The sequence below is a fragment of the Nothobranchius furzeri genome, chromosome 2 (genome assembly GCF_043380555.1).
Source record: "Nothobranchius furzeri strain GRZ-AD chromosome 2, NfurGRZ-RIMD1, whole genome shotgun sequence".
NCBI classification, from domain to species: domain Eukaryota; kingdom Metazoa; phylum Chordata; class Actinopteri; order Cyprinodontiformes; family Nothobranchiidae; genus Nothobranchius; species Nothobranchius furzeri.
Window position 1 is genome coordinate 6,011,746 of NC_091742.1, and position 72,089 is coordinate 6,083,834.

General features: G+C 43.0%; 2 protein-coding genes and 1 long non-coding RNA gene across 3 annotated transcripts in view; 2 read left to right on the forward strand and 1 right to left on the reverse strand.

Annotated features, from left to right (window-relative positions):
* LOC107377637 (enhancer of rudimentary homolog) overlaps positions 1-194 on the forward strand; it is a 4,019-nt gene extending 3,825 nt beyond the window's left edge. Inside the window, exon 4 of the mRNA XM_015947384.3 lies at positions 1-194. This exon is cut by the window's left edge and continues 489 nt beyond it. The gene's annotated coding sequence lies outside the window, so the exon portion shown is untranslated.
* A 1,063-nt stretch (positions 195-1,257) lies between these two features.
* smek1 (SMEK homolog 1, suppressor of mek1 (Dictyostelium)) lies at positions 1,258-18,886 on the forward strand. The gene is made up of 15 exons (XM_015947382.3): positions 1,258-1,632; positions 1,749-1,804; positions 1,885-1,983; positions 4,558-5,175; positions 5,655-5,732; positions 5,844-5,960; positions 7,665-7,781; positions 7,868-7,999; positions 10,629-10,731; positions 10,806-10,964; positions 11,038-11,207; positions 15,453-15,595; positions 16,953-17,143; positions 17,640-17,851; positions 18,185-18,886. Exons 1-15 carry the CDS (start codon positions 1,491-1,493, stop codon positions 18,302-18,304), a joined length of 2,457 nt encoding a protein of 818 aa, XP_015802868.1. The 5' UTR covers positions 1,258-1,490; the 3' UTR covers positions 18,305-18,886.
* Positions 18,887-55,712: 36,826 nt separating this feature from the next.
* LOC129165050 (uncharacterized) lies at positions 55,713-56,754 on the reverse strand. Its single transcript, XR_008564487.2, has 2 exons — positions 56,215-56,754; positions 55,713-56,134 (listed from the first exon to the last, which is right to left on the reverse strand). It is a non-coding gene; the product is annotated as an uncharacterized lncRNA (long non-coding RNA).
* Between the last annotated feature and the right edge of the window lie 15,335 nt (positions 56,755-72,089).

Sequence of the window (72,089 nt, forward strand, 5' to 3'; positions counted from 1 at the left end):
AGGTTAAGATTTGTTAAAATCCAGGAAGTAAAAAAAATTCTGCATTTCATCCGTTATTGTTTTTTCCCCATATATATTGAACCTACTGCTATGGTGGAAATTGTGTTTTTGTTGTTTTGTGTAATGGCAGATTTTTTTTTACTTGTTTTGTTTTGATGAGTTTCACTAAATAAACAATTGTTTGTTTTTTCTGACTTATTGTTCACTTTATGTATGTAGTATGTAGTTCTTACAAACCAGTGCATAATTCTGCAGGAAAACTTGGTTTTTCTCAATGGAGGGAAAACATACTGGAAGTTAGGAGGAGCAAATATTTAAATAGTGACTAAATTGAGTCAATATTAATGTTTTTGGCTATTCGAGTATTTTTAAAACAAAATTATTTTTGTGATAGTAAAGATTCTGGCAATGCAAAGGTCACTTAATTGTGAAAATCCCGAAATTATTGTTTTATGGCCTTTTTGTTGAGTGTGATGAAACTGTATTTGAGTATGGCCAAAAATGTGAGTAAACTGGACCGTATTTTTTGTGCTACTGTCTCTTTAAATGCGGCGGGCTGCCCTGTTGTGCTGTTGCTGTGCTGGAAACCCCGTACTGATTTAGAAGGGACCCAAGATGGCTGAAAACTCAAAGGGGCACATAGCAATTATCATAGCAAGACGTCTGGAATGAATGGCAAATAACAATATAATGTATAGCGCAGCTTTGAAGTAATTGTTTTACTCCAGTCTGTTGGCCTGCTTATTTTTAGGAAACCTGAATATGAATAGGGAGAGAAAGGTCTCTCCGCGGCCCCGAGCCAGAACATGGCGGAATACTTGGGGAAGAAATACAAGCTAATGCTAGTTAGCTGTCGTATTATTTAAAGAAAAGTTAAAGCGCTGGTATTGAATTGAATCGGTGTTTTCTGTCTGCAAGTATGAAATAATGATATCGGGGCTGAGTTGTGGTTAAATTTGTTTCTGGGGCTAGTTCGGTTCAGTTTTTTAGCTGGCGTAGCTCTGGCTAACGTTACCTGCAAGCGTACAAACTGTACCAACAAGAAGGCATTGTGTTTATAATCTCAGTTGAAACAGCGGAACTTGTTTTAAATAGAAACATTTCATATATTAGCTTGGGCTCTGTTTTGTCTTTCAGTCGCTGTTTTGTCGATTAATGTAGCATTTTTGGTTTTGTTAATTAGACAGTCGTTACTTTGCTAAAATGGTTTGTGCCGTTTTTGTGTGGCGCTCTGCCTGCACCCATGGTCAGATAAGTTTTGGGGCAGCTCGGCTAAACTAAGTAAATGTTATACGTGCAGCGTCCCCATTTTCTATTTTATTTTCCACTTTGAAGCTAATTCAAAGCGAAGGTCGAGCCCTCTGAAAAGTTGTCAGAACTGCATTGAAAAGTTAAACGGGTGATAAAAGTAAATTGAAGTTGTGGCGTTACTAGGTGAGCCACACGCCCTGTAAGACCCAAGAAGTTCGGGATCACAATCACCTGCCAGGATGACGGACACTCGTAGACGAGTCAAAGTCTATACCCTCAACGAGGACAGACAGTGGGATGATCGTGGGACCGGACACGTCTCCTCGGGCTATGTGGAACGTTTGAGGGGGACTTCTCTTCTGGTGCGAGCAGAGAGTGATGGTAGGTAAACAACAGGAACACCTCTGTACAATTCAGGGTTACTAGTTGTTCGGCAATAAATAACACACGATGCATGCTGTTTCATTTCTTTTTTGCATTTGTGTTTAACCTGACAGGGTCGTTATTATTGGAGTCCAAAATCAACCCAAACACAGCCTATCAGAAGCAACAGGTAAGCAGATAGCATGGTGTTCTCTACTCGAGTAAAAAATGTGACAGTGTGGTAAATACATTGTTTTTTTCACCCTGTAGGATACATTGATAGTATGGTCAGAGGCTGAAAATTACGACTTGGCATTGAGCTTCCAGGAGAAGGCTGGATGTGATGAAATCTGGGAGAAAATATGCCAGGTAACTGCACTTTGTTTTTTTTTATGTTAAAGTCTATCCCACAGAGCTTTGATCTGCTCTGTCACTTGCTACCTCATGCGTGTAAAGGATGTGGGATTGAATCAGAAAGATCTGATGCAATAGGAAACATTTCCCATCAAAATCGTATAATTTATTGAATCTGATTGATTTAACAGCGTGGGACACTGAAAAACCATTTATAATGATTGTTACTGATTATAATCAGTAGGGGTGTAACAGTACGCTAAAATTTTATTTATGTCAGATCAGTGTTTTGAAGAGCTCGGTTTGATTATTTTCGGTATATTATATTTATTTAATATCCTATAGTGAGCAGAACCAGGTGTCATCACAGACTGCTGATCTAGTGTGATGTCTTTAATTATTTCACAGGTTATTTGCGCAGCTATGAGTGTCACGCTCATACAGACCAGGGTTTTCACGGTGCAAAAATTTAACCTCACGGTTATTGTGACAAAAATTTTCACGGTTTTCGGTATTATCGCGGTATTTTTTTTAAACGTGTTACATTTTCAGACAACTAAATAAACCCTGTATATCAGGAAAATATTGTGTCCTTCTAGTGAGCTTTGCAGATGTGGGAAAATGTCATCAGGCAGTAATCATTGTTAAATTCATAATTATTCTCGGAGAGAGACCAACTCTTATCTACCCCTGGGAGCCCCGTAATGCATAGCGTCATTTCAATATGGAGGTGTCCGCGACACGGTTTACATGCAGGTAGCGGCGCTGCGGCTGCTTTATATAGCGACTCGTTGCATTCTCCCTCAACCCAAATCCTCGGATCACGCATTTTAGCTAAAACGCTTACGTTAGCTTGCCTTGCGTTGACTGTAGAGTTGTGGGTGATGGTCACGCAGATGTGTCATGAGATTTGAAGCACTGCTGCCTTTCACAGACACTTTTTCTGCACGTGCTGCAAACAGGATAGCCGTCTTTTATCAACTGTCCCTCGGCATTCTTCAAATATCCAAAAAAGGCACAGGCTTCCCAGTTTGTCTTCTTTGAGGGATAATAAATGTCCTGAGCGCTGCCGTTTCCTCCTTTGACCATTATTTCAGCTTTAGCTTCATGAAAGTTTTGGTTGTAAACAACAAAGCGCGCATGTGCCACCGGCAACTTCAGCAGATGATACGGTGGCTGGTAAGGGTCACTGCGCCTACACCGCATCCACAGTAATCCACTGAGATAATATATATTTTAAAAAACAAGACGGTTATCATTCTTGTCAACTTTTTTACCGGGGTTTACCGCTACACCGGTTACCGTGACAACCCCACTACAGACAAATGTTGTTTTTGACTGTTGATGCTCCATGTTTTTATTTCTGAAGCGAGCCTTAAAAACTCACCTCACACCGCCCAGAGTTTCTTCTTTAAAACTCCTTCGCACTGTATTTTTTTATTGTAGGATGAAAACTTTGTGTGGCAAGGTGGAGAAACGAGGGCCCAGGCGGGATTCGATCCCCAGACTCCCGGGTTAGAGTCACGCCGCTAACCAGTCAGCCAAAGGGATATCCCAGTAGCCAAGTAGCCAGGGCGCATGGTCAATCGGGACACAGTGACAGGACGCTCACCCTGCCACATCTAGACCTGGCAGGGTGAGTGTCGCTGTATCCCGATTGATCATGCTCCCTGGCTACTTGGCTCCTGGGATATCCCTTTGGCTGACTGGTTAGAGCTGCAACCAAGCGCTGCAAGCTGGTTTGATCTGCTCTGAAAGGCGCTGATCAGAATTTGGAGATCACATTTTTTAAACGGAGATCGGGTGCACGCAGCAATCATGCGTCACTCAATACATCATCCCTGCGGAAACTCCTAGGAACTTTTACCTGCTGAACTTAAATCACACAAATAAAAATTCATTAATTAACAGAAAAAAACCAAACCAAAACAGTACGCAGGTGGACCAAACCGAATAGGCCGAACCAGAACAGTTCAACACTCCCCCATGAACCGTTACACCCCTAATAATCAGTCACTCTGAGTTTTTCGTGTAGGCTGAACATGAAAATATTCTGCTACACCTATCTCCTGCTTTAGCTTCTGATAGAAAATAAACGGCAAAATGCTGGGATTTTAAAAGCCTGGCAGATCTACGTCACACTGACATCGTGATTTGCAATGGGAAGGCTGTTGTGGGCTTTAGCGTCCAGGAAACTCTAGAGAATGTTGTAGAAGTTAACCATTAGCATTAGAAACTCCACCACAAAGCAGAACTCTTCCAGGCTTGTGTTATTAGTGGGGTAAAACATCAGTGTTGCAAGTCAGTGGTAGAGTCGCGTTGCTGTTATCCAGTCAGAGGCGAGATGTCCAAATATCAGGAAGTAACTCCAAAACCTGCCGTCTAAAGCTCAGCTGTGAAGTGGCTCACTTCTAACTCCTGAAAATGGTGCATCTGTGTTTTTCTTCCCCAGAGCACAATTTACAAGGCATTCATACCTACGACAGACCACTGCAAATGTATTGATTATTATTGGTTAGATTAAATCATCTGTGAGCGTGGACATTTGATTTTATGGATCAAAAACATTTCTCCTTTTCCTGTTTTAAGGTGCAGGGAAAGGACCCTTCAGTGGACATCACGCAAGAGGTGGTGGATGAGTCTGAGGAGGAGCGGTTTGATGAAATGTCATCGCCAGGTCTTGAGTTGCCACCGTGTGAATTAAACCGCTTGGAGGACCTCGCTGAGCTGGTGGCTTCTTCTCTCCCGTCACCGTTGCGACGTGAGAAACTAGCACTGGCGGTGGAGAATGAAGGCTACATTCGCAAGCTTCTGGAACTGTTTCGTATGTGTGAGGAACTGGAGAACAGAGAAGGACTGCAACATTTGTACGAAATAATTAAAGGCATCTTCCTGCTGAATCGCACTGCACTCTTTGAGGTTATGTTTTCGGATGAGTGCATCATGGATGTCATTGGCTGCCTGGAATTTGATCCGGCGCTGCCTCAGCCACGGCGGCATCGAGAGTTTCTCACAAAGACGGCCCGATTTAAAGAGGTGATTCCCATTTCTGATCCTGAACTGCGTCAGAAAATACATCAGACATATCGCGTGCAGTACATTCAGGATATGGTTCTGCCAACACCCTCTGTTTTCGAGGAAAACATGCTGTCCACCCTGCACTCCTTCATCTTCTTCAACAAGGTGGAGATTGTGGGCATGCTACAGGTGAGAAGTGGTGTTTATTTGTTTCCAAATACTTATATTAACCCATTGCTTTAACCAGTGTGAGATTGTTTTATCTTTTATGATCATGTGACCTTTGTGTTTTCGCACTGTGTCGTGTGTCAACTCAGCAGTGTTTATGTATGGCTGTCTCCATGGAGACGGAGGAGTGCTGTGTAAATCAGGCTGCGTTACGGGAAAACTGAAACGGGCCAACTGCTTACTCTGACACGCTGTGACTGTGTTTTGATGTCAGGCAACAGCAACAGACTTTCCCCTCTTTCCTAAAAAGCTCAGATTTAAATATTTATAAATATGTTTGTTTATTTTTTTTAACTAACTGAACACACAGCAAAATATCGGCCTACAGTTAAACATTTTATCTAAAGGATTTCTGACATTTTGGAAAGACAAAATAAAATTTCCTTTGTCTTCTTCAGACTCCCTTTCTCTTTATAATCTCTCCTTTTTTACAATGTCAGGATGATGAGAAGTTCTTGACAGACCTCTTTGCACAGCTAACAGACGAGGCTACAGACGACAACAAAAGACAAGAACTGGTACGCCAGATTTTAGTTACAGAAAAGTTTTGACATTCTTCTGTCGGTTTTTCAGTTTAATAATCATCTCATCCTTTGTTTCATACAGCTGTGTTTTCTTATCTTGTTTAGGTAAACTTCCTAAAGGAGTTCTGTGCATTCTCGCAAACATTACAACCTCAAAACAGAGACGCCTTCTTCAAGACGTTGTCAAACATGGGCATTCTTCCTGCACTGGAGGTCATACTGGTGAGTTCAGTTAGAAGGAAAAAAATGGAATATGTGGCGTTTTGGGCAGGGATGCTTACCTTTACATGGAGGAATCTCTGAATCCCCCTCCAGTGTGAAAACTGAAAACTGGAACTTGTTCTAATGAAGCAGAGACTTGGAATACATTGGCTGTAAAATATGTAAAGCAACTGACTGGTGGCATATTCTGAGTTTAGCGTTACAGCTGCAGAGGATTTATTAATGTAATTAGGATAGCGTTGACTATTGTAGTCTTTGGGTGGATTCTTCTCGCAACTCTTGTCAGATACTGTTGTGGCTTTACGTGTCACGAGTGTCTGTTCTGGTCAGTAAATTTTATATTTTGGTTTTTAGATTTGATCTTTTGTTCATGCTGGAGTGATAGTTCTCTTGTTTGTGTTCTTTAGTGTCCATTTTACTCCTGAAATAAAACTCTGACCGGACCTTTCCACTGGACGTGTAAACGCAGTTAGCAGCAGTTAGCCGTCGTTATGGTGGATTGGTTCATTTCCACCAGCTGTGAAGCACTATGTCTTGAACCCAGCAGTCATTCCCTAAAAATGCATCTTTTGCTTCTTAGTGACACATCTAACCTAACAATTCAACATTTTCTCAAGAATCTCATTTCTTTTTCTTCACAATGTGGTTGTAAAGCCAGTTTATGGTTAGTTTTTCTGTCAGTTTAGCCAGAACTGGAAAATAACCGGCTTGCTTTTCCGCTGCCATCACGTCTCTAAATATGTCTTCTGAAAGTTTTACTCAAATGAAGACGGTGCATTTGAACAGTTTTTCTGCACAGATTAATAATTACACAATTTCATTTGTTTATTTTTGTGTCTTTTTTATTTAACAAGGAAAGTCCCATTGAGATTAAAAACCTCATTTTCAAAGGAGTCCTGGCCAAGAGGCAGCAAGACAGTACCAAAATGACCCAGTTACACATTTAAAGTTGTATACAAAATTACAGACGTGTTCTCAGTCTGGTTTTAAATGCATTCAAGCAGATGAGCTCAGATAATTTCCAGTTTTCCTGCAGCCTTCTCCATGAAGAAAGAGCAGAGCGAACGAAAGACACTTTTGCTCAGTTCTGTGTGAGCAAATAAAACACAAACCGATCATTTTGCTGTGAGAAAAACATTTCTCTCTGAGAGTAGGTTACAGATGTGGGTGGGTAAAATATATCGATGCTACCAGTCCATAGAGTAAATGGTGGCTTAGCTAGCAGTGTCTGTGAAAGCTCAGTAAAATGTGATTTTGGTTTGAAACCATTTGGTGTCTTTAAAAATGCATGCACCTTTTTATAAATGATGTAAACATGTCTGCTGTACATGTAGAAAACAGTGAGAACATTCCTCCACGGCTTTATTGGTGTAAGCTCATTGTTGGAGCAGTTTTTAATGGTTATTTCTTCCCTTGAGCAGAAAAAATTAATAATGTTTTCCTTAGTAAGGTTGATCTCCATAATGTGGCCTAAGTCCCTGACGAGAGGGACCAATGGAGGGTCTTTAGCACCAATGCTAAAGCTAATGTTTCTGCAGTAAAAAGCATCTACAAGTGTTGGCTCAAATAAAAGGTCTCCTAAAGCCTGAAATCTATTTGTTTCTTTTCACCCTAATGTGCTTATTTGTATTTTATTTTTTTTCTAAGACAAGATTTTGTATCTTCTTCACTTGTCTTCAGTCAGATTGTGTTTTTGTCTAACAGGGAATGGATGACGTTCAGGTGCGTGGGGCCGCCACAGATATATTCTCTTATCTAGTGGAGTACAACCCCTCCATGGTACGAGAGTTTGTCATGCAGGAATCTCAGCAAAATGATGACGTGAGTAAATCTTTTCAAAGATAAAATACAAATATATTGATTTGATAATAGATGTGGATTTAAGGTAAAATTTCTCTGCTTTTCAGGACATCCTCCTCATCAACCTGATCATCGAACACATGATCTGCGATACAGACCCAGAACTTGGTGGAGCGGTGCAGCTAATGGGCTTGCTACGGACTCTGTTGGATCCAGAGAACATGCTGGCTACTGCGAATGTGCGTTTCCACACACTCTAGCAAACATTTGACAGTTAGTTCTCGCAAAGCATTAAAAACGTTGCTTCCTGGGTTCTTATGTTACAGTAGAAACAGAAATGCGTCTTTAGTGATAAACGATGCAGCGGTGAGGAAAGCAGGTTAAAGGAGGTCTACAAGACCAATATTATAATCCTATAAATGTACAAGAAATCCTATCTGATTATGCTGCAGAATCACAAAAGAAGAAGGAAAAAAACCCGAAATTTTCCTGTCGAGTTACTGTGTAATTTAAGAATTGTCATCAGTTCTTCCAGTCTAACAGGTTACTTCAGTAGAACCGCAGAACACATTTTGATGTCAGCGGTTTTTACTAAGTTTTGTTGGATTTACACAAAAACAACTGATGGCGTATTTGACTGATTCTACAGTTCTGCCACAAACGTCTCACTGAAGAATCAGACTTAAAACTTCTAAGTAAAACTTTTACAGGGTTGAACTTTAGGCAATATTAGTTTGAGTCTTCAAATGGTTTATCAAGTCTGTTTGTTCAAAGGATAAAGGTAGAAAATGTCAACTAATGATTATGTGGTAATAATTAAATATGTAAATAATCTCAGTAATCCAGTGTTAACCTACACGGCGTGACTCATGTTGGTGGTGACACATTTATGACTGTTCTCCAGCGTCACCCTGAGGAGACAAAGCTCCATGTAGTGAAAGAAGGATCTCTCCGGTTGAAAACATCAATGGCTGTTGAATGTTTCTGCCACCATATTGTCAGAAATGCAGTGTAGAGCTATAAATCTGTATGGTTTTGTGTCATTAACCAAAATCATTTTTGACCAGGTCCAGTAATTTAACGGAGGCTTTTAAAGGTGCAATTTTTAACAATAAAGTAAGAATTTTACAGTGAAGTAATCCCAAAACCGTCTTAATGTCTCGATCATGTTGGAAGGACGGTTAAACTGAAACATTTAATTCTCATCCGGCTGTGAGGGTTGTCAGTTTCCTCCTTTGAAAATAAAGGAAGGAGGGACGTTGCTACGGTCTACCATCAGTGAGTGTGAGGTTGCTGCAGCGCCGGCATTTGTAATTAGACTACGGCCGACAAAAGCCAGTAACAAGAGCGACCCAGAAGTTATTTCTTCTACCCCCTTAAAAGCCACAGCATCCTTTTACTTTACATTAATATTGGGTCGTCCTAGGACTGCCTACTTCAGTCGCTTTGTTCAGTCATTTGACCCTGTGCTGTGTTTGCACTTGACTGTTCCGCTCTGATCAGTACCTTCTCTGTCTTGTATATATTAGCCGTTTCTCTGATTATTGACTATATTATTATTTTAGTGTGCTTATTTCTTATTTTTGCACCAAGTTCCACGGCAATTTCCTATTGTTTTCTCACATGTATGGCAATAAACCCCTTCTGATTCTGAAGCAGGCTAGAGGCTAATGTTTAGCTAACAATGCTAACAGTGAATTCGAAGCAAATAGTCAGCGCTTAAAATATCTTAAAGTGACAGTGTGTTTTTTTTTTCTGGTGATGGGGCAATAGATACCTAAATCATTGCAAGCAAGCATTATGTTTGTGTTCAAGTAAGACCTTATCAACGGATGGCCATTAGGGTCAAAAATCCTTGGGAGTGCAACCTCCAGCAAAATAACAAGAACATCAGATTCCCTTTCATCACTGGCAATGAGTGAAGAGGTAAATGTGTAAAAGAGCAACATTTATTAATGCTGAAAGTTTTGTAACCATTTGTTACAAATCAGTAAATGCATTCTGTCCTCACGGGCTTCCGTAGAAGGAAACATGGCATCTATTATGGTGCCACTCCCATGTATTTTAGACCCGATTTCTATGGTTATATGTTATGAAACCGCCAATATTTTTCAAGAGCCGGGCATCTTTGAATTTATTTACAACATTTCAATGGATATTTCCAGAGATTAATGGTTAAAAACTTCACATTGTCACGTTAAGCTACTTTTTAGTGACCAACAACATAATATTCCAGTGAAGTTGATGAGTTAAACGTGGCATTTTACTTCCTTTAATGAGTCGTTCAGATCATTGACAGCAAGCTAACAGCAAGACGGCAAACAACCACACTTCCTCTATGGTGGAGGCATATTGCCGTAATATGTGTGGTAAGCGCTCCCTACCGTAAAACACCCAATAGTGCTAACACCAGATATGACGATGTATTTATCAACTTACCGTGTCTGACTCATCTTTGCTTGTTATCTAAAATCTTCTGGTGCTGATCTGGAAACAGCCGTGAAACCCACAGAACAGGAGCGAGAAAGTGATTGCAGTAACCTGTTTGGATCACATATTGCACCTTTTAAATAAGATAGTAGCAAATATTTCAGCAACTCCAATAAGGATTGATGTTAAATGTTACAAAGAAAAATAAATTAAAATGTTCTGGATTACCTATAAATGAAGTGTGTAGGAGTATAATCCAAGTCTGGATTCAAACATTGCTCACATTAATTGCAGTGAACAGCTGAAAATAGTTTTTATGTTCAATTCCATAATCAAATTAGTAAAGATTAGTTTAAATATTAGCTAATGTGTGTCAGAGAGCAGAACGTTGTTTTTTTTTTTGTGTTGACTGTCATTCTCATTTTTTTCCTCCTTTAGAAAACAGAAAAGACCGAGTTCCTCAGCTTTTTCTACAAGCACTGCATGCATGTCCTCTCTGCTCCATTATTAGCTAACACCACGGAGGAGAAACCCAGCAAAGGTACCACAGATATTTGTGATTGTTGGGCCGTTTAGAGTTTTTGTTTGGCTTAATAACTTTGCTCTCTTTTGCAGATGATTTTCAAACTGCCCAGTTGCTTGCCCTGATTTTGGAGCTGCTAACGTTTTGTGTGGAGCACCACACGTATCACATCAAGAACTACATCATCAACAAAGATATCCTCAGGAGGGTACTGGTTCTCACTGCCTCTCAACACGCCTTCCTGGCACTGTGTAAGCCTCACAGATGGATGATTAACCAGATCTTTTCCTCTGCTCTGTTTTAACTCCTTCATCTGATCCTCAGGTGCCCTGCGCTTCATGAGGAGGATTATTGGCTTGAAAGATGAATTCTACAACCGCTACATCATGAGAAACTTCCTCTTTGAGCCCGTCATCAAGGCCTTTCGGAATAATGGCTCCCGCTACAATCTCATGAACTCTGCCATTATTGAAATGTTTGAATACGTCCGAGTGGTGAGTTTGCATTCATTGTCACTATTTTAGCAGGAGAAGGAAGAGAAATAATCGTTTAAATTATATTATTAGAACTTTAACAAATATGCTTTTTTTGGGACCGATACCGATATAAAACTTTTAACAAAGGCCAATAGCCGATATAATGGCCGATAAATCTCCCTCACACAAAAAAGAAATAAAAATGTTATTAAGCTTAAACCTTTCATTCTCTGTCTTTTTGATGCTAAGATATTTCTCTATTACACACCTAAGAACTGTCTCCATAACTCGCTCGGGTTTCCAAGTAATGCAAATGAGATTTATTTAGCAGAAACAACAGAACACACAAACACAGTCACAGCATAAATGTAACATTCAAGTGTTTTCTTGTAAACTGTGGTTTCCACAAATACATTTTCACTTAAAGGAATATTCCACCACTCAGTAAAACTGTGTCTTGTTACGATTCCCCAGAGTTAGACAAGTCAGAAAAAGTATTTTATAACCAGCCCAATAAGATCTGGCAGCAGTTGGTTTTCTTAGTTTAGCATAAAACAATATAAGTGAATTCACATACATTGTAGTGTTTTTATGTAGGCCTGGATGCAAGCCTTCCCTTCCATTGCTTTATGCTAAAACAACTGGTTACAACATGGTTTTTCTGACTTGGCTAACTCTGGGGAATCTAACAACACACACACACGTTTAGGGACAGAAGATCCCTATAAGAATATTAAAATAATAAAAATGCACAATAAATAAAACGTAATACTTGTGCTTTGTAACAAAGTAACACTCTGTGGAAGTTAACCTGGTGAACTAATTCACCCTGGACAGGAAATAACTGCACATAAGAAACATAAATAAGAATAAATAAAAATAAAAAGTTCCAAAACAATAATTTTTGTTCAAAGTTCAAAGGAGTGGAGCCACACAACATGAGTTCTTAAAGCTGGCGCCATCTACTGGATAGGTAGCGCAATATCGGCCATATTGGCCGTCTTTTTAGACGATAGTGTTAATCGGCCGGTGTCGGCACAGGATCTGCTCGGGTGCAAGATCGGCTCGGGGTCCTTCGACTGCCGATGACGTCAAAGTACGGCAAACCCACTCGGACAAAATACACTACACATCTATACTGTTGGAAAGAACTTAGCAGTTTTGTTATTAAAATAATGTTTCTTAAGACGTAAGTTTGTGTTTATAATGGTATATTTAAAATAAAACACTATATTGTATTCATAATGTTGAACTCCTCTTTGAGCACATCCCTTGAAGGATCATAGGTACTGGCAACACCTGTGAAATTGTATTTGCAGGAAAGAAGTGTGTCCCGTTTATTGAAGTATTTTGTGCTTAGAGTTTTTGACGTCTTGTCCATGCGTAGTTCAGGTACGCTCATAGCTGCTAGCCAAAACTCTGGAGTTAAAAGTTTTCTGGCTTTACTAAAATACCTGTCTGTACTTATTTGATTGATGGTAGTTTTACTTTCTATTAGACTCCAAATGTAATCATTTGGCACGTTTCTAATTCATAATTTGTAAGAATGTAATCTGTGATATTAGCATTAGCGCTCCTATGGGTTTTTCCATGTATATTAGCATTGCGCTAACCACTCGCTGCCAAATTGCAGCCTTTGCGATTCGAAAATCTCCTTTTGTCACATCGCAATTTAATTGCAGATGCAGTTAATCGTTCAGCCCTAATATACATGCAGCTCTATGCTAAAAGTGTATTTTCAAAGCGGTAATGATGGATTTCTTTGTAAAAGTTGTCCATCTTTCCAACAGAAAGATTTGCCTGGACCAACGTAACGTGATAACACATGATTACGTAATTCCGTAAGGTTCATGTTCAGCCAATCAACTACTTAGACGTCATTGGCAGTCGACGGACCCTGAGCCGATTTTGCACCCGAGCAGACCTTGTACCGACCCCGGCCGATAATATCAGTCGGGCCCTATTATAAATCATTCAAGTTAAGATAATATTTTTACTCAACCTGATTTAGGAGGTTTAAAGAGTTTTGATTATTTTTCCTACTTTGTTGATTAGAGATTTATTCAAAAGCTTTTTTTTTTTACAACAATTTTCACTAAATTGTTAATGCTGATGAATTTCTGGAATCCAGATTAATTGTAAGTATTTGTCTTGTTGACATTGTTGTTGCAAATGTTTTTATATAGGTTCTAACTAGAGGTGTGAATCTTCAGTTGTCTCCCGATTCGATTCGATTACGATTATTGGGTCAACGATTCAATTCGATTCGATATCACGATGCATCACGATTATTTCATATTGATTTGTTTTCATTGATAAATAGAAGATGTCAGATAATTGCTTTTTATTTTTTTTATCTAAAACATAATTGACACAACCTGCCATCCCTCAAAAGCTCTCCATTCACAACAGGTTAGGACAAAACATTTTAAACATTTAAGAAGATTTAAAAAAGTAAAATGATCTGTTTCCTCGTTCAGCACCACGCCTCAGGCTGTGAAAAACACGCTTTGCAAAAACTCACAAAATCTAAAAAAGTACTGAAAACCTACAGTACACATAATGTAATAATAAAATACATAATGGGTTCATATATGAGTGTTTAATGTCTCTGAGCAGCTCTAGAGTCAAATATTTATGCCACAGTTGAAGGGTGTCAGAAATAACACCAAATGAAATGTTTGACTTAATTTCATTTGAACCCAGTGGTTCATTTCTGAAATGTTGGAGAATGAATCAAGTTCTGTTTGATGCAGAAAATAATAAAACATAAAACAAATTCTACACTTCCAATAATATTTAAGATGTGTGTTTTATTCTTTCTGATAATAACACCAACAGAAGGCTGTGGGCTGGATTAGGATTAAATTACCCAGCTGATGGATCTCTTTCACTAACCAGCTAACTACAAACCTTTCCACTAACCTGTCCTGTGTGACCCTCACCATGTGACCCTCATGTCCATGCTGTCTCTGGAGAAGCAGATAGGAGACAAGACCTCCTGTAACCTAAAATGAACCAAAGCTTCCTCTCAGTTTCTCTTTAAGATGACTTTAACATCTGTTTATCATCATGAAACAAAAGAATAAAGTGGAACAAGAACTTCTATCTTCTATTTCTCCATCCTTTTAACTTCTCCGTGTCCCTAAATAAAAGAGACAGATGATCACGCTGCAGCCGCCGTCACTGACCCCGCCCCCTCCCCAAGACCGGATCTCCCTACATTACCACAAGCAGTCTGACTGAGCGCTTCCAGGAGAAACAATAATTAAATTATGAAGATAATAACGCGTGTTTGGAGCATCGGTTTGGAGGAGCGCCGATCGTCTCTCTTGTGTGAGCAGTCTCTCTCTCTCTCTCTCTCTCTCTCTCTCTCTCTCTCTCTCTCTCTCTCTCTCTCTCTCTCTCTCTCTCTCTCTCTCTCTCTCTCTCTCTCTCTCTCTCTCTCTCTCTCTCTCTCTCTCTCTCTCTCTCTCTCTCTCTCTCTCTCTCTCTCTCTCTCTCTCTCTCTCTCTCTCTCTCTCTCTCTCTCTCTCTCTCTCTCTCTCTCTCTCTCTCTCTCTCTCTCTCTCTCTCTCTCTCTCTCTCTCTCTCTCTCTCTCTCTCTCTCTCTCTCTCTCTCTCTCTCTCTCTCTCTCTCTCTCTCTCTCTCTCTCTCTCTCTCTCTCTCTCTCTCTCTCTCTCTCTCTCTCTCTCTCTCTCTCTCTCTCTCTCTCTCTCTCTCTCTCTCTCTCTCTCTCTCTCTCTCTCTCTCTCTCTCTCTCTCTCTCTCTCTCTCTCTCTCTCTCTCTCTCTCTCTCTCTCTCTCGCCGCACGACAACCCGCTCAATTAACATAATTCACGGCCCAAATCCAACAGAACCGGTCGGGCTGGTTCGGTTTCGGTTTTGTCTCGGGTGACAACTCTAGCGCTCAGCCCTGCAGTACCACATTAAGGCGGAGGTAAATGTGGAGGACGATCACTCTTGACAGATTTGGATGCAGCACTGGTGCCGCCGTTAAAAAACAAAACTACATTCCACTATAATCGATTATGGCGTACTCTTCTACGATGCAGAATCGTTTATGTCAGCATCCCGATGCATCGATTATTTGATTATTTTCCTCGGCTCTAGTTCTAACTCTATCATTGCCTGGCTGCATTTTTTACCTACACGCATTATCCTTTAAAGCGTAGTTTGGGCCAATTTAATCCCCTTGTATACTTTTCCCTAACTCTGATTTTATGAGAATTCGTTGGTTTTGTCTGTGATCACCCTTCAGGAGGACGTTAAATCCCTGACGGCTCACATAGTGGAGAACTACTGGAAGTCTCTGGAGGATGTGGACTACGTTCAGACGTTCAAGGGCCTAAAGCTGAGATACGAACAGCAGCGAGAAAGGCAAGACAACCCCAAGCTGGATAGGTGAGAAAACAACAGCAGCACCGTTGATCCGTGGAGCAGCTCTCCTGTATGTGGCTAATACAGGGGAGGTGAAAGACATGCGATATGCGTTGAGTGAGTCTCACAGATTAGGTGTTATAATTACATTTGTGGGTTTTCATAGATTTTCTGAGGTGGGATTCTGTATTTTTGTATCTGTAATTCTGTATCGAGTGAAAACTTGTGTTCTGTGTTTAGGTATTTTATTTGCGTTGTACGTTTTAGTAAACAAGCGTTTATTTTTTCAAGGATTTTTTGATCTTTGGGAGATAAGTTATACGAGTGGAGCTGCAGAGCACATTTACGATCATTAATGTTAAGTACAGAAGCTACAACTGCTTCATCTTTCTGCAAATAAAAGTTTGTAATTAACTCATTCACTGCCAATGACGACTTAAGTCGTCATTTGCATTTTTTTACTGTTTGAGCATTGGAGCGAGCCCCCGCGCTGAGAGAACAAACATCTCAGCCCTGAAGCCGATCTTCATCCGCATACGTCACAGATCACATGATCAGGAAGCAACACATCCATGTGTTAGGAGATCGTTTTGGGCCGTTCCTGTAAAAAAAAGTGAGACGCGAACCGGAAAAGCGTCTGCCGATCACAATTCAACAACGGATTATGAAAGAACGGATAACGCTCGAAACACGCGGCTTCTTCCTGATGAGTCTCCTCTTTGTTTTGGTTGTTTTGGCATCGACATCATGCTAGCGCTTAACGTTCTGTGACTCTTAAAAAAACAGTAAAAACGGTGAGAAACGCTGGCAGCGAATGCCGTTAGTGATCAGGAAACGGCTGGCAGTGAATGAGTTAATGATTTTTTAATGCGTTTGTGGGGAGGAGTTGGGCTAGGGTCCTGGCTTGTTGGACACAAAGGGGTCCTTAAGGAAAATAGGTTAAGAATCACGGATCTAGAGTATAAAGAGGACCATTATAAAACTGCTACATTAAAATGTGCGTGCGTTTTAGGGGTAGACCGACATGTCGGGCCAATATTTACTATTTGTATACATCAGCACTGGTCGATATTTGTCCTTGGTAAAGCCGAATTAAGGTCAGGCACATGTTCGGGCAGCCCGTTGCTGTTGCAGAATTTAATTTAAATGTATTTATATGGTCACTAATAACGTCTGCATAATAAATACTTTATGTAGGTTTACTTTAACACTCAGCACTGCACAAAGTTGAGATTTTACAGTTAAATTCAGAGTTAAAAAGCTGATTCAGCTGATGTGATTAGTGAATTTTTAGCATGAAAATAAGGGAAAACGTCCAGATATTGCCCCATGAAATCGGCTGTGTTTATTTAAACATTGGGTGATGCTTTGTCCTCTGCAGCATGCGCTCCATCCTACGGAACCACCGTTTCCGTAGAGATGCACGGACGCTGGAGGATGAAGAGGAAATGTGGTTTAACACAGATGAAGATGACCTTGAGGATGGCGAGGCAGTTGTTCTACCTTCTGACAAGATGAAGAGTGAGGAAGACCTCATGGAGCCGATCAGCAAATTCATGGAGAGAAAGAAATGTAAGTATTGTTTTTTTTTTTTATCAGGGAAAGCCTCGGGTTAAGCAGACAAAGTCCCTCCGTTGAGGACATCAGTGTTGGTAAATGATAAAAAATGGTAAATGGCCTGTATTTGTATAGTGCCTTCTTAGGGTTCTACGACCCCCCAAGTCGCTTTACAACACAACCAGTCATTCACACATTCACACACACATTCACACACACATTCACACACTGATGGTGATGAGCTACGATGTAGCCACAGCTGCCCTGGGGCGCACTGACAGAGGCGAGGCTGCCGAGCACAGGCGCCACCGGTCCCTCCGACCACCACCAGCAGGCGAGGCGGGTTAAGTGTCTTACCCAAGGACACAACAGCAGAATTCTCTGGTCGGCGCCAGGATCGAACCTGCAACCTTCTGATTACTGGACAAACCCGCTCAACCTCCTGAGCTACTGCTGCTGCCCCTGATGGGTGGAATAACTTCATTAACCTCTTTTTCCTCTGTACCCACAGTAAAAGACACAGAGGATAAAGAAGTTTTGGGGAAGTCGAGCTTGTCGGGTCGACAGAATCCCAGCTTCAAGCTTTCCTTCTCTGGATCCACTAAAACGAGCCTGGCAAGCCCCCCCTCATCTGCCTCACTGAACCCAGGCTCTCCGGGGTCACCAGGGTCTCCAGGCTCGGGGGCACGGAGCTCACCCCCCACCACAGCAGTAACCACAAAGGTGCTTTGCATGTTTGCCTTAAACACTTTGTAAATGAAAGCTTAGATTTAAGTCTTAAGTCTTTGCAGCTTCACACCAGCCTTGTTGTGTAGTCGTCAGAGAACGTGTCACTGGGTTCAGCTCTAGGCTTTGCTAGACAGTGAAATAGGAGAAAGAGATCAGTCCACATGAAGAGGATGTAATGGGCATGCATCGTCACAGATTTATGAACAGTTTAGAGGCAGCGTTGAAGGAAACCGAGGTTTATTTTTTTAATTTTTTACTCCACTAAAAGTACATTTATGTGGAGTTTTATTTAACATTCATGGATTTGTGTTGTCTCCTCTTCCTCAGGGAGGTTTAGTGGGACTAGTGGACTATCCTGATGATGACGAAGAGGAGGAAGAGGAGGAGGATGGGGAGAGTAAAGAGGAGCCTTTGCCACCTACGAAGAAGTCCAAGCTGAGCTCGTAAAGGAATCCCCGCCGCAGCGTGTGCTCCGCTCAGTCTCAGAACACAGACTCACAGGAACGATCAAACTTGTTGACAAATTGAATGAATAAAATCACCCGTCGTCGTCAACGGGTGGCCAAACGAGGAGCGGACTGTTGATGAAAAGCCTCCTCGGACTCGCCCAATTCATAAAAGTGCCAATCAGGAGACAAGGATCGGAGCCCCAACCCCCCTCTGAGAAGCGGAGCGGACGAGAGGACCGTTTCGGTGGAGATCTCTTAATAAACGAGAGCCTGCCGGGTTTTTACTGATTTCTCAGCTGGAGGAGAAAAAAAAGGCCACATACGAATACAAATGTACACAGATGGAAATACCACAGAGCTCACATGCTCGGCTCATGACCCACTGCCCCCTCCCCCTGCCCCCCCACTCAGGGAAGGACATCACAGCGGCCCAGATGGGTCAGCCAATTCAGACCCAGAACCACCGATTGCACCCATTCCCTCCCTAGAGTTTGCTTCCTCACGGTTCCTTTCTTCTTTTCTCCTCTGCTCCTGTTTTCCTTCTATTCGTCTCTTTTCTTCCCTTTTATGTTAGTAAATAGGACCAGACGGGAGGCAGCAGCGAGGCAAACCGCTGCCCTTGTTGTCACTTGATGTCATCATTGTTGTCGTTATTTCTCTGAAGAGAAAAAAAAGCCAGCAGTTTCTGCGTTATTTTCCTTTTGTTCTCTTATTTGTCTCAATCTTTGACCTGTTTTTTTGTAAAATTACAACAACAACAAAAAAAGACCTGCCTTTAAATGTTCAGGATGTTTTCAGTCACACTTGAACAGGTTTTTAAAAACCTCAGTAGGCGAGCTAGTTTTACCCTTTTTGCCCTTTGAAACTACAGATTTTTTGGAGAATTTGTAATCCCATCATCATTAAAGATCGAGTGGAATTCTAGATGTGATGAATTTTGTCATATCTTTTCTCTTTTTTCCCCCCTTTTACATGAGTGTACTCTTAGTTGTTCGGAAAACTTGGGACCATTAAAAGATATTTGCTGTAAGATGTTTTGTTCTAATAATACTTTGTTTTTATTCTCTCTGATCAACACAGCTGCTTTCTGACACAGGAAGTTTAGGCCTGGTGCCCTAGCTAGAAGGTAACATAAAATAACTACTGAAGGTTTTGGTGATGAATTTGTTTTAACACCCACCGGCTTTTTATCTAAAAGAAAAGCTGTGACTAGTTGGTGTTTGGTGGATTCATAGTTGCTGATCTTCCTGTTTTCCACCAGATGGCGCTATTGTTGCACAGAACTGGCATTCCTGATTAGCAGTTTCACCTGCACTTTCAATGCATGCAACATAGTCTAATTACTCACAAATTAAAAATATCACAGTACTGCTTTATTGGTGTTCGGTTTAAAACGTCTGCAGCTCCTCGTTTATGTGCTGACCTCAGCGGGAGTTGAGTGCAATTCCAAAATAAGCAGCATCAAGGCCACCAAGAAGTCACTGTGTTGTCTCTCCAAGTGCATTGTGGCCATCAGACATTGTTTATTAATTAAAACCCAACAGACGAGGATCACTGGGCGCCCGGTGGTCAACGAGAGCCATCACACAACGCCTGTTAAGGCTTCCATTCACATGAAAGCCGTCTCCAGACAACAGCAGCTTTTGAAGATCTGCCCCCACCCGCCAGCCTCCGTTTGCTCTGCAGCAGGAGTGTGGCAGAATCTGTGTGTGTTTTGTTTGGAACTTGCGTCGTTGCCAGAGGAGAGGCCAGCTCGTTTCTGGTGCCAGCCACTGCAGCACTAGAAAGCCGACTCCACTTCCAGAGCCAAGTCGCTCACCCTGCTCTACCCGCCTGCATGTCTGCCAGGCTGAAGAGCCGCCATCGTGGACACTGCTGCTCAACTTCCTGCTGAGTCAATGAAAAGGTTTTTGACAGCTCTCTTGATTGGCTCGGCTTGGAAATTAAGAGTGATCTGAAGTCCTGACAAACTATTTTACTCACAATGGTTTGTTTACTCTTGACATGTTTCAGTTTAAACCAACTTCAGTGATTTTGAGCATTAACCGTTTATGTTGCCAGCTCACGCTTTGGCCTTGAAAACCAGCTGCTGAAAACAATTCCCAGTAAAAGCCCACTTTACCATCTTTGCTCTCAACTTTAAACCACTTTTATGATCAAACTGCAGACCTTGACCCTGACATACAACCGAGAACCTAAAAACAGCAGAAAATCTATTGAAAAAAGTCTCCAGGATCATATAAAGCCTCAAATACTACAGCAACAGTTCCAAGTGCAAACTGGTTTTACAGAAATGAAATGAAGCTTCAAGGCTCTCAGACAAGCAGGTCAAAGGTTACTGGTGAACACGGATCAGTCATAAAACTTAAGACTTTTGCAAGATACTTTAAAAGATCAGAATATTAATTTACTCAAGCCCTGACAGTTTTTACGGGAAAAATGAGAGCTGCTAAGTATTGATGGTGGTCATAATGTTATGGCTTGCATACACATTAGAGGGTGATAGAGACCACAAAGGGAGGTGAATCTACAGGAAACGCTAATTGAGTTCCTAAATGAATTAATTTAAAACATGTCAACGTTTTCATTTGAGAATTATACAAACAACTTTAAAGTAACACTGAGGAGTTTCCTGCTCCTCCCCCTACTGGCTGAAAGTGGAATGACAACTTTCCTAAACAAGGCTGCTCTAGCTATCGCTAACAACGAGCTAACCAGTGTTGGGCATCTTATGTTACAAACTAATTAGTTATAGTTACAAATTACTTTTTCCCAAAAGTATTTGAGTTAGTAACTCGGTTACCACATTGTAAAAGTAATTAGTTACATAGCAAACTAACTGTGACATTACTTTTATGTTCTACAATGCCGTTATGTTCTCTATCCATAGTGTGACAGATTTTTTAACTGAATGATTCTCACTATCTAGAATGAACATGTCAGGTTTCTGACGTGCATTCAGTAAGAATGTTCCTTTGGATATCTGGAATGATAATTTCTACAATAGAATTATAGATAGGCCTATCTGAAATAAATGTCCAGCCTGCCTAATAAATGATAAAAAGGCACCTTAAAGAGCAAGTCACTCCAAATCAACGTTTTTTTGCTGATAAACTATATAAATGAGTGTCTGATCGTGCTGTTGGCAAATGTAGTCCATAATTCGGCATTTTAGTTCTTCTTAGTTAAAATTTAAATATTCTGCCTAAAACTGTCAGTGTTGTGCCGTTGTCAGGTAAAAACTCTGCACAGCATTTGCATTTAAATCTGCCATCGCTATTGGCTAAGAGGTACCCTATGATGTTAGATGGTACATTATGATGTCACAATGTCGTGAGTGTGTGTATTTCTTAGTGGCTCCGCCCTCTTGGTCTGCTAGGCAACAGCATTTGTTGCATTTTTCAAACAGGAAGTGGGAGTTGAGTAAGAATCTGGTAGGGGGTGACTTGCTCTTTAAGGTTTTAGGGATTCTGAGATATCTCAAACGTAATATTGCATTTGTTATCTTGGAAATCTTTTATTATAATTTCTATAGTAAAAACATAACTGCTGATGTTTTCATTTGCAATTTTGACTAATAAGAAAACAATTAGTACTAGGATAAATTCAATTACTCTTATATAAAATTGTAAATTACAGAGAGGTCCGATTGTTGATTAAACGTTAAAACGGCTTTCCTAAGTCTTGCCTGTACTGCTTTCACTCATCTCCACCATTATGAAGTGCTGTTTATTTTTCTTTCCTCATCTTTTACAGATTTGCCCTCACTAATATTTACAAATCCATCCTGTTAATGTAATAATTGTCACAGGCATTTTGAGCACACCAACATCCTCCCTGCTTTATAACAATTTGATCTGAAAGCATACACCCTGATGTGCTCGATGCTGCATGTTCATTGTTGCCATTTACAACACCAGCTCAGGGCGGGATGGCGGGTACTGGTATAGCCGGTGTTATTCCCTCAGGCTCCAGTTTCATGTGCGCATCACTGGTGTGGCTGTCGGCCTGACACCTGCTGTGCTCCATTCAGCATCATTATAGAAATGGAGTAACGCACTTTACCTGTAACAGTGTTGCAATGATGGGAAAAGTAAATAATTAGATTACTCAGTTACCTAAAACACAGCTTAGTTAGCAACGCTGTAATACTTAAATGCTTTTACACTTAAATGCCATTACTCCCAACACTGGAGCTAACGCTAACATGAGCCAGATAATACTAAAATGAACCAATAAGTAAAAATCCACAGTGTTGGCTAAAAAATATTAAGTATTAAGTAAGTAAGTAAGTCCAGTAGCAACAAAGCCAGGTCACCATCAGTCCATGATTTTGTAGCCTCATTTAGCTCCCTCAAACTAGCGTAGGCCACACCAACATTCACTCTGGTTTTAGCTCTTTGCTACGCCTCCAAAGACATTACTCTCATACTTTTACTTCCAGGCTCCACCATGATGCAGACAAAGAAAGCAAACTTGTTCTTTTTCTACTTCTTGTGATTTTTATTGAGCAATCAGCGAACCGAAAACCTAACTGCTAGCATAGCAGCTAACCGTAAAGCAGGTAAAGAGAACCCCTATAGGGCACCTACCCGCCACACAAAACTATTAAGTGCAGTATCTGGCCAGGAAAGGGCTGCAGAGTGGTGTCATATATGAAACTGGTCAAGTTTCTAACTCAACAATCACTGAGATCAATGTTAAAGCTCCAGCTTAAAGTGTAAAAAACTATTTAGTGTTTCTTTTAATGAGTCAAATAAGAGCCAAATGAAAAGAAAAAGTGCTGTTATTCTAATCCAGTGTGATCCTGCTAACTAAATCATGACGGAGGAAATGTGGCCCACATGTGGTTTTCGGAAGCCTGTCCGAGGTTGTCAAAACAACCGCACAAGTCCACCTTTGTGTCTCCCGACCAGGCCGGGCGTCACAGGCAGACAATGACCTGTGTTTCCCTTCACAAAGTTCCCTCTGTGTCCGCCGGAGCTCCCACACTTTAATGGAGGTGACTGGCCGTGTTCAGCACAGCACGGCCGCCGCTATGTGTGATTAATCACCGCGTTAAATGCTGGAGGTGAGCGTCCCCGAAGCCGACTGAAGGAGGCGGTGGGCACGGCCGACGGGGACCCCAGGGGGGCAGCTGCGATGCCCGGGGTCAGCATCCGTTGGCAACAAATGAAAGAGTTTAGAGGAAGAAAAGAGAAAAAAAGTCATCATCCATCACATCTGTTTCACATTAAACCTGAGGTGAGATGCTGTCACGAACAAAAATCCAGCATAGCTTCCATGAGATTTCCTTTTCGGAAACAGAATTAGTGGGTGACAGATAAATTAAGCCAAAAGGTTACCAGAATGACATGATTACAACATGAAAGAGATGCAAGGGGCCCCTTAAACACGGGCCCCTAACTAAAGTTAGTTAGGCTCGCTCCTTGGGCTGAGCATCCCTTTTTACTCCCTCCAAACAAAAAGCTTCATCTCCAATGATAAACAGCTGTTTGATATAAAAGTCTATTGTTGCTAAATGTGATATTTTTAAATGGTAAATGGCCTGTATTTTATATAGCGCCTTCTAGAGTTCTTGGAACCCCCCAAGGCACGTTACAACACAATCAGTCATTCACCCATTCACACACACATTCATACACATTCACACACTGGTGGGGATGAGCTACAATGTAGCCACAGCTGCCCTGGGGCACACTGACAGAGGCGAGGCTGCCGAGCACTGGCGCCACCAGTCCCTCCGACCACCACCAGCAGGCAACGTGGGTTAAGTGTCTTGCCCAAGGACACAACGACAGCGACAGACTGAGCGGGGCTCGAAGCTGCAACCTTCCGATTACGGGGCGAGCACTTAACTCCTGTTCCACCGTCGCAGCAGTAACAAAATTGGACAAGTTTCTACACAAAATGAATGAGAAATGCTAAAATTAAAATGCATTTAAATAATTTTACCTACTTCTAATGGGACAGCAGTAGCTCAGGAGGCTACGCTGTGGCTCATCCCCACCAGCGTGTGAATGTGTGTGTGACTGATTGTGTTGTGAAGCGCCTGGGGGGGGGGTGTAGAACCCTAAGAAGACACACTATACAAATACAGGCTGTTTACAATTTTTACTCTGTGGCATTTAAACTGTTGATATAATCTAATTAAACATAGATGGAAACATTTCTAGTCGCTCATCACTTCATGCCAGAGTTTTACACTAAATTGTCTTATGCTGTTGCTTTTTCTTGTTTACATTTAGAAAATTATGCATGATGTCATGAAATTGTTGCTCAGGATCTGAGTTATGGTCATTTCTGTGCTCGCTAAGGTTGACGTGTTGTGGCCATATTAAAACAACAGTAACACGTTATGCTTAAAGAGCAAGTCAACCCCTGCCAGATTCTTACTCAACTCCCTCTTCATGTTTGAAAAATGCAACAAATGCTGTTGCCTTGCAGACCGAGAGGGTGGAGCCACAAACCAATACACACACACACAGGCTCACAACGACATCGTGACATCATAAGGACCAGTTTACATCACAGCATACCTCTTAGCCAATAGCGGTGGCAGATTTAAATTCAAATGCAGTGCAGAGTTTTTACCTGACGACGGCGCAACACTGCCAGTTTTAGGCAGAATATTTAAATTTTAACTAAGATGCACTGAAGTACCAACTTATTGACTACACATGTCTGCAGCACAATTAGACATGCATTTATGTAGTTATCTTCAAAAAAAGGTTGATTTGGAGGTGACTTGCTCTTTAATAATGCACAAAGTAAAGGGGTCCTCATTGTAAAGTGCTACTAAAACATCTCCCCTTTAATCCTTTAAAGCATTTATAAAGCTTAAGGTGTTAATTGTTTAGACAAAAATTTGAAAATAAAGTTTTTCTTTCATAACTTTTTGAGTTTTAGAACAAATATTAACCTAAGCTTCTGGAGGGGGTGAGGAGGTAAATTCAGACACTGCTGCTGTTGAGTTTGCGCCTTAAAGCTGCTGAAATTCTGCACTTTCTTTCTTGTTTGGGGGCTATAATCCTCTCATAACTCTTGCTGCTCTATAATCAAGCCATAAATAAAGAACATTTCCACAAAAAAACAAATAGAAATGGAAAAACTTGGGGTCGATTTGGCATTGCTAAGTTAAGTGGTGTGTAAAGCCTATCGGACACAGGAATCTGTGAGCAGTTAGGCTGCTGGTTAAACGGAAAAGTCAGGATGATAAGGTGTGTGTGTGTGTGTGTTTGTACTTGTTTGTGCACAAGTGAGATAGGTTAAGGATGTAAAGGGTCTGTAAATCAAACGCCACAGATAGCCCCGTGCACCCCCTCCAGGAAGCAGCCTGCTTTCCAGGGGCCTCATTTATCAAGCTTGCTTACGCACAAAACGGGGTCGGAAAACTGCGTGAGCAACTTTCCACGCAAACTTTGGGATTTATGAAAGAAAACTTAGCGGAAAAATGTGCACAACTTTAAGATGACTAAGGACCTGGCTTACACACATGTTGGACATGGAGAGCACCTGCAGTGCTGCTGCTGAGAAGGATACAATTATGAAATCCTAAAGCATTATCACTTGTACTGCTTCGTTTTCACACAGAACAAGACCCCCCCACACGCACACACACACACACGAGCGTAAACACACATGCGCGCGCACACACACACACACACACAGCCTAAAGCGCAGAATGCGGACAGGGGGACAGATTGAGACAGAATGTCATGCGTCTGTGACAGTGTGTGTGTCCTGTCACTGTGACCCGATTGATCATGCACCCTGGCTACTTGTACAGGGGAGATCTCCGTTTGGCTGACTGGTTAGCGTGCGTGATTTCCACCTGGGAGTCTGGGGATCGAATCCTGTTTGGACCATTTTTTATATCCGCCACAGATCTCTCTGAAGAAGTCACAACATTGACGGCTTCAGCAACGCTGTTCCACTCCGTGGATTTTCTCTTATTTGTTTAGCAAAAGCACTTCCTTTCATTTCTCCACCTCACCCACAGGTACCTCAATTTCTGCTTCTGTGAAATTGTGCTTCCTTGATCTGCCTTGATCTACAGTCGCCATCGTCATTGGTGTAGTGCTGCAACAGCCGGCTTATGTATATGCATGAGATCCACAAGGCGCTTTGCATTGACTATTTATGGCAGTAAGTGGGCGTGGTGAGGGCGGGATGTGACTAAAATGCAGCTGAGAAACATTCTCGTTAGTCTCTGATTTATGAAGCGGAGATTGCGTGCAGCTGTGCGTCCTCCATGTTTGATAGATGACAAGCCTACTTGGCGTAAGTACATTTTTTTGCTGAGCTTAAGTACGGTTTTAGTAAGGATTCTACGCAATGTTTGATAAATGAGACCCTAGGACTTTACATTTAATGGTCCTTCAGAAATGTGAACTCACACTAAGAAAACTTGCTGATGAAATCCCCTCACACATAAATGTGTCTCTCTATTAAAAGCACATAAAACTCACGTGGAATAAAATAAAACCAACTTCACCAGCCCTTTGGACACTTATAACCTGAGGTGTTGGTGATAAATGAAGTGGAGGAGCGCTGGGAAACACAATGTCGTCTGTGAAGGGGGTGGATCACGCAGGCAGACACCCAACATGTAAAAACCACCCAGGACATGAAAGTGTATGACCCAACAGTGATGCTGGAGCTATCAAATTTACTTCACGTAACGTGGCATGAATGAAGCCCATAAAGGTATCAGTTTCCAGTCAATAAACAAGGAGGGATGGGACTTGTGGTTCAGTGAGAGTTGAACATGTGGGACCAGTCTCACACACACACACACACACACACACACACACACACACACACACACACACACACACACACACACACACACACACACACACACACACACACACGCACATGCAGTGGTTCAGTCACTTCATCGGAATACTTTTGTGTATATTAAACACACCATAAAACCTCTCGCTGTATGTCAACGTCTCAGCAAGCTTTCGGTTCTGACTTGTAACACAAGACTAACCAAACAGGATGCTTTCCAAATATAGAGGCAGATTTCTACCATTTTGAGACGTGGTTCTGTGGAAATTATACATAAGTATGTCATGGTCTGTGTCTGCGTCTCACCTCATGTGTCTCCTTTTGTCCTCCATTTCGTCTCTAGGTGCTCATTTTGTGTCTTCTAGCACCCTCATGTGTCATGTCTGCGTCTTCCTCAGGCGTCTCCTGGTTTTCCCCATTTGCCCCTAGATCTCCAGCCCTCTAGGTTTCCCTCTTCAGATCATTCAGTCATCCCCAGCTCAGTGTATGTGTGTGTGTGTGTGTGTGTGTGTGTGTGTGTGTGTGTTCTTCCCTCAGTCTTTGGGTCTTAGTTTTGTGTTTTAGAGTTTTAGGTTTATTTGCCCTCCTCTGGTTCTGTTTCCCCCATTTAGATAATTATATTCACCTGTCTTCCCTCCAGCCCTCACTCCACACACCTGCTGCCGGTTTCCCTAATTACTCCTCCCTGTGTATTTAAGCCCTGTCTTGTCTCTGTTTTGCATCGGTCCATTGTGTTGTTGTCAGCGTTGTTACTCGTGCTCCGTGTGAGCTTTTGTCTCCAGGTTTTTGGTGCTCTAAGTGAGCTTTTGGTGTCCTGTGCTTCAGGACTTTTTTTGGATTTTTGGCTCGCTGCCTTTGGGATTTACTTTTGTTTTCATCCTGCAAATAAAGGATTATTTGCTTTACATCATCTCCTGCCTCGTGTCATCTGGGTAATCTGCACTTTGGGTCCTAATCATCCCCTTCAACGTGACAAAGTAGGCCTCTATCTTACCTGAGATGCCCCTCTGTACAGCCTCGGTTTTGAGTAATAGTCTGGACTGATGGGGTAACAGCTAGAGCAGGGGTGTCAAACATACAGCCCGCGGGCCGGATCCGGCTCGCAAACTGGTTAAGTACGGCCAGCGAGATGATTGTATAAACTTTATTTTCATACTTTACAACGTAGAGTGAAAATTAACTCTAATTTTTCAATACAAGACTGCTGTTCCCAATATGTCCACTAGATGGTGTAATAGGCATTGTGTTAAGCAGTGCAACAGGTGTTCTGACCGAGCTTTGTTTTGCCCCCCCCCCCCCCCCCCCCCCCCCATGTCTAATACGCGTCTACATTTTGTGCTTCAGCCCAAGATGTCTCTGTCAAAAAGGAGAAATGTGGACACCGAGTGCAGGTTGTTCCAAGAAAAATGGATACCCCCCCCTATTTTTTCATGGAAGTTAATGGAAAAGCTGTGTGTTTGGTGTGTTCACAGCATGTTGCAGTGCTGAAAGAATATAATCTTCGTCGCCTTATGTGAGTCTCCATGCCGAAAAATATGAATAATTTGAAGGACAGCGGAGAAAGAAGGCGAATGAACTGTTGGCCGGACTGAAGAAACAGCAGTCTGCGTTTAATTTGGACAGCCAACTGAAGGAAAAAGTAAAGTCCTTTATTGCTTTTTGAGTTGCTATTGATGAAAGCACGGACATTACAGATGTTGCTCAACTGGCGATTTTCATCTGCGGAGTTGATGACACGGTGACCATCACCAAGGAGTTTGTTGAGCTGGTGCCCATGACGGATACTTCAACAGCAGCTGATATTGTCACCGCACTCGTTGGAGCGCTGGACAGGGTCGGAGTGCAATGGTCCCACGCTGTAAGCCTCGCTACAGATGGTGCGCCCTCAGTGACTGGGAGAAAAGCAGGTTTTAATTTACCGGTCAGGCCCACTTGGAACTAAATTCTTTTCAATGTGGCCCCTGAGCTAAAATAAGTTTGACACCCCTGAGCTAGCATCAAGTGTATTGCTGCTATCTTAACAACTGAGCATTTTCCTGCTGGTCCCCCCTACTGGTTGAAAGTGGAACTACAACTGTCGTAAACAACTCTGCTGCAGCCTGCTGTAGCTAGCACTAACAACAAATAACACTAAAATAAACCACAATGTAAAAAGATCCACACTTACAAGTCCAGTAGCAACAAAGCCAGGTCACCATCAGTCTGTGATTTTTTTTTGTGTGCCTCTTTTAGCTCCCTCAAACTAGTGTAGGTTGTGCTGATGTTCACTCTGCTTTTAGCTCTTTGCTTCACCTCCAAAGACATTACTCTCTGACTTTCACTTCCAGCCTCCACCATGGTAACAACAAAAAAGCAAACTTGTTCTTTTTCTTCTTGTGCTTCTTGTTGACGATCGGCGAACTGAAAAAGCGAACTGCCAGCATAACAGCCAACAGCTGTCAAACAGGTAAAGAGCTCCGTCAATACGGCTGCTATACCGCTCCACAAAACTGTTTAGTGCATTATCTGTCATTAAAGAGCTGCAGAGTGGGGTCAAATATGATAATGGCTACGTTTCTAACCCAATAATCACTGAGATCAACGTTAAAGGGACTTTTCGGACTTCTGAATTGTTATGCTTACGATTGCCCCCTCAGGCCAAAATCATAACGGCAGCTTAAATAGTAGGCTCGTGCACAAGGCGTACATGCTGTACGTGCACACTCCTTAACGAAAATAACAGCTGAGACAGTCCTCTGTGTGTGTGTGTGTGTGGCCCAGAAGACAGAAGAACACAGCGAATTAATAAAATAATGTGCCGCTGTCTCTGCAGCTGCATTTTCTCGTCGGCCGGCCGAATGTGCAGTGTGTGTGGCCCGGAGGACAGAGGACAGGAGAACGCGCAGCTAATTAATTAAATAATTTGGTTCTGTACCTTTCTCTTCAGCACAGCCGACAAAGGTTTATGATGGGTCAGTCCTCCTGCATGCTCAGATCACTCCCTTCCCTTGCTTGAAAAATTGTTCCAAAATGAAAGTTGAACCCACATCTTTTTGCGCTGCCTCTCTCTCTGCTGCTAAAGCTACGGATAGCAAATGCTACGGGCTATGCCTGAGCGTGAACGCGCCTGAAGCAGCCTGCTCGACCCGAGCATCTCTCTTTTTCTATGATTTTACAGAAAAACAGGCAATCACTGTAAAAATGTCAGGGCTCATTCTACAGGACCAGGGCATTGCAGGAGAATGTATGAAGAAGACATTTATTATTTCTATACATGTTTTGGCTGTCAAACTTCCTAATAGTCCCTTTAAAGCTCCAGCTTAAAGTTATAAAGCTGTTTAGTGTTACTTTAAAACAGCTCGAGTCTTCAAAATGAAAAAGCCGTTCATGCAACGTTTCGTAATTTTTCTGCTGAAATACCTGTTGTAAAAAACTGACACTAGATGAAGTTTATAAAGAGACGTTTGCGGGAAATGCTTTAAAGTTCAGGAGATTGAAATCACTTTAGGATGGGGGTAATCACCATTACACTCGTCAGTACTGTCAGGGATAAATGATAGATAAGACCTAGGAAAATGCCTCAAAAGGCCCAAAACTTGGGTCCATTTTGTTCCCAAGGCGTGAAAAAAAAAAGAATGACATTTTTGATTATTCTTTACTAAACTGCCAGGCCCGATGGCTCCTGCTGCTGGAGTGTCTGAGGCGTTGACAGTGGCTCTGTGTCATGTGGCGCTGGTGCCCGCGCTGTGCCAGGCAGCGTGTGTGGTCAACAGGCAACTAAGAGGAACCGCAGGGGAACCTGAGGGCCACGGGTCGAAGCAGAAGCACCAGTCCACTCATCATTCATGCTCATCCTTATAACTCAGTTTTAATCCCTCAGAGTAACTCTTGTTTAGTGCACATGGCGCGATTCTTTTTGATGATTTTTCTGCACCCCACTGAGATGTGTTATAAGCCTCGCTGTCCCCTCCGTGCACTTACACCTCAGCTCCCTATCCTCCCACTCCATGTAACTAAAGGGCATATGGTTTTGCTGGGCAAGAGATAAGAGAGATGTGTCAGCCTGTGGTACTGAACAAACACATCTTTCATTTCTTCTTCTCTTCCCTCCTGCCTGAACTCTCTCTTCCTTGTCCGACTCCTCTATCCTCTTGTCTGCAGTATTTTCTTTTCTTTCATTTTTTCGCCTTCACTCGTCTCCCGATATCCTCACCTCTTTTGTCTCCGTGACAGCTGGGCACAATTAGGAGCAAAAAGCCTTTTGTCTTGTCGGGGGGAAGAGAGATTTTGTTATATTTGTGGCTGATGGGGAGAGGCGCTGAGGCTGAGAATGGGCTTCAGATGCTCTCTAGGAGTGGCGATGTGGGGGAGACGGGGTGAGGGTGTGTGTGTGTGTGTGTGTGTGTAGGACAAGAGACAGATCTCGTGGTGAATGAAAGACCTTCTATTTTCTCAGTTAGGGCACATTATGGATGTGCGCTCACTCGACTTATGGAGAGAAAAGTGGTTTCCACCAAATTCTGCTTCCATTTATCTGTGCTTCACACACACACACACACACACACACACACACACACACACACACACACACACACACACACACACACACACACACGTTTACCACACACTTTCTGGATTTGCTTTGATTCCTGATTGCTTTGGTTTCTCCAGTAGCTTGATCAGGTTACTGCTCAAACCCTGTGCCAAGCGAGCGTGTGTCTGAGTCTATGTGTGTGTGTGTGTGTGTGTTTGTGTGCGCGTGTGTGTGTCCATAGGGCTTCTCAGTGTTGGGAATAGCACAGTTTCAGTTGCTATTATCAGCTCCTTCTCTGTAGGCCCAGTTCTTCCCCGTCTCCTCACTTACACCAGCGTTTCATTATCATCCAGCATAAGCAGGAACTCTACGCCATCAATCCCAGCGACAATAAAGACAGCCCTGCTCTCATTCCACTAAGGCTTTTTATAGGCTGCCCTACTCCTGTACACACTGTGCTAATTAGCCAGTGTGTCAAAGACTTGGGGTGTAATACATCCCAGAATCAGGTGGCACACTTACTCAACCTTTCGTTTTGTGCTCAAACATTCACGCCAGTGTGCTGCTGACAGATGTGCCCTCGACCGGCAAGAATTTCAAGAGCACAGTCCTGGCTGAGCTCCTTCAGTCATATGAGTGTGACTCCACCACTCTCACATGCAAAGATTAATACAGAACACACACTCCTCTGGAGCCTCAACACCACACACGACTGACCCAAACAAAGCGTCTTTTATTACAGATAAGTGCAGCCGTCATGTAGTAGCTGGGGTCAAGATGCACCGTGACCTTTGAGACTACTGTCGGTTTGACTAGGCAGATGGTCAGAGACAGGGAGAACAAACATGCTCTTTGAAATGTTTGACACTCTTGAATAGTACTATATAACATCATGGATGCTGATTTACAGAGAAACATATTTCTAATCACTTTTACACCTGGAAAATCAGAGTTCACAGTTTTAGAGCCTGCAGTTACCAGTTTATGTGTACAGATCGCAGAAATTTGCTGCTTGGTGATGATTCAAAATTACAAGAGAAAGTATGAAGGATCTAAATTTGGGACTAGAATCTATAGACAACCATATAGAGACCTAATGTTAAGGACATTTAGGAAATATAACATCAAATAAATGTTTTCATTCATGACCTTCATTCAAAACATTTATAGAGATTGACCAATTTAACAGATCTTTTTTTCCTTTAAACATGGAAGGACAGCACTGCTATAAAAGCAGAGAAGAGCCACTACAGAAACCTGGACTGAGTTATTCACACAAACATTTGGAAAAGTAACAGAATTGACATATTTTTATGGACGGCGCACTAGGGGGAGCATTTTTGTATTTTGTGACTTGCAAATAAAGACAGGACTTGCAAGTTTAATAATAACTGTTTTGTGATGGTGTGGTGCAGAAATGAAAACTGAAACACAAATATGATTAAATAACACAGATCAGTTTCTCCTCCGCCCTGCTGGTTGAAAGTGGAATTACAACAGCTGTAAACAACCCTGCTGCAGCCTGCAGTAGCTAGCGCTACCAACAAGCTAACACTAACATGAGCCAGCTAATACTAAAATAAACCAAAAAACTAAAAGGATCCACACTGCTGGACAAAAAATATTATTACTTACAAGTCCAGTAGCAACAAAGCCAGGTCACTATCAGTCCGTGAATTTTGTAGCCTTTTTTAGCTCCCTCAGACTAGTGTAGGCCGCGCCAATCTTCATTCTGGTTTTAGCTCTTTACTTTGTCTCCAAAGACATTGCTCTCTGACTTTTGCTTCCATGCTTCGCCATTATGGCAACAGAAAAAGACAAACTTATTCTTTTGTTTCTTATTGTGCTTTATATTGACAGTCTGTGAACTGAAAATGCTAATCGCTAGCATTACAGCTAACAGCTGTAAGGCAGGTAAAGAACTCCCCCTATAGGGCACCGACCCACTCCACACATTTGTCAAGTGCAGTTTTTGGTCAGCAGAGAACTGCAGAGTGGTGACAAATATGAAACTGGTCATGTTTCCAACTCAACAATCACTGAAATCAATGTTAAAGCTTTAGCTTAAAGTAAAAAAAAACCTATCAATTTTTTCTTTAATTGCACTGACCTATATTAATTTTATTCTAAAATTCAACAAGAAAAAGGATTTATCTTTTTAATCACAAATGTGCATGTTTGTGTTTAAACCGTGCACGTGCAGCTTGGCTTGTGTGTGTGTGTGTGTGTGTGTGTGTGTGTGTGTGTGTGTGTGTGTGTGTGTGTGTGTTCATTCGATGAGAGTCAAATGGCTCAGAATAAAAACAAACCACCAGTGAAAAGCGTCTGCCACAGGCTGAAATCATGCTGTGGCTCCTCTTTTCACTTGTGTTTGTTTTCTGACCCGAGACCAGAAGGAGGTTAGTTTAGCGCCACTGAAGATGTAACCCTTGAGTTCTGAAGTCGGCCCGGCACGAGTGGATTGAGGATTTAGGGTACGTTTGTGATTGTTGTGGTTTTTAACTCGCTTGAAATGTTCAGGCCCGAAAAAATGTCTCCAGTTTGGACCAGGATGCTCTAAAGTCATGAAGATTAAAAAATATATATTTAAGACTTTTTTGATCTTTTTTTTTTTATTAATCACGATTTGAAGCAAGGTAATGGTCTGAAACTGCTCACTGTAAAAGTCACCAGCTGGCTGGGTGGTCATGTTCGTATGGGTGTGTTTAACCCACTTGGTGCTGAAAAGGTTTTGGGACAGGTCCAGAAGTTCGCAGTTGGTCCTCAAACTGCTCATGGAAACACAAAAGGTCTCACAGGAAAGTATCTGGCACATTGGTGACAGATTGGAGCTTGTTCAGGTTTTAACTGCTCATACAGTTAAACAAGTGCATTTTAAAGTCTGCATAAACTGAAATTTTTAATGCTTTTTTTTTTTTTTTTTTTTTTTTTTTTTTTACAAAATGCTGCTCAGAAAGGGTTTGGGTGGATCCTGTTGTAAGTGTTATAGTAGAGAGGAGTGCTTACTTCACAAAACCAAATTCTCAACTGATAAAATCTTTAAAAGTCTACAGAGACAGTAAACTATGGGAACATACTGCCATCATTGCAGGGAAACAATAAAGGAGCAGTATCTCGCAAAAACAAGAAACTTTCTCATTATTACAAGATACCGCTCCTATTTTTCTTCCTTGCACTGATAGCAATACGCTAAACAAACTCCCAATTATATAAAAAATGTCCATTAGCCAAACAAGTGCCCCTTCTGATTTACCGGTGTAAACTTGGGATAATTCTAAAGATAAATCTATTATGACTAATGCACAATTACTGTAATGTCTAACCTTCAAAACAAAAAAAGCTAAATGTGCCAAGTGCATAGCTATCTAAAATGGGTTCTACTGATTCTACCTTAAAGTGAAAGTGTGTATTTTCCTTGGTGATAAGGAGCAGTAGATATCTAAATAATTGCAAGCAAGCATTGTTGTTGTATTCAAGTAAGACCATACCAACGAATGGCCATTAGGGTCAAAAATCCCTAGGACTGCAACCTCCAGCAACATGGCAAGCACGTCAGACTCCCTTTCATCACTGGCAACAAGGGAAGATGTAAATGTGTCAAATTAAATGTTTATTATTGGTGAAAGTTTTGTAACCATTTGTTACAAATCGGTAAATGTGTTTTGTCCTCACGGGCTTCTGTAGAAGGGAACATGGCATCCAGTATGGCGTTGCCCAGAGACTTGGAGCATTTCTCAATGTCAAGGCACCTTTCTTATGAGGACACTGCCCTTCCTTGGTCAAAGAAAACAGTTAAATGGAACAGACTTGTATCACGTGACCGAGGCTTTCGCGAGCTAACATTATATCTTATACGTATAAGTTTCAATATAAATATATAATGAGCCTTTGACTTTTTTAATTGTGTATATTGTTTAAATTAAATATATAAGTGAGTTACTACCCGCTAGCCACCGAAGCTGCAACTACTAAGCAACTAACCATTAAAAAAATTATTTAAAATTAGTTAACTTATTTTTAAACTTGACATTTTCCTCTGAAGTAGCTGCCGGCTTCTGATCCGCCATCCTTTTAAAAATACTGTGGTGTATTCTGGAAAATTTTTGACCAAGACTAGGCTACAAGACATCTCTCGTGTGCTCAGCTAGCTAAACGGCTAACAAACAGAGAACACATGCCTCGGTAGAACATGAACAATCTGTGATTTTGTAGCCTCCTTTAACTCCCTCAAACTAGTCGGGGCTGCACCGATGTTCACGCTGGATTTAGCGATTTGCTTAGCCTCCAAAGACGTTACTCTGACTTTTACTTCCAGGCTCTGCCACTATGCCAATAGAAATAGCAAACTTTTTCTCTTTCTTCTTCTTGTGACGATCAGCGAACTGAAAATGCTAATTGCTAGCATAACAGCTGACATAAGGCAGGTAAAGAGCTCCCCCTATAGGGCACCAACCCGCTCCACCAAACTATTTAGTGTACTTTCTGGCCATCAAAGGGCTGCTGAGTGGTGTCAAATATGAAACTGGTCAAGTTTCTAACTCAATCACCGAGATCAATGTTAAAGCTCTGGCTTAAAGTTAAAAAAATAAATAATGAAAATAAACTATTTGGTGCTACTTTAAAGCTAAATCTCCTTAGCACTACTGATTTTATATTTGTCCCATGTGATTGTTGGTTCCACTTTTTTGGTATTTCCTTTGCATTGACCCTTAAAACTGACGGTCTGATGCACTGATGTTTGGAGAGTCCTCTATCCTACCTCTCCACCTAGTGGACACTTTTGTTGTGTAATGCCTGAAGTCTGTTGCATTTCTGTCTGAGGTGTTTTTTGCATAGCAAAGCTGCCCTCCCTGTCGAGGGTAACTCTGAAGTGCCTTTTTTCCTCCACCTGACCTAATCCTCATACCCCTCTGTGCGGCTCGGGTTGCGAATGACCACAGTCACCAATTCTTGTCATGTGTCTTGCCCGAATGTATGTCTGATCTCAGAATTGTGTGTACTGAAACTCTAATTTCCCTCTGGGATTAATAAAGTATCTTTGAATTGAAAGTTGAAAACGTTTGGACGTAAAGTTTGCATTCTCTGGGTGGTTCAGTGTATAAGTTATTTAAAGACAGCAGAAGGGTTTAAGTCCAGCATTATTCATGTGTTTTTATGAATGAATTGTTGAATCAGGTTTATCTCTCATCTGTCCACAAGTCTGAGTCTTATCAGCATCTGTACACACCCTGACCAAATACCACAACCCAGGACCCGCATCGGCGAGTCAAAGTTCACCTGTTTGTGATCTGACCTCTGCATGCCCTTTTTTGATGTGACTGACCACTGACACAAAGCAGTCCCAGTGACGAGTGGTCACGGAGGTTACGGAACATCCCTCAGCTACAGCAAGGGGCAGATACAGGGAAGGTTTTCCAGGTCAGAGGTCACGGAGATGCCACATGCTCGGTCGTCTGTCACACGGTTTTCCCCTCTCGGATGACAGTGGCAGGTTTTGAGAGCCAAGCACAATTTCCATTTACGGCCCCTCCGCTTACAGATAGACGCGATTCATTCAGAATATCAGTTCCCATCTGATGAGGTCGGCATGTGACTTAACCCTCAGGAGGCAGGCGTTGCAGATTTGCAACGTTAAAACCTACCTACCTGGTTACTCCACATACGTATTTCATGAGTATTTTTTTTTTTATCTCAGAAGTACTCCTGAAGGACTCAGTTGTTTGTCCTTTTATCAAAACGTAGTTTGAGCCTGAGTGGGTTAAGGGACCACATGGTCCAAACTGGACGAATTATTTGGATGCCAGAATGGAATCAAATATTAGATGATTTCTCTCAAGAAAAACAATTTGTTTACTGCCACAAAAACTGATTTTTATCTATTGTAATAATTGTAAAAACATCAGCTACAAATCTGTTTTCCAGTCTTTCCGTAACACACACACACACACACACACACACACACACACACACACACACACACGCACGCACGCACGCACGCACGCACGCACACACACACACACACACACACACACACGAGTGGAGATGACCCTGTCCAGACGGGATGTAGGGCTCAGTTCCATGGAGGCACGCTACTCTTATGCTGAGGATGTGAAATGTGAGCCAGCTCGCTACCCTGGATCGATGGACTTGCCTTTTCTGCTGTCCCAGGAGTCCGCTCGCTCTCTATCACTGTCACCACTCCCCGTCTCCATCTCATCCTGCCCGTCTACACTCTTCTCTGTTTATTTCCTTTCCTCTCTTTCCCCTATATGTATGGCTCACATGTGACACAACAAAAACCCCAAAACATGAAAGGTTAGCTTTCAAACTGAATTTGCAGCATTTAATTTCCAACAATATAAATCCAATTTTATCTCCATTCTTCCTGCCCCCATATCCTCCCATATTTCCTGTCTTTCATGTCTTTTTTTCTTTCATTCCATGCTATTCTTTGATATCAGTAATTCTGTCCTATCGATTCGCTATGGAAGCGACTCGTCTTGCTGCTCTTGAGAAGAAAAGTGTTTTTTTTAGCCATATGGATTCAACTAGTGTACGTGTATTTTAACATAGACACAAAAATCCATACTACAGAGGCTCATTTCTAAAGGTATATATGATTTATCTTGTCCTGTACATCCCGCAGTGAAGGACTTTACGTTTTTTGTGATCCTGAGTTTATAGTGTGTATATATAATGAATCCTTTAACACATTTGCTTATGTCTATTGTATCATGGTTGTGTATGTTTGTGTACTCCTCACAGTCATTTGGTTTTAGAGCTTTTTGAATCAAATTTTAAAAGAGCAGTTTGAAGGGTAGTTAATATTATATGGAATGAGAAACGTGCCAAGATTATGAATTTGGACTAAATCTGAGACCATGGTCTTGATTCGGAAAAGGGTAGAATGCCTTCTCCGGGTCAGGGATGAGGTCCTGCCCCAAGTGGAGGAGTTTAAGTATCTCTGGGTCGAGTTCACAAGTGAGGGAAAGCTGGAGCGTGAGATCGATAGGCAGATTGGTGCTGCATCTGCAGTGATGGGGGCGTTGTACCGGTCTGTCGTGGTGAAGAGAGAGCTGAGTCAGAAGGCGAAGCTCTCGATTTACCGGTCGATCTACGTTCCTACCCTTACCTATGGTCATGAGCTTTGGGTAGTGACCGAAAGAACGAGATCGCGGATACAAGCGTCCGAAATGAATTTTCTCCGAAGAGTGGCTGGGCTCTCCCTTAGAGATAGGGTGAGAAGCTCGGTCATTCGGGAGGAGCTCGGAGTAGATTTGCTGCTTCTCCACATCGAGAGGAGCCAATTGAGGTGGCTCAGGCATCTGGTCAGGACACCTCCAGGACGCCTCCCTGGTGAGGTTTTCCGGGCACGTCCAACTGGGAGGAGGCCTAAAGGGAGACCCAGGACACAGTGGAGGGACTACTTTTCTCATCTGGCCAGGGAACGCCTTGGGATTCTCCTGGAAGAGCTGGCCCAAGTGGCTAGAGAGAGGGAAGTCTGGGCCTCTCGACTTAGGCTACTGCCCCCGCGACCCAACTCCGGATAAGTGGATGAAAAAGGATGGATGGGATTATGAATTAGGAAAAACAACAAATACAGAAATATTTTTTAACCAAAGTCATAATATTTTTTGCTGCAGTTCTCATAATCCTTTAATTAATGGATCAAAACATGAATTTGTTTTCATAATTTTAGAGGTTAATCTTTTGACCGTTCAGTAGAAATATATATTTAAAGGTGTGGGAAACTCATTAAATCAATATATTTGCAGTGGTCTCTGGTATATGAATGCCTTGCATCAGCATGGACAATTCTGCTACATCAGAGGAAAGCTGAACATGGCAGGATTTGGAGTCTTATTTTCTGATATTTGGACACCTCGCGTTGGATTGATTAATAGCAACGCGGGTCTACCACTGACCTTGTTTGCTCTGCAACATTGATGCTTTATCTCCACAAATAACATAAGCCTGGAGCAGTGTGTGGTTGAGTTGCTAATGCTAATGGTTAGCTTCTGCTAGCCGAGGCATTCTCTACTGACTCTGTGCACTAAACCAACAACAGCCTTCGCCATTGCAAGTCAAGGTGACTGACCTCTTTTAGAAAACACTGCTAATTAGCCACAACTGCGAGCCAGCATCAGGGAGCCTTAGGTCATTTATAAGTGGTCAGACCGTGGCGGTAATGTGGCACAATCATGTCCGTTTACAAAAGATTACGTGATGGCGGTATAAAAGGGGTAGTGGGACTGTCTCCGCGCTGCCACAAACTTCCGTTTAATTTGGACATAACTTGCTTTTTATTGCGATCGAAGCTGCTCTCATTATGTTTTTTTGACCCACCGCTCCTAAAGATGGCTGTACCTCCACAATCCCCGTGAGATCTGAGCTTTCGCTCTAAAGGAGAGAAGCTCCCGGATCTCTCCATCGCTCCAGCTTATCATCTCAGCTGATTCTGTTTAGAAAAGTGAAACTTATCGCTATGTTTACTTTCATTTTTAATATATTTTACTGCCGGAGCTTGGCATTAATTCCACATGCGATCATGATTCTACCCGGGTGCGGCAATATTGCTACCAAATGTGGCGTTACGAATGCTGCAAAATTCCCTCATCGCCATGCCGCCACAGCGCATTCATAAGACACACCATGGTGGCAGTATTATGCTGGTTTGCCGGCATGTGTCTTTTAAAAAGGGCTCTAGTGTGACATAGATCTGTCAGGCTTTTCAAATCCTCGCGTTTCGCTATCTATTTTCTATCAGAAGCTAATGCAGGATATCAGTGTAGGAGACTATTTTCATGTTCAGCCTGCATGTTAACGGTGTGGTTAGCTGGAAAACCAATTTTTAATATTATTCCTGATTATATGTGTCCACTCGGCGTTTTTAACATTGGCTGAACATGAAAATAGTCTCCTACACCTATCTCTATATTATATCCAATACAATATATTTCCATACCTTTACTTCAGCTTGCATTCTGCATGAATTTCAATACACTTTCTCAGTCTGTGAGTATTGAGTTGCAGCTTAATTATTTATAAAAATGTTTAATTATTGATTGATGGCTCACAGTCTTCCATGTAATGACACCGTGGACGGGCTGATAGCCAGACATATGAGTCAATATGGACGGGGGAGCTCTCTTAATCCTGAATGATAAAATGATTTAGATTTAAAAACGTCTGTAAAAGTTGACCAGCAAGAACATCAAATACTCAGATATAGTGAGTTCTTCCAAAAGAGCAAACTTAGTTAGAAATAAACGCAATTTATTCTTGCAGGAAAGTATTTTCTAGTAATATTGATGATTAGAAAGACACTGGATAGGTCAACAAACATGAGCGGTTGAAACTTAATCCTCAAGCCATGCATTGTTATAATTCACAGGTTCAAGTCTAACCGTAAACCACTCTGTTTTAATGTACTTTTAAGTGTCGTTAGACTGCCGTTTCACCTGGTGATGCAACGATGACGATGGGAAATGGAAATCCGATTTACATGGAAATTAGCGCTTTGTTTATCAAAAAACAAGAGAAGAAGTAAATGAACGTCAGCTATTCTTCTCTTTTGAGGTTTGGGCTTTGTTGGATTTGTTTTAGGTTCAGTAGTGGTTAAGTGTAGAGCCAAGGAGAGCCCCTTTAAACAGAAACGTGTGTTTGATCACATGGTCCACCACATTCCCTTCATTATCACTCGGGGAACACTTTGCCCCAGCGCAACCGTGACTGTGACCCTCGTGTTTCAGATCCACAATGAAAAGAAGGAGAATTCCAGCCGGGAGGATTTTTCTTGTAAAAGTCCCCCTCCGGGTGAGAGCCATCAATCCACCTCCTGGCAGCGTTCTACCCGGAAGCAAGGATCACATCCAGTCAAAACAGGCCCGTGTTTGGTTTCCGCCGCAGAACGCCGCTGGATCCCAGCAGAACATTCTGTGAATGTGTGTGGGAAAAGAAGTGTAACCCTCTGGTTGTCTTCAGGAAAGCGAAACCCGGGTGAAAAGTAAACTCCATGTATGTGATTTGTTCATTTGCCTGGAAGCAGAGGAAAACGTGACAGTCTCACTTTCTAAGTGGGCTGAACTTTCATCTCTCAGCAGCATAATTGTGCAACTGGGGCCAGTTGCCGACCTGCGCCAGCCACGGAGGAGCGCCTGGTCTTTTTTAACACATGCTACTGCGCTTTGTAACGAGTTGAAAACTCCCATCTGCAGCTTGCTCCGGGTTCTCCTTTCTTCTCTGGGTCAGAGAATATAAGCCATTAATCATCACCTGGGCGTGTGACAGCCAGCGTTTGATTCGAGTCTGATCCAGACTTTCTGACAGCTTTCTCTCTCTGGCTGCTGTTGCTCGAGGGTTAAAGGTGGGGTGGCGAGTGTGTGTAGAGGGGGTGGGTTGAGCACACATCACAGGGAGCATAATTGGCCCATGGTGTTCAACTCGCCTAAAAATGCACCTCCTCCGCTCACCTAAAAATGCACCTCCTCCGCTTGGCATTCCCTGAATGTGAATGAGTTAGGTGTTCATTTCTGTTGATTTTAATTCCCTGCTTGCATCGGTCTCTTTATCTCTTGTTTTACCCGTTTGTTTTCTACTTTAATGCTTTTACCTCTTTCTATCATGTACTGTGTTCAGCACCTTGGGCTTCCTGACAGGATCGAGGAAAGCGCTTTATAAATAAAGCTTTGATTGATTGTTTGATTAATTGATTGATTGATTGATTGATTGATTGATTGAGTGCTTACTGGATCAGCAGCAAGCTCCCTGACTGAGTGGTCTGTGTCAGCCACCCTGGAATCCCTCCAAGAAGCCGGGGATATTTTTAATTTACCTCCTACATCAGGCCTGAGGAATGTCCACCCCCCCCCCTGCATTTTCCCATCTATAGATCCCATACTCCACCCCCTCGCCCTCTCTCCCTTTCATTTACTCCTGCTCTGCTTCCCATTATCTTTATTTGAAATGCAGATATATATTGACTCATCAGAAACACATGTGAGCGAACATGCTATGTGCATGTGTGAGGGCTTGTGCACAAGCAGCCATATGCATGTGATCTTAAATTTACTTACGCTCTGTCTGAAAGCCGATCTGCGAGTCCACCGTGAAATACAAGGTGTTCTCCGGAAATACCTGAGAGTAGGGACAGGAAGCATTTTGTTTTAGCCAGCCCTGCCAGGTCAGAAGAGTTCAAGCAGACTACTTCTGATTAGTAAGGATCAGGACCTAAAGGAGCAGTCCTGCCTTTAATTGACTTCATAATGAAGATAGTTTGAAACATATGGGAATACATGGGCTGCATGGTGGCGCAGTTGTTAGCACTGTTGCCTTGCAGCAAGAAGATTGCGGGTTTGAAACTCGGCTGTGGTCTTTCTGCGTGGAGTTGCATGTTCTCCCCATGCATGCGTGGGTTTCTTCCGGGTACTCCGGTTTCCCCTACAGATCACAACATGCCCTACAAGTTAAAAATTGAACGTCGCTTTGGATAAAAACGCCTGCCAAATAAATAAACATAAATAAAAAATGAAACAAAAGCAGCCAGCGATTTTTTTCTTGCTTTTTGAAGGTTTGCTTGTCATCCAAGGGTTTGAGTAGCTTAAATTTCCAGGTTTGATTAACACAATTAACACAATTAACACAATTAACAATTAACACAATTCCAGCATCCCACCCATGGGTGGGATGCTGGAATGCTAAAGGGTTAAAGCTTCCAAACTGCAGTGTGGTCTCGTTTAGGCAAATTAACCCTCCCCTTCCCCTCCCTCTTTGAGCTTGTGAGGGGCTTTGTTGTTCTGGTTTACATGTGAGATGTCTTGATCAAACCTGAAGGTGTACACACACACACACACACACACACACACACACACACACACACACACACACACACACACACACACACACACACAAGGGGTGGGATTAAGATGCATTGAAATGAATTAATCTTAATTAACCTTGATTGCATTTTAATCGTTCAAGAATATTTCCCATTTTCATTCGCTTATCCGGAGTCGGGTCGCGGGGGCAGAAGCCTAAAGCCTGATTTATGCTTCTCCGTCTGTGCGGAGACACGCAACGCCATTATCCGTCCGTGCGTAGGGCTCCGGCAGGCACGCAAGTACGTACGGAGTCGAGCCCACTTTTTTAAACATCCGTCGAACGAGACGGATTACGCAAGCTTGTGATTGGTCAGGACGCCGCTGTTGTTTACAGCGCCGCCATTGCAAAGAGAGCCGAGGATAACTAGCGGCAGACACGGAGAAGCTTGAAGAATACCTCGCGAAAAAACTCTAAAAATATGAACGTTTCATCCTCCCGTGACTGGAGGAGTGAAAAGATGCGCAGCAAGCGTTTTATTTGTGGACGGAAATGACAGGAAACGTGGGTTTAGAGGTGGGGAGCGCATGAAGAGGTGGAGGAGAATGAGAGACAAATATGTCTGTGTTAAAAAGTCTCGTATACACAAAAAAACAATGTAAACACACGATCTTGGACCGATACCTGACAGGATACCACAGAACAGCGCTACGCCCTCTGTTGTCCTGCCGGGCAATTGCTTTGCAACACTCTCCAGGAGACGGAGAAGTACGAGAGCAAAACACTTCCGTCAGTCCGTGCGTGTCTGTCCCTTGTGGAGCTGACGGAGAAGCATAAACCAGGCGTAAGCCTGATTTATGCTTCTCCGTCTGCGTCTGTGCGGAGACACGCAACGCCATTATCCGTCCTTGCTTAGGGCTCCAGCAGGCACGCAAGTACGTACGGAGTCGAGCCCACTTTTTTAAACATCCGTCGAACGAGACGGATTACGCAAGCTTGTGATTGGTCAGGACGCCGCTGTTGTTTACAGCGCCGCCATTGCAAAGAGAGCCGAGGATAACTAGCGGCAGACACGGAGAAGCTTGAAGAATACCTCGCGAAAAAACTCTAAAAATATGAACGTTTCATCCTCCCGTGACTGGAGGAGTGAAAAGATGCGCAGCAAGCGTTTTATTTGTGGACGGAAATGACAGGAAACGTGGGTTTAGAGGTGGGGAGCGCATGAAGCGGTGGGAGAATGAGAGACAAATATGTCCGTGTTAAAAGTCTCATATACACAAAAAAACACAATATAAACACACGATCTTGGACCGATACATGACAGGATACCACAGAACAGCGCTACGCCCTCTGTTGTCCTGCTGGGCAATTGCTTTGCAACACTCTCCAGGAGACGGAGAAGTAAAAAAGCAAAACGCTTCCATCAATCCGTGCGTGTCTGTTCTTTGCGGAGCTGACGGAGAAGCATGAACCAGGCTTAAGGCGAGAGGCCCAGACTTCCCTCTCCCCAGCCACTTAGGCCAGCTCCTCTGGGGGAATCCCAAGGCGTTCCCTGGCCAGGTGAGAGACATAGTCCTTCCACCGTGTCCTGGGTCTACCTTTAGGTCTCCTCCCGGTTGGACGTGCCCGGAAAACCTCACCAGAGAGGCATCCAGGAGGCATCCTGACCAGATGCCCGAGCCAACTCAACTGGCTCCTCTCGATGTGGAGGAGCAGCGGGTCTACTCCGAGCCCCACACCTTGGCTGCACCTTGAAATCCTGTCCATAAAGGTTATGAGCAGAATCGGTGACAAAGGGCAGCCTTGGCGGAGTCTGACTCTCACTGAGAATGAGCCCGACTTACTGCCGGCAATGCAGACCAAGCTCTGACACCGGTCATACAGGGACCTAACAGCCCGTATCAGAGGGCCTGGTACCCCTGGTACTCCCGGAGTACCCCCACAGGGCCCCCCGAGGGACGCGGTCAAACGCTTTCTCCAAATCCACAAAACACATGTAGACTGGTTGGGCAAATTCCCACGCACCCTCCAGGATCCCCCTAAGGGTATAGAGCTGGTCCAGTGTTCCACGACCAGGACGAAAACCACATTGCTCCTCCTGAATCTGAGGTTCAACAATCCGACGGACCCTCCTCTCCAGAAACCCTGAATAGACCTTACCAGGAAGGTTCAGGAGTGTGATCCCCCTGTAGCTGGAATACACCCTGCGGCCCCCCTTTTTAAATAAGGGGACCACCACCCCGGTCTGCCAGTCCAGTGGGACTGCCCTCGATGTCCACTCGATATTGCAGAGCCGCGTCAGCCAACACAGCCCCACAACATCCAGAGCCTTAAGGAAATCCAGGCGGATCTCATCCAACCCTGGAGCCTTGCCACAGAGGAGCTTTTTATCCACCTCAGTGACCTCAGCACCAGAGATTTGAGAGGCCAACCCAAAGTCCCCAGAGTCTGCCTCCTCACTGGAAAATGTGTCGGTGGGATTGAGGAGGTCTTCGAAGTATTCTGCCCACCGATCCACAACGTCCTGAGTAGGGGTCAGCAGCACACCGTGCCCACTTTAGATAGTGTTGGTAGCGCACTATCACAAGTCCCCCAGCAGAACGAGGGAGTCACCGGAAGGAGCGCTTTCCAGCACCCCCTCCAAGGTCTACAAAAAGGGTGGTGTAGAGAAGATGTTCTTACATTTAATTAGAAACCATAGAATGTGAAATATCATAAAATATGAAATATCACCTCAATGGATCTTTGAGTAAATTTAACCAGAAGATCGGATCTTGTTATTGCAGGGATTGAGCAACACTTCGTATAAACTCCAAGAAAGAGAGAGAGTCAGGATTAAAAAGTTAAAAGATTTTTTTCTAAACAAATTAAACAAGACTAACTTTAAACACTATGTGATGATGAACTAAGGTGGAGTAAGACTGAGAATGGTGTATGTGTGAATATATATATATATATATATAAATATATATATATATATATATATATATATATATATATATATATATATATATATATATATATAATTTGATGGTTTCCCTCGTTTGTGTTTGTTATGTAAAACTTTTTTGAGTGCCTGAATGCAAGGCTTCCAGCAGTTAAGACTTCCAATCCTGTATTTTTCCTAAATCTTCTACTGGAAGTCGTTCTTGAAACAGGAAGCATCTGCCCTCGGGGAAAAAGACTTCTAGGAATGAACTACTTGCACTCATACACAAACATATAAATCATGGCAGAAACGTCTTGTTTAGATGTTCAAATTTGAAAAAACGTCTGCTTCAGATTTGATATTAGCCCTCAAGGAATTTGCCCGTTAATCTGTCCCTGTGCTGACAAGGAGTTCCCGCACAAAGCAGACTGTGAACAGTTTGAGGATCACAAGGTGAGGAAAGGTTTGCACTTCTGCAGAATCACGGCGTTAAGTTTACAGAGAGGTAAGCTTCTGCAGGGTTCAGTGCTAAGGTCTGGCTGTGTGTGTGTGTGTTTTCTCTGGCTCTGTCTACGAACGTCCACCTGAGGGGAGGCTGTTTCCACTGTCACGGTAAATTCCTACATAGCTCTCAGAGTGTCAGCGCCAGCAGCGGGGGCGAGAGTTGGGATGGTCACACTAAAGAGGCCGCCCTGTTTCATGACTCTTCAGACCTTAACGCCCCCCACCTCACGAGGCCTGCCCAAACATAAAGAGCTTCTGTGTCTTAGTGCTGTGGACAAGTCACTGATGTATTTCAGATGAGCAGCTTGTGTTTCAGCTGCCAACTCTGACAATGGTCATCAATTATGTTCATGAGCGTTGTCAGTTTCTTTTTCTCGAAAATCTCTAAATCTATTTTAATTTACATTTTATGGGTCAGAAAGTGCAAAAAATATGAGAGAGCGACTAATCTGACACAAGATATGTATGATAAAACTGCATATAGTCCAGATCCCTCATAACGAGAAGGTTGCAGGGTTACATCCCTCTGCAGGCTTTTTGCGCGAAGCTAGCATGTTCTCCCCATGCATGCATTAGTATTTTCCCCCCACAGACCAAAAACTTGCATGTTAGGTTAACTGGAGACTCAAATTAGTCTGCAAAAATGGATTTTATAGACCAAGTTCACTAGTTTTTTCTGTACATTTGCATTGGTCTCTGGTATCAGTGAATGCCTTGTGAACTGAGCTCTTGCATGTCTGGTTCAGGAAAGGAAGTGAGCCAAAACGGAGATGGCAGGGTTTGGAGTCTTATTTCCTGACATTCAAACATCTTTTCTCTGATTGGCTAACAGCAACAGAACTCTACCACTGACTCCATTTGCTTTGCAACATTGATGTTTTATCTTCACAAATAACACAAGGCTGGAAGAGTTCTGTCGTGTTGTAGAGTTGCTAATGCTGACAATTAGCTTCTACTAGCGGAGATGTGCTCTGTTCTCTCCTGGATGCAAAATCAACAACAGCCTTTGCTGGTTGCAAGCGAGTGAGTCCATGAACATTAATTTCACGTTGATTAGCAATTGTTGCGCAAGAAAATTAAGCTCATTCCAGGAGTACATGCCAAACGCTTTCTTATTTCAGCTAATTTTGAGCTTTCATTACCATTTACAGAGTACGTCAGTGGTTTGGTTGAAACTCCAGAATAGGGATAGCATTATTCATCTTATTTAAAGAGTTTAATCACAAACAACTTCTCAGTTCAAGAAATACATTTAAAGACAGTTTTCAGGTTTCACACAACATGGACAAAAGCTGCATAAATAGGGAAAGCTCCATCAGAAAACCCATAACATGACTTGTTGTATAGGCCAGGACAAACAGATTAACACCTTCTTTCATTTATTCATCTTCAATTTCTTCATATATCATCAGCATTCATCTACACTGGCAGCTATCGCTAGAAAAGGTAACAAAACTGTAGAAACAATCTGACAATCTGATCAGTCCAAAACACAACTCCTTCTATAAAACATCAGATGAGCTCATGTGTGGTCCAGTTACACCAGCCAGGTTATATTACACAACAGCCTGAAGTAAAATCAGTTGTGTTGCTTGTGCCATGTTGGGATTGATGATTTTACATTTGTCATGATCCGCTGGTCTTTGGTTGGGTTAGTTCAGTTTTTCCCTCAGCTCCCCAGTCAGGCACTCTGCACACCTGCTTCCCATCAGTTAATCGGCTCACCTGTTCTCACTTTGTAATCACCATCCCATGGTTTAAAAAGCTCCCTGATTCAGTCACGATTTTTGAAGATCCTGCTTTCCAGTTATTTTAGTATCTATCCCCAGTTATGATAGCTTTTTGGTTTCTGGGTTTCATTACATCTTTTTGAGTTGACTGGCGTCACGGGTTTAATCCCAACACAGTCTGACAATGTGCTCTTGATTTCAGGTTTTCCTGGAAAACATTTTTCAATGATTATTTCTGATTAAAATCAATCACTGAGTTTTTCATGCAGGCTGAATAGGAAAATAGTCTCCTACATCTCCTACATCTATCTCCTGCATAAGCTTCTGATAGAAAATAGACAGTGAAATTCTAGAATTTGAAAATCCTGACAGATCTATGTCACACTGCCACTTAACATTCATGGACTCAGCCATCAGAATGGGGAAGGCTGTTTGTTGTTGGTTTAGTATCCAGAAAATGGCCACCTTGCGCTATCAGCTACTCCACCACACAGCAGAAGCTTCTCCAGGCTTGTCATTTGTAGAGATAAAACATCCATGTTGCATGCTTTTTGCGCCGAGTACAGCTTCCAAGTCATTCATTCCTACCAGAGACCACTGCAAATGTATGGATTAAATGAGTTTCCCACACATTAAAGATAAAATCATGCATTTTAGTTTGTTTGTGAATGAATGGTGTCTTACTAAAAGCTATTCTGTCCATTTATATTCTCATATTTGAGATATAATTCTTGTTAGTTAAATCAAGAAAGAAGCAACTCAGTTATAGGAAAAATTCCTCATGTAGTAAGCTTGTTTTATTCAGAGGAAAATCTACATTTTGGTGAAAAATTTTAGAGTAAGCATGTAATTCTTGCCAATTTTATCAGAATAATGAAAAAAAAAAGCTTCACCAAAAACTTAGTTTGGTGAGAGGATGGAACATGTGAACACAGCAGAAACGGTCAGTTTCAAAATATTACTGGAAATGTCAATTATGTTTATGTATTTAGCAGACGCTTTTGTCCAAAGCGACTTACAAGTGATAATCGGCATGTTGCCCTTGAGGCTAACAACAACAATAACAACAACTTGACATCAGTCATGGAGAGGAGGGAACAAGGAGTGGACAGTAGAGAAGGGGGGACGGGTGCAGGGAAGGTGTTAGTTAAGAAGATGCTCTCTGAAGAGCAGGGTCTTCAGGAGTTTCTTGAAAATTGAAAAGGAAGCCGCTGTTCTGGTAGTGCTTGGAAGGTCATTCCACATTTGTGGAACGATGCATGAGAAGAGTCTGGATTGTCCTGAGTGTGGTGTAGGCACTGCTAGCCGACGGTCCTGTGATGACCGGAGCGGCCGGGCCGAGACGTAAGCCTTTGTAAGAGGATTCAGGTAGATGGGAGCCGTACCATCTCGGACTTTGTATGCTAGTGTTAGCAATTTGAATTTGGTGCGTGCTGCTAGCGGTAGCCAGTGGAGCTCAATGAACAGAGGGGTGACGTGTGCTCTTTTTGGCTGATTGAAGACCAGACGCGCCGCTGCGTTCTGGACCATTTGAAGAGGTCCCACAGTACAGCCTGGAAGACCAGTTAGAAGGGCATTGCAGTAATCGAGGCGGGAGATGACAGTAGATTGCACCAGGAGCTGGGTGGCATGTTGGGTGCACCTTGGGCTTCCTGACAGGATTGCGGAAGGTGCTTTATAAATAAAGCTTTGATTGATTGATTGATTGTTAGGTATGGTCTGATCTTTCGTATGTTATACAGCGCAAAGCGGCATGAACGAGCAACAGAAGCAACATGATCTTTAAAGGTCAGGTGTTCATCAATCACAACACCCAGATTTCGAACTGCCTTTGAAGGAGCCAGAGACAGGAAGTCATTTTGGATTGAGATATTGTGCTGTATGGATGGTTTTGCTGGGATGACAAGTAGTTCAGTTTTAGAGAGGTTGAGTTGGAGATAGTGGGATTTCATCAATTTTGATATGTCAGAGAGACAGTTCGATATTCGTGCAGAGACAGTGTGGTCGTCCGGTGGAAATTATGCCCATAGATTTTGCACAAGTTGCACAAATGTCAACGACAAATATTTCAAAAGATTGCAGACAAGTTTTTCACTTGAGAAGTTTAAGAACAAAAATCTAACTATGTGCAAGTCCAACTATTTCATGTGAAGAGCTCATGTGAGGAGTTGTAAAATCAGGATTCAAGTAAAACCTATTTGAAATTGCTCCTAAATGGCCACAGTGAAATATTTTTCTAACTTTTAAATTTTTCTTAAATATATGATGAACACAAAATCTTTCAAAAGTTTAAACATTGTGATCAGTTCATTTTAAACAAGCAACACCATTTGTTTCAGCTGTAAAGAAAAAAAAGTGATTTATCTTTTGATCCATCCGTCTCAAAACAGTGGTCCGCCCTTTCCTGTGACCAAGACAAACCAGCCCCCCCCCTACCCCCCCAACTCCTACGCCCATGTAAATACGCCAACAGTAAATAATTGAAAATTTTATACAGACATATAACTCTTGCGCAGAGTTTACTATTAGGTGTTGGGTAACTGGATTTTATTTTTAGAAATATATTCTCGATAACCTCCAACCTCAGCATACACAACATTGTGGGGAACCCCTGCAACTTTTTGGGGACCCCCTTGGGGGTCACAGACCCCAGATGAGAACCACTGTCTTAAAATACTCAATTTCTCAAAAGTAACTTTTTGGTTTCTTTTTTTTTTCTTTGATTCAGGAACATTTTTCAACATTACACAATATTTCCTACTTTGAAGGCCATTTCCCCTCCTTTGTTTTGCTGCTTGAACAAGGTGCCCTTGAACAAAACACTTAACCACCAGCTGTTCAGAGAGGCTCAGCATCTAATAAATTAGGTCTGTTTGTACTGGGCTTGTCCCAGTTGTCAGAGCATATAGAACTATGGGAATGCTCCTCGCTGACTTCCCATACATCAGTTCAGAAAAGGCTCACCTAAATTTGTCACCAGCTTCCGTTTTGATGTGTGTGCTCTAGTTTAGAGGCGTTCTGTGTACTTTAGGGAATAAAACCAAATTGGAGGCAATTACGATTCAGAAATTTCTGATAATTAATTGTCCCATTTAAAAAAAAATCCTAGTCATATCTGGTGGAGGAACTTGTGTGCAGTAAGTGTGTTTTTGTTTCTGTGCGCTGAGGCTGGAGGGGGAGGAAGGTAGAGCGGGTGCTGATAACGTAAAAGCTGTGTGTTCCACATGCAGACGTGAGTCGAATAAGGAGGAGCCTGTGTGAATTAATTTTCTTGCAGTTTTTCGTTGTCTTTAAGCTTTTTATTCATGTGTGCTGTGCTTCTTCTTGCTGTCCGACCCCCGCTATAAGCTCCCTTTATGTCCCCCCCTCAATGCCAACCTCTCACCAATCTTTCTCCTATACATCGGCGCGTGCCGTAGATGCATGACGTCACCCAGGCTGGTTGCACTCATTACAGTAATAATGCTCTGCCTGGGGAGGGGGCTCCAAACGGATTTCTATGCTTTAGTCTGCATAGGAATTGTCTCAACTCAACTCTCTTTATGTCTTTGGCCCTTTTTTTCATTTATTATCACTCTCCCAATTTTTCACCACTTTCTTTTCTTCTTTCTCTGTCTTGGTGCAACATCCTCATGAATATCACGGTGGTTAGTTGGGAGTGTCTGATGGAGGGCTGCTCTTTTCTGTATACTTGCACTAATAACGATGACCCCGCGGTCTTCTGCACAGGATGTCTTCTGCTCCTATGACCCCTCTGGGAGGTCTCAGTACCACTCAGTGATGAGGGGATGTTTGCATGCACATATGGACCCTTCACTAGTGTGTATTTCACTGTTAATGTAATGCAAATATCAATCAAAGCAAAAGAGAAAATGGAAGAGCAACGATGACCGGATGAGTGGGAATGGACGGCTGGGTCTGAAATGGGTCTGGCCTCCGATATTAGTGATGACCTTGAAGTGTTTGGAGAGGGGAAGGAAAATCCCACAAGGCTCTGATTCCTCAAAAGTGTTCTCAATAGCTGAAGAGAACAATGGAATGTGTTTCATGCATCTGTGCAAGAATTTTTCTGACGTTGTCAGAACTGCAGCACCAATTCATCTGAGCAGAAAATGGTGTGTTGAGTCACTCGTTTTTTCGCAGAGCACAGTGAAATGATGGGTGGTGACAAGACAAAACGTGCACCTCCTTACCCTCTCGTCCCCCCGGCCTCTCACATCTATCTGATCTGGCTTGAGAACCTTTGGGGTCTCCACCAAGCTGCCCTCTTTAAACTGTCACTGTGGGTTGCTTCATCCTGAGCCCCTGCCACGGGGCCTCTGACCAACAGCCACAGGGAAGCACAGCCAAATTGCAGAAGTCTTTTCATATGATGTGGCCTGTTGAACAGTCTTGATGTGAACCAATTTTGACAACAGCAAATTACCTCCAACGAAGGGCACAGAGGCCTCGGGAAGCCATCACACAGCCGACCTCACAATGACTAGTACAAAGCTACTGTCCTGCTGCATTAGCTGTGTCTAATTTTTATTTTGCTTGCTCTCCGCATCTCCTCCCCCTCGCTTCTGTCATAATGAATGAAGCGGGTGGACGTCAGTGAACTGGACACACGTGGATGAAGTGTCAGTTATTGATCTCATGGGAATTTGCTCTTAGCAGCTGAATGTTGGATTAAATTTAGGCTTTGCTCATTCAAAGGTTGTGTTTGCTGCTGACCACCCCCAAAACCAATTAAGGTTTATTTAGTTTGACAAATAATCTAAACAAACCAAAAAGACTAATTAAAATGGCCCGTATTTGATGAGTCCTGGGACCCCCCAAGATGCTTTACAACACAATCACTCATTCACCCATTCACACACACATTCACACACTGGTGGGGATGAGCTACGATGTAGTCACAGCTGCCCTGGGGTGCACTGACAGGCGAGGCTGCCGAGCACTTGCGCCACCGGTCCGTCCGACCACCACCAGCAGGTAAGGTGGGTTAAGTGTCTTGCCCAAGGACACAAAGAGAGCGACAGACTGAGTGGGGCTCGAACCCGCAACCTTCCGATTACGGTGCAAGCACTCAACTCCTGTGCTGCCGTCGACTTTGATGTACAGTTTTTCTGCATCTTTCCTCTAAAATTACAATACCAAAAACTTTGAACCCCAAATTATTCTGATTGAAGTGTACAAACGTTGCCAGAAAGCTTAGGAAATGAGGACATGACGAAAATACTAACAACTTTTTGGAAATTGGTAAGTCAATTGAAAATCGAATTAATTAGATGCTTTATAATTAATTAATCTTGATTAATCACATTTTAATTGTTCAAAACAATTTGCTCCCAGGCTTTTTTTTTTTTTTTACAAAAATAATGTTAGTGAGGCACAGATGACACACCCACATTTATTGTGTATTTTTCTGTGACAACGAGGTCTATTTGATTACTTTGGTCTCTTTATAAAGGTAGCCATTGTAGGAATTGTTGGGATGTGTAAATATTAGCCCAGAAGCACCTGGATCAGCATGGACAAGTCTGCTACAGCAGAGAATGGCAGCAAACGGCATGATTTGAAGTCTTATTTTCTGATATTTGGACATCTTGCCTCGAATTGGATAACGGCAACAAGACTCTAGCCCTAACTCTTTTTGCTCTGCGACAGGGATGTTTTATATTTACACACCCCTGGAGGAGCTTCTGTTGTGTGGTTGAGTTGCTAATGCTAACGGTTAGGTTCTGCTAGCCAAGACTTTCAATTCTGCTTCCTGGATGTGTCACTTAGAATCGTAGGATGTCCAAGGAAGATCCCACCTTTCTCGCCTCTGATTGGCTCGAAGGACTTTCCTACAATTGGCTATTTCATGTAGCAGCAATCAGTCTTCCCTCGCTAAGTGCAGACTGTCCTGCCTCCAACAGAACAGCTTTTTGGGAGAGTTTGTAAAGAAAACGTAAATTTAGCGCTACAATAACCATTCTGTCCTGTTTTGCAAAAAAAAATTTTTTTCAGTTTCTTTTATGAAAAATCCTGAAAAACGTTAAAATGTGAACTTATAATACATCTCATTGCATTTATCACAACAGTGGACTTATTTGTTTATATGTGTTGGCTCTGAAGCATTGAGGTTATCTTGTTAAAGCAGAGTATATGGGATGAACATATGTGTGCCTTACCTGTTTTGCCCAGCTGTGTGCAGCAGGTCTGTTTCTCTTCTACAATAATGAAAACTGGTGAAAAATAGGTCTAAACCATCATCAACTTTGAATAAAATTTTGCTTTAATGATACACGTTTAAACAGATGGTGAGAGATGTGTTCCAACTTTCAAAGAGCCTTAACTTATGAAAGTGAAGCCATAGCACATAGAATTGTCTTTGTGTATGAAACATGCCATATATATAATGCTGCCTTGCTTAGAAGATAACCTACCAGTTCTGCGTTGCCCGGGATCCACTGATTTCCCTCTATCCTATTTATTTTCTCTTTCCCTTTCCTTATGTGACTGAGCGTAAGGCTTAGTCCTAGTCCACATGTAGCCGGGTTTTTTAAAAATGAATATCCACCCCTCCAAAAACTTGCATCCACATCACCTCGTTTTAAAAAAAACTCAGTCCACACGTACCCAGATAAATACGTTGTTAAGGACATGCCAGACCTGTAGGCAGCAGTACTTCCCCCGTTCTTAACCTCGTCCTTCGTCTGTGGTCTTCTGCAAGGAGCAGTAATTCCGCTTGCAAAAACAAACAAGCAAAAAGCGCTTGGACAATTGATAAAGCGAGCGCAGCTCTGAGGGCATCCATGCTGTCGGCTAGTGTAAACACAGGTCGCACACGTGATGTCAGCATTTTTTTGTCGCGGAAAGTGACGTTGCGGACCTTAAAACTCCGGTTTTGTCTGTCCACACGCAGACACCCAAAACGGAGAAAATGCAGATCTTCACTTTTGCCGGAGTTTTTAAAAAACTCAGTTTTTGTGTGAAAAAACTCCGTTTTTGTGTGGATGGCAGGCCAAAACGTAGAAAAATATCTACGTTTTGGCAGATCCCTGGCTACGAGTGGACAGGGCCTTAGACACCCACAACCAGAACCCCAGGCGGGTCTGGTCACAATAAGGAACCAAGGCAGAGGTAGAGAAAAACAGGGCCTTTATTTATTTCTGTTCAGTCTTCTTAAAAACGGTTTGTACCCGGACATGGATAAAAAATAAACTCAATTGAGCAGCAATGGCAAGCTGACAATCAGAGAAGGCCCACAGAGAGACTCTAGTAGCCACCCTCCACCTACATGTGGCTGACCACAGAGCTGGCTGGCCCTAACAACAAGAAGGGTAAAGGGACCTGTCTTGAGTGATGCCTGGTGTGAGGAGTGTGAGGAGTGCTTTACGGAGCTGAAGTCCCGCCTCGTAAGTGCGCCCACTCTAGCATTTGTTGATTTTTCTCTGCCTTTTATTTTTGAGGTGGATGCCAGCCATTCTGGATTGGGAGCAGTGCTGGCGCAGGAGCACGAAGGGAGGGTGAGACCTGTGGCTTATGGTGGTCGAAGCCTGCATCCTGAGGAAAGAAATTACAGCTCTGTGAAGCTGGAGATGGCAGCAATGAAGTGGGCTATGGTTGATAAATTCAAGGACTACCTGTGGGGCCACTGTTGTGTTGTCTGGACAGACAACAACTCACTGTGCCATTTAGAAAATACAAAGCTGTGAGCCACGGAGCAGCGTTGGATGGCAGAGCTTTCTGCATTTGACTTCAGTGTGAAGTATCGGTCAGGGCGGGCCAACCAGAATGCGGACACCCTTTCCAGGCAACGCAGATTTTCCAACGATGGTGGGACTGCACTGAAACCCTATCTGCCAGGGAGTCAGGTGACTGCATCCATAGCAGAGAGTCAGCATCTCCAGCGGGTGGTCACCCAGTCCGCCATCACTTCTTTTCCGTCCCGAAGTCTAGATGACTAAAGACGGCCCACACAGAGAAACTCTATAGCCACCTTCCACCTACATGTGACTGAAGCAAAACCCCTCAAACCAGCCAAAATCTCACAGCAGCATGACAACCACCTCCCAAACCAACTTGCTGGTCTGCACACCTTTTTATAATCAGCCCATCAAGGAGTGGCTGAGATTGAGCTGTGACACATTCAAGGACCATTCCTACTGTGAGAAGTACTAAAACACCCCCCACATATCTCACAAATTACCAGGATGACCTCAGTCACCCGGTTACATTTTTATTTACAATTTTTTTCTCATTTTAACCATATTTTAAAATATTTTTTTCTATATTAAAAATGTTTTGTTCTTGTGAAGCGCCTAATGATTTTTATCTTGAGAGACGCAATATATAAGATTGTTTTCTTTCTCATAGTAATAAGATAACCCCAGTGCTGAAGAGCCAACAGATATGCAGTCAGTCTAACGGTGTGACAAATGAAACAAGATTTATTACAAGTTCACATTTGATGTTTTTCAGGTTCTTTTATAAAAGAACTGGAAACTGGTATTTTGCAACAGGACAGAATGGTTAATATAGCGCTAAATTCACAAGATCTGGCTGCAGACATAAAAACCCTACAGCGAGGGAAGACAGTTTGCTGCTAAATGAAACAGGCAATCATAGGAGAGCAATTCCATCCAATCAGAGGCAAGAAAGGCAGAATCTTCCTTGGACATTCTATGATTCGAAATGACGCTTTCTGGATGCCAAACCAACAACATCCTTCCCTGTCATGAGTCAAGATGAGTGAGTCTAAGTGACCACTTGACATACAGCAGTCAGGCTTTTCTAATCCGCGCATTTCACCGTCTATTTTCTATCAGACGCTAATGCAGGAGATTGGTCTAGCAGGCTATTTTCATCTGCAGTCTGCATGAAAAGCTCATCATGATCAGTTGTAATCAGAAATAATGTTTTTTTTTTAGTGTTCCACCTTTCGCTGGTTCGTCATGGCTATGAAAACAGACATTCCAAAAGATTCAAAGGAGAATGAATAGGAGTCTATTTGATTTTCTAGTTCTATTTTATTAAAATAAAATGAAAGCACCTCAGTTTGACCCACAAAAATGTGCTCGGATGTAAATGTAGGCAGGTTGTGAGTGATGTGCAATTCTTCAGAAATGCACATTCCTGCATCCATTTCTATTAAAATGCAAGAATGGATGCATATTGGTGGGTGAAATTAACTCAAGACAAGACATGAAATAAATTGGGATACAATCTATCCATCCAACCATTTTCTGTCGCTTATCAAGAGTCGCGTCGTGGGTTGCAGCAGGGGTGGGGAGGGGTGGGGGGGGTCCAGGAGGCATCCTGACCAGATGTTCTCTACGATAACTAAAAACTAGGGGTGGAACTTGATTTAAAAATGTATTTAATTAATTAGAGGTATTCTAACTGATTAATATTGGCTAATCACATTTTAATAATTGAAGAGAGTTTGCAACCAAGCCAATTTTTAATGAGAAATATCGTTAGTGAGACACAGATGACACGCCCACACTTTAATGTGTATATTTTAGTAACCACACGTTCTTTTGGGATGTGTAATATTAGTTTATGTGTTATTGATGTAAACGTGATGGAACACTGTAGATGTTGTGTACTGAACTGAACACTAGGTGGCAGCAGTGCACTGCTAATATATATGTATACATAGAGGTGTAGTGTGGAGCTCAGGGGAAGTTCTGCAGAGGGTTACAAGATAAATGCTGCGTGTATGCTTGTTCCTCCTATGGTAATAAAGTCCAAATGGATAAAGTTACTGCCTGCCTGCTTTCTACCAACTAGAAAACACAACGGTAATAAAGCTGATTTTTTTCATTCTGTCTTTTCTTCATGAAGAGCAATTTGTCATGATTTAATTGTAGTTTTAGTTTGTTTAGAGCACGTGAAAAAGGTTTATATGGTTTTGTAGTCCATTATATTTATTGCTATGTTGGGCACGAATTGTGGTGCGAAATCTTTTTTTGCCCCTAATTGTTGGGAGCTCGGACTCAAAAATTTTAACCTGGCATTTGAAAAAAAATATTTTATTAGAATTATCGCGTCAAATTTGCACCTCTGTAAAAAAAAAATTGTAATTTCTTAACAAGGTGTTCATCTAACCAAATATACCCCAAATCCTATTGATTGAGTCTCCTCTGGTGGATGATGGATGTCAGTTGTTTACGATGTTAACAACTCAGCGGAGGTGCGAGCCAGCTGTGGGTGGTCTGTGAGGATTACATAATCTCCAATGATGAAACTGGGATTGGAGACTGATGAGGGCACGTGATCCCTGCAGAGAAATGAATACACGCCTCACTTCATCCCTAATCCCACTTCCACTCAACATAAAGCAAATTGCTGCTAACAATCTGCAAACAGGCAGGCAGCGGCGGCGGCCCGGGCTTCTGGTCCATCGGGAACAATGGCATTGTTCCACAGCTTCTTTCCTTCCTCGCTCCCCCTCGAACAAATTATGAGTACCCCACTGGGCTCTGAGAGGCTTGTCGGCCTCAATTCCACAAAATATTTTACACATCTAAACCGTCTTCCCAGAGGGCCGTGAGAAGAAAAGTGTTTCTCCTTTTTTTCCAGTCTCTGCCCTTTTGTCCTCTCGCTCCTTGATTGTGTTGTAATTGATGGTTCTTTGCGGTCCAATATTCTTCGCTCGTTTTCCCATGCTCGTCACTGGAGCTGTGTTGATCGGATGGACAGGGTTGAGGAAGGTGGTGACACAAACGCAGGCGAAGCCAGCATGACCACAGCAGAAGCAGCATTGCTCTTAATACAAAGTAAAGACAAGAATGAAGTAGATTTTCTTTATTTTTTTGCACACTGAAGCAGACATAAATATGCATGTGTTCCATTTTCTCTGAGGGTCACTCCTGCTCTCGCATCTGAGCAGGTGTGTGGGGGTTGGGGGTGCTGGAGGCAGAAATGAAGAGTAAGCAAAAACAGAGACAGGTGAGCAGAAGATGCTCTGGAGTTGCGACGAATACATTTTACATTCCTCCACTTTTAAATGGAAATTGAATTTTACCTGAAGAAGAGCGTCTAATTTTAGAAATCTGACCAGGGAGGAGAGTATTTATGTTCCTGCATGTTCGAACAAAAACACTCAAGGTTGCTGCACTTCGGCCCCCATCATCACTAACAGCTGACTTCCATTTGACTGTCCTTTGACCTCCATCCTTCTTTAAAATAGATATCACGTTGCAATGAGACATGATAAACCGCTTCTAACGAAAAACTGAGCCTGCTTTCTTGGGTGTTGCTTTGCGTGCAAGGTCTTGTCCTCGTTTGACCCTTGCAGGAGAAATGACAGATTTGAATAAATTTGCCTTGCAGTTGACAATTTGCATACCAGTTCAACTTCAAGTGTTTTCTATCCTCCTTTATCAGTTGACGCATCTGGAAGCGATGTTGGGAAAGATCAGTTAAATGCGTTTATCAGTCAGAGGTTACTGCTGAGCCTGAGGTCGCCAGTGTTTGTCATGGAGATGATTAATTTTTTTTGGCAGGAGGATGGAGCTCACTCATCTTCACCGGGATGCCACCTTAAAGGAGGAGTCTCCACTGTCAGAGACAAAAGAGCCATGAGTATATGGGATATATGGCGCCAACGCTGATGACATTCTGTGCATCAAATCACCAAACGAGCACTTCACCCTCACTGAACCCTCTTGTTCTCCCTGCTCCTTTTCTCCTTCCCCTCTCTTCGCCATCTTGCATAATAGCTGCTTCCAGCCACAGAAGCAGCAGTGAGCTCACAAGCACTTGCTCCGCCCACCCAGCCCACAGCCGTTACTGAAAAGCTGTCAGTATTTCATCATCTCCTGCTTTCCTGCTTGCAGCGATACCTGCTGTCACCTCCGGGTGGCAGCCCTGGCATGCATTTGCCCAGTTTCTTTTCTCAACCCAGACACATTGTCCTCTTTGACTCTGTGGGAGTGTGTGTGTGTCTAACGGCTGGCAGGAACACCAACCGTCTGCAGTCTCCCTGTACAACAGTCTGGCACTGGCTTACACCAACACACACACACACACACACACACACACACACACACACACACACACACACACACACACACACACACACACACACACAGGAGAAGGAGCGAGTGTGTGAGGGAGGGGAAGCGGAGAGGGTGCAGGAATGAGAAAAAAACCAGGACAAAGAAAGAGAGAATATAACACAGACAAGAGGAGGAAGTAATGTATAGAATGATGTAAGTGAGAAGGATGGAGAGGAAGAGACAATGGGATGCAGTGGGACCTTCAGGGGCTTTAAAAAAGGACAGAAGAGACAAAGAAAGACAAACATTGCAGACAAGTGGAACACAGAAGGGAAACTAAAACGATACAACAGTCAGACAATGTAGGAAACGAGACACCTTGAAAATCCATAAACTGCTTTTGTGATCTTAAAAAAGAAAGCACAGTGACATCATCCTAGCTGAGCAACATGGACAGGTGTAGGTGCGTTTGATTTATGCAGCTTTAATTAAAGAAACGCAACAGTCTGCAGAGGAATTTGGACGTCTGAAAGGGGAGCCGCCTCCATTCGCTTTGGGGCAGAGGAAGGATGGCAGAGTGGGTTATAAAGGGGGCAGGTGTGTGTGTGTGTGTGTGTGTGTGTGTGTGTGTGTGTGTGTGTGTGTGTGTGTGTGTGTGTGTGTGTGTGTGTGTGTGTGTGTGTGTGTGTGTGTGTGTGTGTGTGACAGAAAGGGGCTCTTAAGTCAGCACCTGTCGCGTGCTGGCCCCTGAAGAATATTTTGTGTGTGGTTGAGGAAGGGGGGGGGCTGGAATGCAGCCCAATCCCCCCCCCCCCCCCGCCTTTTTATACAGTGTGTGATGGCGTCGCCCACTTTCACCTCCATGCCTCTTATATAACCCTGTGATCCCTGCGCTGCGCAGGAGGCGAACACTAAGTGCCCGCGTCTGGAAAGGTGCTGAAGGACTTGTACACAGGATCAGGGATGTTGGATCATCTCCAGTGGAGGATTATGTCACTTTCCTGTTGCAGGGACCTCCAGCAGAACCCTAAACCTGCCAGCACTTCCTTTTCCCTCTGGCTCCTGCCTCTGCACCACCAGCTGCACGTCACCTGGGGACTCTTACTGTAGAGCAGCTTATAAACTCTTAGTCCAACGGCAAATCCCACCTGCAACAATGACACATTTTATGTTCTTAGGAATTATTTTTTTGGGCAGAAGATGCGCATTCTCCTCCATTGTCTCCATGTCTTCCAGCCCCGACAATACAAAGAGGGTGTATTTTAAAAATCCATACATGGCATTAACTTGCTGCTCGTAAACTCAGGTCAATGGTCGTAAATCACTTTTATGCTGCGGAAGTGTGCGGTCGTTTGCAGGAGCTGTAAAGGCTGTAAAAAAACATTTGATCCCAAAATGATAAGTATCGTTTTCAGACATCGACCCCGTAAAGGCTTAAGGATCCCCTATAAAACGCATTAAAGTGAGCTGTCTGTACACTTTCACTGCGCCGTGACCTCTTGTGACCTCTGACCTGAAAAGTGTACGCACAATGGGAAGTAATGAAACGCCGAGCAAATGTGGAACTCCCCGGTGTCTGTGACTTTATGGTCTGGAGAGAGAAACTCAGAAGAAGACGAGACAGATGCAGTAGCCTACTTTTTCCACTCTTTGCACCAAAGTCACAAATCTGAGATCCCCAAAGTAATTATTAAAGTAAATTACTTTACCCAGGAGAACGATATGGAAATGAGCTCCTATGTTTGTGTGTCAATCGGGAAGAGATGTGAAAATTACACCAAGAGGTCGTGGGAGGTCACGGCAGCTGATGGAGTTGACGCTGAACATGTGACGACCCCGTCGCTCGTGACAGCAGCAACATAACCTCTCTCACTTTAAGTCTGTTTGCTCTGAAATAGACACGGTGTCACCTTCAGGCAGGGCTCCACCTGTCTGAGAGTGTAAGATCTGTAGAGAAGACGACAGAGATTGGTATGATCTGAGACAGAAAGGACCCAGACCAATTTGGACTCAACAAGCCATTAATCCTTGCCTGGCAAACACACAGATGTGAAGTGACCAACACAATCCAATCACGTCTCTGAGCCATGAAATGCGCTCGGATGCCATAACAATATACGACATCAAAGCCTTTAGTGTTGTAGCTCACAGGCGTTGAATAACCTCTCAGATTAGAGCCGTGAGGCAAGGCAGCCGATGTCGTAAATGCACCCGACACTGAGAGCCGGTGTTGGGCTTGACCTGGCTGACCCCTGGGTGGGTCAGTTTTTAGTCACCAAGCTCCCGAGGTTAGCTTTTGTTTGTGTCACACTGAGCGTTTAACGAGTGACAGCGCTTTGTTTCAGAGGGTGATTTCCGATTGCGAAGGCAGAGAAGAGATGCGTGACTAGGAACAGCTGTCTGGGGCATGGTTGGGTGTGTGTGCACCAACGGGTCAACCCTTATCTGCTAGTCCTTAAAGTGACAGATTTGCCCTTGAATGCTATTAATGTGAAACAATGGGACAAGACCTTTAAGTTTCCACCATGCTGGTAAATTAAAGCCACTTAGTTCACATGTTTGTACATTTTCAGACTTGAGTTAAATAATAATTTCTCAGGAGGTGCATCATGGGTTGGATTGTCACAGAGAGGATGTTTCGAGGATACAAGTGAGCATCTCAGGTATGGGGAAACTCATAACTGTAGCCGTGTTCTGATGAACAGCATAAAGAAAAGGGTTGCTTTTCTCTTCCATTGTTAAAAAAATAAAGTCAAGCTTTTTATCTTTTGTTCTGTGCTCTCGGGATGAGTGGCTGAACGTCAGAGTTACTCCCTAAACAAGATCATGCTGTTTTCCATCCATCCATCCATCATCTGTACCTGCTTGTCCATGCAGGGTGGTGGGGGCTGGTGCCATTCTCCAGCAGTCTTCAGGCAAGCAGGCGGGGTACACCCTGGACAGTCCATCGCAGGGAAACATGTACAGGATAAACAACCAAGCACACACACACACACACACACACACACACACACACACACACACACACACACTCACGCCTAAGAACAATTTTAGGCATACCAATTAACCTAACAGTCATGTTTTTGGACTGTGGGAGGAAGCCGGGGTACCTGGAGAGAACCCACGCGTGCACAGGGAGAACATGCAAACTCCAGGCAGAAAGACCCCAGGCCGGGATTCGAACCCAGGACCTTCTTGATGCAAGGCAATGGGGCTAACTGTGCTACTTGCTAACTGTGCCCTATATGATGTTTTAAAGCATAAAGTAACACATTATAGATATGAGATATCTAGATAATAACAAGAACAGCAGCTCAGTGGCCTAGTGGTATGTCTGTCCTGGGACTAGGAGACCGTGGGTTAAAATCCATGGTTGAGTCATACCAAAGATTTGAAAATGGGACCCAATGCTACCCTGCTTGACAATCAGCATTTAGGGGTTGATTGGGAGGTTAAACAACCAAATAGTTCCCGAGTGCAGCCGTGTCTGCAGCTCACCACTCCACCAGGGGATGGGTCAAACAAATTTCAACACACACCAGTGTGTGTGACAACTAATGGTACTTTAATCTTTACGAACAGTGTGAACCAATCTGAGTGAAAGACCAAGCTGACGTTTTTATTTATTTATTTATTTCAACAAAGACGTTTTAGAGGGGACAGGATCTAAAACTTGAACCATGTTTGGTTTTGTTTTGGCTTATTTTTGAAGTGTTTTTATAATTTGTGTTGATGCTATCATTTTGTTTAAAGGTATGGAACATTTAAAATAAGATTTTTTTTATTATTATTTCTGATTATAATTGATCACTCTGAGTTTTTCATGCAGAATACAAAAGTAGTCTCCTACACCTATCTGCTGCATTAGCTTCTGATAGAAAATAGACGGTGAAACTCCAGGATTTAAAAATCCTGACAGATCTACGTCCCACTGTCACTGAACATTCATGGACTCACCCATCTTTGCTCACAACAAGGAAGGTTGTTATAGGTTGGTTTAGTGTCCAGGAAACAGCAGAGAACGTCTTGGCTAGTAGAAGCTAACCGTTAGCACTAGCAACTACACCACACAGCAGAACTCCTCCAGGATTGAGTTATTCGTGGAGGTAAAACATCAACATTGCAGAACATGACCAGAGTATGACTTAAAGGAATGGACTCCTGCCAGAGACCACTGCAAATATATTGAATAAATCAGTGTTCCACACCTTTAATAGTTTTCCTGAAGCACAGCTTGAGAACAAAAAAAAAAAAAAAAAAAAAAGATTTAGTTTCTGCTTCTGCATCAGTGACTGGTTCTTCTAGGACATTTCTGCTCATCTACCAACAACAGGTGTACTTCCTAATTGACGTCCACTCAGTGAGATTAAAAATCCGGAAATACTGAACACACAGATGCACAAAAGAAGATTCAGAGAAGAGTGCAGAGTGGAAATAATGAATGAGGCAGGTTTAGATAAAAAGCCCATCGAGCTGCTGATCCTCTCTCTGGCAGCCTTGGTCTGGTTTTGTGCCAGCGGGGCAGATGCTGAGGCCCTGCCACCTGATATTGAAAAAGTCTGAAAAGCAAGAGTGGGAGGAAGAGAAAGGGATAAAAAGGAAGAAGGGAAAAAAAGCAATAAACAGGATGTGAGGAAATACATCAAAAAGGAGAGTTTTGTGCTTTTTTTCCCCCTCCGCTGCTAACATCATCCCCCTCCACTTTATCACCCACTCACACACAAATTGCCTTGCATTTGCATAATCCTACCCATGAGCATTGGAGTCATGGTTATGCTCCCAGCAAGGCGATGCCTTATGTTGTATGCATCTAATCATATTACAGTCAGACATAAGCTGATGTTCTTGGCACGATCCCTGCTGATGCGGAGAAAAGGACTCCCCGCAATCGGCAACAAAATGCTTCTTTTCAAAGTCATCAGTGATGTTTTTCCGTTACTTAGCTGCATTATTTTATTTTATCAGCCAGTGACATGGTTGGGATGTTTTCCACACACAGCGCTGCTTGTTTGTGATACTTTATTGATCTCCTCTAATCACAGGTATTTAAACAATACATGAGCTTTTCTTCATGCGCTGCACCGCGCGCCAAAATTCTCATGTCTGGATGGCCTGGAAGTGCATGAGCTGAGCTGGCGCACTGGATCATCTGCCTCTTGGAGGAATTCTGCAACTTGGACCATTAAATCATTAAAAATCAATGGCTGTTTAAACAAACCTGGTGCACGGGTTTCCACAAAGGTTGTGTGTATACATTTTCATTGTTTCAGTGTTCTTGCTGCTTTAGCTGATTTTAAAACACTTCAATTTCCCACCTCATTTATAATAGTTTCTAGTTCAAATTAAGGGTGGTACAAAATACTGATTTGGCGAAATATCTCAATATTTCTACTCAAGAACTATATATATATATATTTTTTTTACTAATGGAGAAGTCCAATAGGGGACGCTCCTTTTGAGAATGACTGAAAACGCCAGGCGAAGACTAAGGCCCAATCTCAATACTCACACTTGCACCCTTGTACCCTTCATTTGCACGTTTTTGGCCAGGGGTGCGAGTGCGTAGGGTGTCCTGATTCTCAAGTGCGGAAGTTGACCACACCCCCATTGCACCCTTAACTCATTCACTGCCATTGACAACTAAAGTCGTCGTTTTAGATCCAACCGTTCACTGCCAATGACGAATAAAGTCGTCATTTGCATTTTTTTTTACTGTTTGAGCAACAAAACGAGCCCCCGCGCTGAGAGAACAAACATCTCAACCCTGAAGCCGATCTTCATCCGTATACGTCACAGATCACATGATCAGGAAGCAACACATCCATGTGTTTGGAGATCGTTTTGGGCTGTTCCTGTAAAAAAAGTGAGGCGCGAACCAGAAAAGCGTCTGCCGATCACAATTCGACAACCGATTATGAAAGAACGGATAACGCTCGAAACACGTGGCTTCTTCCTGATGTAAGAGGTGAGTCTCCTCTTTGTTTTGGTTGTTTTGGCATCGACATCATGCTAGCGCGCAACGTTCTGTGACTCTTAAAAAACAGTAAGAACGGTGAGAAACGCTGGCAGCGAATGCCGTTAGTGATCAGGAAACGGCTGGCAGTGAATGAGTTAATCTGCACTTCACCCAAGTCCACAGCGATGCGGACCTTGGGCAAGGGTATTACCTGCAAGTCATTGCTGCAGGAGAAAAGGCTCAAATTCCTTTTCTGATAATATGTATTTTCTCATTTTAGGATGATTAGTTGATGCTCTAAAACCTTTAGACAAAGCAGCAATAAATGTAAATTTATTTCAAATAACTGTTTGGCTGTTTGTTTAAGAGTTGTTAATAAAGGTTTTTGAAAAAAGTATCACAGCGACCAGCATCCCATCATGCATTGCAATCGATGACGCAATGTTCCCTGTCTCAATTCTGCAATTATATGCACTCGTGTACTACGCACTCAAACCCTACTGCACACTTTCTCCAAGTGCACTTAGCTGAAGTCTGCAGGGTGCAGTGTGAGTATTGAGATTGGGCCTAAGAACACAAGGCACAAGATGGCAGAGTGACCTTTTTTTTAGCTGAACATGGCTCGGGTGGTCGCCAAGGCAAAAACCCAGGCATGGGAGGAGCTTGGTGAGACCATGGAGCAAGACTTCCGGACGGCTTTGAAGAGATTCTGGTCCACCATCTCGGGGGGAAAGCAGTGTGCTCCCAACACTATCTATAGTGGGGACGGTGTGCTGCTGACCTCTACCCAGGACGATGTGGATCGGTGGGCAGAATACTCCTCAATCCCAGCGACACGTCTTCCAGTGAGGAAGCAGAGTCTGGGGACTTTGGGTTGCCCTCTCATATTCTGGTGCTGAGGTAACTGAGGTGGTTAAAAAGCTCCTCTGTGGCAAGGATCCAGGGGTGGATGAGATCCGCCCGGAGTTCCTTAAGGCTCTGGATGTTGTGGGGCTGTGTTGGCTGACGCGGCTCTGCAATATCGCTCTATACCCTTAGGGGGATGCTGGAGGGTGCGTGGGAATTTGCCCAACCAGTCTATATGTGTTTTGTGGATTTGGAGAAGGTGTTTGACCGTGTCCCTCGGGGGGTCCTGTGGGGGTACTCTGGGCATATGGGGTACCAGGCCCTCTGATACGGGCTGTTAGGTCCCTGTATGAACGGTGTCAGAGCTTGGTCCGCATTGCCGGCAGTAAGTCGGTCTTGTCCCCAGTGAGAGTTGGACTCCGCCAAGGCTGCCCTTTGTCACTGATTCTGTTCATAACCTTTAAGGACAGGATTTCTAGGCGTAGCCAAGGTGTGGAGGGCATCCGTTTTGGTGGCCTGAGGATCAGGTCTCTGCTTTTTGCAGATGATGTGGTCCTGTTGGCTTCATCAGAATGTGATCTTCAGCTTTCGCTGGTGCGGTTCGCAGCTGAGTGTGAAGCAGCTGGGACGAGAATCAGCTCCTCTAAATCTGAGACCATGGTCTTGATTCGGAAAAGGGTATAATGCCTTCTCCGGGTCAGGGATGAGGTCCTGCCCCAAGTGGAGGAGTTTAAGTATCTCGGGGTCTTGTGCACGAGTGAGGGAACACTGGAGCATGAGATCGATAGGCGGATTGGTGCTGCATCTGCAGTGATGTGGGCATTGTACCGGTCTGTCGTGGTGAAGAGAGAGCTGAGTCAGAAGGCCATTTACCGGTCAATCTACTTTCCTACCCTCACCTATGGTCATGAGCTTTGGGTAGTGACCGAAAGAATGAGATTGCGGATACAAGCGGCTGAAATGAGTTTTCATAGAGATAGGGTGAGAAGCTCGGTCATTAGGGAGGGGCTCGGAGTAGACGCGCTGCTCCTCTACATCGAGAGGAGCCAGTTGAGGTGGCTCGGGAATCTGGTCAGGATGTCCCCTGGACGCCTCCCTGGTGAGGTTTTCCGGGCACGTCCAACCAGTAGGAGACCTAACGGTAGACCCAGGACACGGTGGAGGGACTATGTCTCTCACCTGGCCAGGGAACGCCTTGGAATCCCCCGGAGGAGCTGGCCTAAGTGGCTGGGGAGAGGGAAGTCTGGGCCTCTCACCTTGGGCCACTGCCCCCACGACCCGACTCCGGATAAGCGGATGAAAATGGATGGATGGATGGATTTTTTTTTCTTCAGATCACTAGCTAAAGACCACAAATGTCCCAGCTGTGTTAATTTGGTCCAAATTGACTTTCTTTTTCTATGGTCAAACATAAAATTCTCATTGTTAAATCCTTCTGGGCAGTGATTATGATTGTAAGTTAAACATTTAAAGCCTGGTGATCTCATACTTAATTAATATACTTCAATATGCAATTTGATTGGACCAAAATCATCTTTTGACTCTAATGCTACTGATATCCTTCACCAGTGGACAAGCCAGAAGGTTTCTGAGGAACGAGCTCATCCCGATAAAAACATCGAGCTCACAGAAACATAAAGATGATCAAAAGTGAGACATTTGGTGTGAGAAAAGTTAAATATAGATGTTTGATCAACAGATGGATGAAACTAATGGCACATTTACACTTGCACCTACTCAGAACAGCTCTGCTTGGCTCTAAATATGAATCATAGGGAGCCGAGGACAGATCCTTGAGGAACCCCATTGAATACACTAGTATAGGTGAATGCCATGTCCTCCATTGTCATGTTTTGTGTAGTGAACAGATTCCCTTACACAACTTTTTGAGCTCTTGGGGCTGCCCTGCAATGATGACCCACCCACTAAAGCCTTCTTTAAATTGTAATGGAAAACAACTTGAACCATGGAATAGGGCCATAAATCTCTTTCATAATTTTAAGTACGTTTTAGCAATGTGTGTTCATGGCTAACCGGTATGTTTGGAAAATAAACCATTCTCTAAGCAAACATTTGAGAAAGAAAAAATGATTAACACATGTCCATCATATAGAGTAACTTTATGGTACAAGTGATACACAGATGCAGTTCAAATCAAGAGCAGATAAAGAAACTACAAACAAATGTTTTAATGACATTTTAAGAGCAGAAGGGGAAGCCTGTGTTGACTTAGCGGCACGCAGAGATCCCTTCGTTTGCTGCTCCTCAGCTGAAGTGGAACACGCTGGTTAAACTCTATCAGATGGTCTGAGGGTTTTATGATGTTCAGCATGAGGCTCTCATCTGTTTTGTACCTCACACACTTGCATGCACACGATGGCATCAGTAGGAGCCTACGCATCGTCTTTGATGGGCTGCGTGCGTCCTGTGCCTGATTCTCGTAGGGTGGGACTCAGGATGAGGCTTTCCTGGAGGAGTTGTGGTATCACAGCCCAGGAGTTACGATGATTCATGGCTCTATCACCACACACAAGTTATCAATCATCATCGTCTTCACCAGCTCACAAAGAGATGGAATTAGCCTGCAGGAAGTCACTAGTATCGCTAACGGATGTAGTGTTTATTTGAACCACACGTGCACTCAATATGTGTGTGTGTGCTCGGCTACCGGCTGCTGGTAGCCTCAGTCCCGCTTCTCGCCCTTCATGACACTGCTGCACCATATGAGCTTAAGTGACAGGCGGTCTGTTTGTTTTCCTCTTCAGGACAGAGTCCATTTCCTGCGCTCCCTTTGTTTTAGAGCTAATATGAAAAAAAATCTCCCCTTAAAACACTTTGTTTACATTGTGCGAGTACTTTGAGGGAAAGCACAAAGCCGCCACACAGTGGGTGGATTATAAACTTGGACGGAGTTTCAAACAGACTGAATTTATAAACAGAGAATTCCCCCACACTCAACTTGCGGGTTCCTGCCTGCTAGCATAGCACCGGGGATCAGGATCAAACACAGCTGAGGCCGGGCTTTGATGCATTTGTGTACCTGGTGTTATCGGCCTCTGCTGGCATGGTGGCACCAACAGCAGCACCTTGGTGAGACGATCTGTGGTTGCTACATAATACTGAGGCACGTGAAGAGGAGGAGGGAGGTGACCTGCGATCTCGATGTCCTATTGAAGGACTAAAGTGCCCGACTACCCATTATGCGCCAGCTGTTCCGAATGTGGAGTAATTGCACTGTTGGCAAGGGGCCACATGGGCCCCTGTGCTGTGGCTTTAACCCCCCTCACCAAACTATCCAACCCCGGGCACCCAGCCAAGGCCTCCCGCATACTGCCGCCCTGACCTATCCCAACACCACCAACCAGCAGCACCCCAGCCCACCCCATAAGACTCGCATCATCCCCCAAAACTCTTCCACCCATTACCACCAACCCTCTGTTCCACATTCCTAGGGGGACACTGGTTAAATCTAATCCCATAATAAGACACTCAGCTGTCTACAAAAAGAAAGAACTTTCCTCTGGTAAACTTTTCCTTTTTCCTTTCTTCCCTCCTCTCTTTTCACCCCAACTAGAGGCAAGATGGCACTCTGGGTCCCCTTGGCCAGTTTTCTTTGTCTTTCCTCTGACTCTTTTCTTTCCTTCTTTCTCTCTCTGTTTCTCTTTTTTTGTGTTGGCAGTGTAAGATTGCCTCCCTGAACAGATGCACTGGAGGGCCACATGTCCAAATACACGCAGTCGTGTTTTTTTAGATTCACCACGTGTCAAATGAAAGGCAGCCAAGACACATTTTTGCATCTTGGCTGTTATTAACTTGGTGGATGACAAAGTTTAGCCATTACTGTCATTAGTTAGTGGGTGAAACATGCGTTCCGTAGGAATTTGAACCTTTTACCCAAATTAAATTTGTCTGTCGATTATCGCTTCATCCAGAGTTGCTGGTGTCTAACTCCAGCAGTCACTGGGTGAGACATGGGGGACACCCTGGACAGGTCTCCAGTTCATCACAGGGACACAAATAGATACACAACCACGAAACATTTAGAGTCTCCAATAAACCTCACATGCATGTTTTTAGTCTGAGGCAGGAAACCGTGGCACCCGCAGAAAACCCACATGAGAAGTACATGCTACTCACTGAAGGTCAGCACCTGGGATTTGAACCTGCAACCTTCCTGCTGTGAGGAAAAAGTTCTACCAATGCAGCCCCACATCTATATAATATAAATAGACTGAAACAATACAGTAGTAATTTATTTACACTTACAGACACTTCTTTTTACTATTTTATAGTGTATTTTTATTATTTTACATTGGTTTTATTTTTTATTAGTTTTAAATTTGTTTTGTTTTAAAGCGTTTTAAACTGGCTTTGATTATTTGCCTTTTTTGCAGTGGTTTTTAATTATTTTATTGTATTTTTTCTTACTTTTCTGTATTTAATGTTAAGCACGTTGGTCACCCTCTTGGTTGTGTAAAGTGCTATATAAATAAACATTCATTCATTCACTTCCTTTAATGAATACAAATATTTTTTTTTATTTTTTACTGGTGTGGCTGTCTGATTTTATATTTTTCTTACAAATGAACAAAAGTATATCAAACACATATAAACGATGAGTTAATTAAGTAGGAAGTAGCTGAAGTCACTCAGAATAAGTTTCAAATTGCTACCATATAGTTATTTTACTTCCTAAAGGTTTAATATT

What these genes read in the sequence shown, in the direction of transcription:
- smek1 (XM_015947382.3), top strand. Translation starts at nt 1,491, where the DNA reads ATGACGGACACTCGTAGACGAGTCAAAGTCTATACCCTCAACGAGGAC. An exon ending in GACAACCCCAAGCTGGATAG is followed by an intron (nt 15,596 to 16,952) that starts GTGAGAAAACAA and finishes TGTCCTCTGCAG; the next exon opens with CATGCGCTCCATCCTACGGA. An exon ending in ATTCATGGAGAGAAAGAAAT is followed by an intron (nt 17,144 to 17,639) that starts GTAAGTATTGTT and finishes CTGTACCCACAG; the next exon opens with TAAAAGACACAGAGGATAAA.